The 72,089-nt window shown below is 36.8% G+C and overlaps 3 protein-coding genes and 1 long non-coding RNA gene across 8 annotated transcripts; 1 reads left to right on the forward strand and 3 right to left on the reverse strand.

Moving 5' to 3' along the window:
- Positions 1-11,435: 11,435 nt before the first annotated feature.
- LOC135678636 (flavonoid 3',5'-hydroxylase 1-like) lies at positions 11,436-19,175 on the reverse strand. Of its 3 annotated transcripts, none has more exons than XM_065191672.1 (3): positions 17,995-19,107; positions 15,957-16,437; positions 11,436-12,281 (listed from the first exon to the last, which is right to left on the reverse strand). In XM_065191672.1, the coding sequence occupies exons 1-3, from the start codon at positions 18,883-18,885 to the stop codon at positions 11,584-11,586; spliced, it is 2,070 nt and encodes a 689-aa protein (XP_065047744.1). In that variant the 5' UTR covers positions 18,886-19,107; the 3' UTR covers positions 11,436-11,583. The 3 variants fall into 3 exon arrangements, with proteins under 3 accessions (XP_065047744.1, XP_065047752.1, XP_065047760.1); XM_065191688.1 differs by lacking the exon at positions 11,436-12,281 and adding an exon at positions 15,449-15,586 and having other exon boundaries at positions 17,995-19,175; XM_065191680.1 differs by lacking the exon at positions 15,957-16,437 and having other exon boundaries at positions 17,995-19,082.
- Positions 19,176-23,065: 3,890 nt separating this feature from the next.
- Positions 23,066-44,440, reverse strand: LOC135678662 (putative disease resistance protein RGA3). Of its 2 annotated transcripts, none has more exons than XM_065191726.1 (2): positions 41,943-44,440; positions 23,066-26,043 (listed from the first exon to the last, which is right to left on the reverse strand). In XM_065191726.1, exon 1 carries the CDS (start codon positions 44,106-44,108, stop codon positions 42,090-42,092), a length of 2,019 nt encoding a protein of 672 aa, XP_065047798.1. In that variant the 5' UTR covers positions 44,109-44,440; the 3' UTR covers positions 23,066-26,043; positions 41,943-42,089. The 2 variants fall into 2 exon arrangements, with proteins under 2 accessions (XP_065047798.1, XP_065047802.1); XM_065191730.1 differs by lacking the exon at positions 23,066-26,043 and adding an exon at positions 39,189-39,780.
- A 423-nt stretch (positions 44,441-44,863) lies between these two features.
- Positions 44,864-51,409, forward strand: LOC135678667 (uncharacterized). 2 transcript variants are annotated; one of them, XR_010515047.1, is made up of 5 exons: positions 44,864-46,173; positions 46,293-46,725; positions 49,243-49,347; positions 49,458-49,571; positions 50,760-51,409. It is a non-coding gene; the product is annotated as an uncharacterized LOC135678667 (long non-coding RNA). The 2 variants fall into 2 exon arrangements; XR_010515045.1 differs by having other exon boundaries at positions 46,365-46,725.
- LOC135678650 (uncharacterized) lies at positions 47,053-51,105 on the reverse strand. Its single transcript, XM_065191710.1, has 8 exons — positions 50,099-51,105; positions 49,899-50,031; positions 49,178-49,393; positions 48,655-48,810; positions 48,300-48,552; positions 47,824-48,224; positions 47,618-47,734; positions 47,053-47,497 (listed from the first exon to the last, which is right to left on the reverse strand). The coding sequence occupies exons 1-8, from the start codon at positions 51,103-51,105 to the stop codon at positions 47,138-47,140; spliced, it is 2,643 nt and encodes an 880-aa protein (XP_065047782.1). The 3' UTR covers positions 47,053-47,137.
- Positions 51,410-72,089: the final 20,680 nt, after the last annotated feature.

Below are 72,089 nucleotides of genomic sequence, written 5' to 3' on the forward strand. Positions count from 1 at the left end.
CTGAAGTAGACTTCCTCGTATCTATATCTCTGGCCATATCTGCATCTGTGTAACCTGTCAACACAGGTGGTCCACCTCCAAAGCTTAAACAAACCTTAGAGCTCCCTCTGAGATATCTAAAAATCCACTTCACCGCTGCCCAGTGTTCTTTGCCTGGATTTGCAAGAAATCTGCTAGTAACACCCACTGCATATGCGATGTCTGGCCTCGTACATACCATTGCATACATTAAACTTCCAACTGCTGAAGCATAAGGAACCTTTTGCATTTTCTCCTTCTCCTCATCACTTGACGGACTCTGTTCTGAGCACAACTTGAAGTGACCTGCAAGAGGAGAACCAACTGGCTTAGCATTGCTCATACTGAATCTTTCCAATACCTTCTCGATGTATTTCTCCTGTGACAACCAAATCTTCTTATTTTTCCTGTCACGAGAAATCTGCATGCCTAGTATTTGCTTTGCTGGCCCCATGTCCTTCATTGCAAAAGACTCACTCAGTTCCTTCTTCAACCTGTCAATTTTAGACATATCTTTCCCAAGAATAAGCATGTCATCAACATAAAGTAAGAGAATAATAAAATCCTCACCAAACCATTTGATGTACACACAATGATCTGAAGCCATTCTTTTGTATCCATTTTCTGTCATAAATGAATCAAACTTTCTGTACCACTGTCTTGGAGCTTGCTTTAGCCCATACAAGCTCTTCTTCAACTTGCAGACAAAATTATTTTTACCTTTAACTTTGAAGCCTTCTGGTTGCTCCATATAAATTTCCTCCTCCAAATCACCATGAAGGAAAGCTGTTTTCACATCTAACTGCTCAACCTCCAAGTCCTGGCTAGCAGCAATACCAAGAGCAACACGAATAGAAGACATTTTAACAACAGGAGAAAATATCTCTTCAAAGTCAATACATTTCTTTTGACCAAAGCCTTTCACAACCAATCTAGCTTTGTACTTTGGTTGAGAACAATATTCTTGAGTCTTCAACCTAAAAACCCACTTGTTCTTCAAGGCCTTCATTCCATTTGGTAGTAGCACCAAATCATAAGTGTGGTTCTTCTGAAGAGCATCCATCTCTTCCTGCATAGCAGCTAACCACTTCTCTTTCTGCTCACTCTCAATTGCTTCCTGGTAACTCTCTGGTTCACCTGCATCAGTAAGCATCACATACTCATCTGTAGAGTATCTTCTGGAAGGTTGACGTTGTCTAAAAGATCTTCTCAACTGAGGTTCTGCGGGAACTTGCTCTCCTACTTCTTCTTGCTCAACATGTCCTACAGGTAGATCAATATCAGGTTCTACACCATCTTCCTGCATATCTCCCCCATCACCCTGATATACTGGAGGAGTAATTGGGTCACAATCTGCTAATCCTTCTGCAGAAGTCTTGGCTGATGCCTTCTTCTTCAAATCCTCAAAGGTTTGATCCTCAAAGAAGATCACATCTCTGCTCCTGAACACCTTCTGCTTTTCTGGATCCCAAAGCCTGTAACCAAACTGATCATGTGAGTAACCAAGAAAAATACATTCTTTAGACTTACCATCCAGCTTGGACCTCTCATTATCTGGAACATGTGCAAATGCACGACAACCAAACACTTTCAAATGCTTGTAGGAAACATCTTTCCCTGACCATACATGCTCTGCAACATCACCATCTAGGGCTGTACATGGTGATAAGTTGATCACATCAACTGCAGTCCTCAAAGCCTCATCCCAAAACCTTTTGGGTAGCTTGGCCTGTGAAAGCATACATCTGATATTTTCCATAATGGTGCGGTTCATCCTCTCTGCAATTGCATTATGCTGAGGTGTACCAGGAACTGTCATCTCATGTTGGATTCCATGTGACCTGCAATAGTCATTAAACAATCCTGTATACTCACCACCATTATCTGATCTTATGCATTTCAATTTCCTTTCTGTCTCCCTTTCAACCCTGGCATGAAACTCTTTAAAGACATTAATAACCTGATCTTTGGTCTTCAAAGCATAGGCCCAAACTTTCCTAGAAAAATCATCTATAAAAGTGACAAAATAAAGTGCACCACTTATACCAAGAACATCAACGGATCCACCAGGAGTTTTTATCCTCAAAGGACCACATACATCTGTATAAACACGGTCTAAGGCATGCATTTTTCTAGACAAAGCAGCACTAGCAAATGAAACTCTATGTTGTTTACCAGCTAAACAATCAATACAAGGGTTCAGATGTATACCTCTGAGATCTGGTAATACCTCTCTCTTGGAAAGAGTTTGCAGCCCCTTCTCGCTCATGTGTCCCAATCGCCTATGCCACAACTCCATACTGAAGTCTTTCTCTGTAGCATTTAACTGCTCACCATAAGCTTTAGCCTGCAACCTGTACAAAGTATGACATTTCTTTCCATTAGCTATAACAAGAGAACCCTTACTGAGTTTCCATTGCCCTCTGTGAAATCTGCTTTCATAGTCTTCATCATCTAGTCTTCCAACTGAAATTAAATTCAGCCTCAAGTCAACCACATGTCTCACATCCTTAAGTACCAACTTGCAGCCAAGGTTGGTCTTTAAATGGATATCACCCATGCCAATGATGTCTGCTGTGCCATAGTTGCCCATCTTGACAACACCAAAGTTTCCAGACCTGTATGTAGCAAAAAACTCCCTCCGAGGTGTAGCATGATAAGAAGCACCTGTGTCAATCACCCACTCAAGATCCTGACACACACAAGAAAAAATATCATCAGAAGGAGACAAAATCAAATAATCACCACCCTGCACTATAGCTGTAGTATTATCCTTTGATTCTGTAGACTCCACTTCTTTTCCCTTTTTCTTGTTCTTCTTAGGTTGCTTACATTGGTTCTTGTAATGTCCTTTCTCACCACAGTTATAGCAAACAATATCTTTTCTTGATCTTGACTTGCTCCTACCCATACGTGAACTGCTTCTGGACTTTGACCTTCCTCTGTTCTCTGAGATAAGTGACTGTGAATCATTCTGAGATGTTGCTGAACTCTTTCTTCTCAACTCCTCATTCAACAAACTGCTTATTACTTGACTCATAGTGACAATACCATCTGGCGCAGAATTACTGAGGGAAACCACCAGTGTCTCCCAACTTTCTGGTAATGAACTGAGAAGTAACAATGCCTGCAACTCATCATCAAGAGACATTTTCATAGAGGATAACTGGTTAATAATACTCTGCATTTCATTCAAATGCTCAGCAATAGAAGCACCCTCTCTATATTTTAGGTTCACAAGTTTTCTGATCAAAAAAGCTTTGTTGCCAGCTGTTTTTCTCTCATAGAGACTTTCCAATTTTTTCCAAAGAGAATATGCAGAAATTTCAGTAGAAACATAGTGAAAGACACTATCATCAAGCCACTGTCTAATAAACCCAATTGTTTTTCGATCTAACCTCTTCCACTCATCATCTGTCATAGTTGTAGGTTTTGCACTATCCCCTTGCAAAGGTCCATACAAATCTTTGCAATACAAGAGATCTTCTATTCTTGGTTTCCATATCATCCAATTATTTCAATTTAAACTAATCATGCGAGAAATATTACTGGCCTCCATGTTCAAATACAAAAATTAAATCACCAAAACCCCGCTCTGATACCAGTTGATGGGGATAAAAAGAGGAATAACCTTTGTATAGGAACAAATACTATAAGACCAAAATACGCAGCGGAATAAAATGGAAACACAATCAAACAGAACACCAAGATATACGTGGAAAACCCCTTCAATGTGAAGGGTAAAAACCACGGGGCAAACTAGAGATAATCCACTATGAGAATAATGAATATACAAATCTCAATCTCTTGCTCAAAACCCTAGCAACAACCACAAGAGAATAACTGGGATACAAGGATCACGTCACTGCTCACAATATCTAAAACCTCCCCAAGTAATCACAGCAAGAGTTTACTGTAGATTTGATCTAACCTGAGATGAGAACACTGCTAGATGATTGTGAACAGTCTCTCTGCGTTGTCCTTGTCTTCTTCCCTTTCTTTCTCTTCCTTTTCTGCCTTGATCTCCTTCTTCTCTTTGGAATCCCGTGGCCTCCAAGATCTGTCTCGTTGCTGCCTTTTTATAGCCTTAATCTGCCTCTAAAACGCAGCCACCACACCCCCCTAATCTTAATTAGGGTTAGGTTAAGAGAGGGTGTGGGCTGTGGGCTGATAAAGCCCACATGGGCTGAATATGGGCCATCAGCCCAACAAGATGTAGAGGAGCAATCAATGGGGCAATAATGGTCTGGTATTCGGCTTTCGAGAAAGATATTGGTAGGACATAATGACGTAGTAGTTGGGGTTGAAGATGACGACGATTAGATCCTGAAGGGAAGTTATTGTTGGATTTTATGTCGGGTGGTTCACATCGATTGCAGCGTAGTTGGCAATAGAAAGAAAGGGAACCACAAATCATACTTTGTGAATCCGAATTCAATATATGCGTCAAAATAATCCGTATCAGAAACACACACGTTATATATATATATATATATATATATATATATATACATGAACATAATTTATCACATGATCATCTTCTATTTGCACTTCATTTGACCTACTAAGTTGAACTTTATACATGGATATATGATTAAAGTAGTACAAATTATGTTTTCACCAACTACCATGACTAAATCATAATAAATCTGATGATTATGAAACCTGAAAGGTGGGGCTACACTGATCCATTGTTATTTTGTATTGCATTCAATCATGTTATCATAACATTCAATAAGTTTAAACATAATAATTTTTTCAATGTGTTAGATAGTTTAGTTGGTAAAAAATTTGATAGTTTTTCTTTTAGGGTCATGAGTTGCTTTCGTCACTTATCTTATTTTTAAAAAAAATGTAAACATGATAAACTTCACCTTTTTAAAATTGAGAGTTTGATATTTGCATTTGATAACGAAGTTAAAACTATCATAATCAACATTAGGTGAAGAAGATATAGTTTATTCATATTGTTTTAAGTTATTCTTGTATTTGGAAGTATAATTGGGTTATGATCATTATTTATAAACTCGATTCAGTCGGAATAGATAGAACATATATACTTATGGTGCTATTCGATTTGACTGTCAATCCATACTAGTCGCGGTTTAGATTGTTGCTGAGGAGATACTTAGAACTAGTGGTTAACAAATTATATATATATAATTTTATTATAAATATTTTATGTTCATAATTAGATAATATTTATATATAAATAATAATAATAATAAATAATAATAATAATAATAATAATAATAATAAACCTTTGACTTGGGTCAGTCCACCACTTGTTAAGTTGATTAGGGATAATTCCTTTTTTTGTAGAACTGCTTAAGATTTCAGCTAAAAAAATGAAATAATTTTTCATTAACTCAATTGAATGGATCAGTCTTCCCATATGAGAAGCTCATCAGTTCAACTGTAATGGGTTGCAATCATAAATTGGACATGGGTCATATTGAGTAATGATCAGATTAATATGATTGGACCGATCTGTTGTTTTCTTGGTCCATGCTCAATCCAATTAAATGAAGACTTAAAATAAACCCCATTCTAGTTCCCAATTTTTAGGGTTTTGGACTCAGACCAACCCACCCCATTCCAAACCCTACTCAAGAAATTATAGGGAATAAAAATTAGTAGGTACAAGACCAAGAATTGCAGCCAAACACCGATGGCATTTGGATGTGATCCACTGTGCTACGTTTAAGCTGCTTCAATGAGGTCACCATCAATTTCTCTCTCTGCATCCCACATTTGTTAGTCTCTCCAATGATTCGATTCCTTGATAGTACTATTTCACCAGTTTTTTAATGCCAGTACATGAAGGCAAACCTCCTCCCATATGATGTTAAGATTAATTCAAATAATTAAAATTAAATAAAATTAAAAAATCAAGATTTAGATTTAAATAAATAGATTATGATGAAAAGATTTATTTGAGATATGATAGATTTTTTTATTATTTTAAAAAACTTATGTTTTATCTTTTAGTCAATATAAATAGGTACCTTGGATCAATTAAAAAACACCATAGATTGGAAGTACTCTTTGTTTTCTCTATTATTCTCTTCCTCTTCTCCTTGAAATTTTATAGAAAAGCCAAAAGTGTAGTATCAGAGCTAACAATATGGTATCAGAGCTTGGTTCAAATAAGATCAATAGTATGATATTAGAGCCAAAGAAGATCAATAGGAGTATATCGATTAAAAAGAAAAGGAAAGGCTAATAGATCTAAAAAAAAAGAATATGGCAAGCATCAGAGTTTGTTCTTAATTTACTTCTTCCTATCTTTAAAGGTAATTATCAATTTTGAATTATTAAGATGAAAACCCTATTTATTTCATAAGAATTATGAAATTTGATAGAAAATGATAATGTTAAGTATAATTTACAAGATCCCAATATTACTAAAGATCAAAGAAATCAGATGAATGAGAATATACAAAAAGATATAAGAGCCCTCTATATGCTACAACAAGCAATAGATGATTCTGTATTTTTTTGAATCATGATGGCATCAATATTAATAGAAGCTTAAAAAAATATTAAAAAATATGTTTAGAGGCACAGATAAAGTAAAAAATTTTAAAACTTCAAATTTTTTAGTTTGAATTCGAAGCTCTTATGGTGAAAGATTATGAATCTATTATTGATTTCTTTTCCAAAGTATCTTTTCTTGTGAACCGATAAGATCTTACGATGAAAATCTAACAAATCAAACTATAGTAAAAAAGGTTTTACGGAGTTTATCTCCAAAATTTGATATGATTTCTACCGAAGAAGCTAAAGATACAAATATATTATCTATTGATAAATTAATGGGCTCCCTTTTAGTTCATAAACAAAAGGTAAATAGATCTTCAAAAGAAACTTCATAACATAATCAAAATAGGTAAGATGAAGGATTAAAAGAAAAATTCAGAAATCGAATGGGAGAGATCAAAATAGTAGAGGTCATGATCGAAAATGAAGGTAATAAAGAAACTCATCAATATTTTTGTTACAAAAATATTAGACATTTTAAAAAAAATTGTTGGTACAAAAATAAAAATCCAAATGTTTCTCTCAGCTCTTACTATGATCATCTTGAAAAAGATTGTTAGAATTAAAATTAAACAAATATCATAAGAAAAATAATGATGAAAAATGAGATAAAATTTTTTTTTTTATAGTATCTAATAAAGAATATTCTAGATCTATTTGGTTTTTAAATAGTGGATGTAGTAATCGTATCATAGGGGATAAAAATTTATTCCAAATGCTAGGTGATTCAATCAAATCTATAGTACAAGATCGGAAATGACAATAAGGTTGATGATGTGATATTTATTCTTAATTAGATCGGAAATGACAATAAGATCGGAAATGACAATAAAGTAGAAGAAAAAGAAATAATTATTGTGAACACTAAATTTGATAAAAAAAAAAATATTGATGATGTGATATTTATTCTTAATTTAAAATAAAATCTTATCAATATAGGATAACTTATGAGAAAAGGATATTATACTATTTCTAATGATACAAAATACTTGATTTATGATAAAAAAAATTAAAAAATTAATAGCAACTGTGAGAATGACAAAAAATAAAATGTTTCCTTTATTGTTTTCGGATTTCTCTTTACATGCTGGTACAAAGGCTATGATTATCTGAATTTTTGTTGGTCTATATAAATTATCTCATATGATAAATTTATCAAAATAAGACTAAAGTTGATGAAAGTTTTGATGAGAGCGATGGGGAGCCACAATACAAGAAGCAAAAATTTTAGATTGTATTTCATCTACCACTAGTAAACATATTATAAAGACTATAAAAAAGGAGAGTACCAATACTGATGAAGATAAGGATGATAACTTTGAAGAAAGTTTCCATGATGAATATTCAAAATGGCAATAGAAATCTCAAGTATCAAAAGCCAACAATGGTTTTAACAAATCTTCTAAGGAAAATAAAAATAAGCAACCATTAAATATTTTAAAAAATATTAAAGATGCAAAAATGATATATGCAACACTAAAGACCAGTTTGCCGATATCTTTACAAAAGTTTTGGTAAAAAAAAAATATTTTATAGACAACTTCAAATTACAACTATTTGAATTAAGGAAGTGTATTAAGATTAATTCAAACAATATAGATTAGATAAAGAAAAAAAATAAAGATTTTGATTTAAATGAATAGATTAGGATAAAAAGATTTATTTGGGATATGGTAGATTTTTTAATTGCTTTAAAAATATTATAATTTACCTATCTTTTAGACAATATAAATAGATACTATTGAATCAATCCAAAAATACTATGGATTGGATTGGAAAAACTCCTAATTTTATCTACTATTCTCTTCCCCTTATCCTCGAAGTTGTGCAAGAAAAATCAACAGAGCTACAATGCACGACAATGACAAGCATGTAGTTGCAGTGAATTCAAGAATCAAAGTTGGGCTTCAACTACATTGAGATATCACATGTGCATACCTAAATGAAAGATAGGGGAGCTTTTCGTTGTGCAGTGTCATATAGATGAAATGAGATTACATGCATTGCATGTCCCACTTCATTCATTGGTATGGACTTGAGCTTTTCTTGTGGGCGCTTTGTGCCTGCGGTTGGGAGACCATAAAGCATTTCTGATGTATTGAGTAGGGATTTTTTTTCTGCAAATGATTGTCGAAAAACACAAAATAAAGGGGAATTTTCTTTTAAACCTTACAATGTAGTAAAATCTTGATCCTCATTTATGTTTTACACATTTTCTCTCTATTATTTTCATTTGTATCGAACATTTTGACCTAAATTTCGATTAAAAGTGGTTTTTCTATGAATATAAACAAGATTAAAAAAGGATTGTAATTTTTAATAAAACTCGACATGTGGCTAATAATTAAGACTCTAAGCAACCAATTATGTTTATACATGGTATCCAATTGGCCATTGATAGTCCACTTAACCAAATGATTATGTGGCTTCATTTCATATGATGATATGATACTATATAAGCATGATATCTAAAACAGAATATTTATATTTGATGAATGTATTAAGCTTTAGTCGAGATCTAATATTACGATTTGATCTAATGAGATAATTTTATTTGGTATAAATCATCAGTCAAAATATTTAAATTAAAATTAAAATTAATGCACCCATCAAATCCTTATAAGAAAATACGTGATAAAAAAAAACTAAGCTCTGAAGAAGTCGTCAGCTCAAATACTTCTGAAAGATCATTTGATTTGTTAACTTAATATGTTTCAAATTAGTGATCAAATCAATCGATTTCAAGATGTGGATTGATGTCCATTTTAACAGTAACAAATATCTAGAAGAGTAATAAATTATTATTTGAGTTTCACATATATATATATATATATATATATATATATAAAAAAAAAAAAAATAAGACAACGATTTGTTTGCAATTTAGTTGCAGGTTGATGCAGGAAGATGATCCATCACCAACCTGGGAGAAATAATCGAGAAACTTGGGTGACTGTTGCTATCTTGCATGATATTGTCGTGTTCTCGACGTCCCATGAGTGCTTTCGAGGCCAAACAAGGATGTGAACTCAGAGATGACGGCTTTGGCACGAAGCGAGAGTAAGGACGGAATTGAGAGAGCAGAGTTCATATGCTGACAGGAGACTTGCCCTTGCAGCGAAGCAATCAAGAAAAACAGAAGCAAACAAATGGCGACCACAACAGTTCATGGTGAGGCTTGTGTACGAGAAAATGCTACAATAATATATTTCTGAAAGGAATACATGACGAGCAGATGAAAGAGCCAATTGTATTCCCTCACTGATCCTTACAATTCCCACTCGTCATCTTATCCTCACGGGATGTGGACCATGGCGTCTTTCTTTCTTTTTTGCTGCTTTGTTCTCCGAGCTAATCCTCCAGATTGTGGCTTGGTCACATCTGACCTCTATCGCTGCAATAAGGGCATAAGTCACAGCTGACTCTCACACCATCTTCTTCTTCTGTGATATGTAACAAAAGAGTATTTAGTTTTTGGATCAAATCGCAGGGGAAGAAGAGACTGTTTTGCTTCTGTCGTTTAAAGAGAGGCAATTAATTGTTGGAACCATCCACTTCTATCAGAGACAGACAGTCTCTGATCCTTTTTATTTTGAAGTGCTGTTGCTTTTATACTTTCAAGCACTGAACCAGTCATTCCTATATGCATGCATCCTTGTTCAAGCGGTAATATGCTGCATCTTAATATCCCATGTCTTGTGTTCAGTTTGCATAGTGTTCATCAAACCCAACTTTTTTGGGGTTGAAAAAGTTATCTATGGATTGTTAAAGCATTTATGATCTTTAAGATAATATTAAAATATGTCATGAGTTCTCAAATCTTATATCGATCATATCAAGCCTAAACGGATTTGCTTATTAAGTCATTTCCTAACTCCTTAAACTTGTAGGATTTGTGATCCCCAATTCAATCTTTAAAAATGATGAACAAGTCCAGTGATCCTAAAGCATCAGATTTAAGATTCAGCCGGTGGCCAACTCTGGGGCGAGACTGTCACAACTCGAATGCAGTGTTCAGGCCTCAGCCCATCTTAATCTACAGCAACAATCACCAAAGCTTGTTTAGCTACCAACGTTTGTGTCTTGTGAGATATTAATTAGGAGAGGGAGAGAATGCTCTTGTAATTAGAGAGCTTATCAGAGTATTATGATTGATTAATGAATCAGAGAGCTCAGAGTATTATGATTTATAGATATTTTGAGATTTTTTTAAATACCCTTAAACTAGTTGATATTTAGCTATTGGAAAGGATAAATTTATCTTTTCTTCATAATTTAAATTACAAAATAATCAAAATACTCTTGATTGATGTTTGATCGGGAAAATTGGTTATTTGTTACCCTCGATCCGATGATCAACGTTGGGACCAAAGGATCGATCGATTTTAATGTTGACTATTTATTTATTTATTTATTTTTAAATTTATCAGTTTGAATTGGAATCGAAATAATTGATTATGGTCTTAATTTTAGTTTTATTTCTACCTACTTAGTGTTCATCAAAACCAATTCACTCAACTAACTCTCTCTCTCTCTCTCCCTCCCCCTTTTTGGGTTTAAGAAGTTCTCCCTCTTTCTTGAAGAATGATTGCTGAAGCATATGTTGGATTTATGATGTTTAAGATGACATTAGAATATCTATTTTGAGATCTTTATTAATATATTGTAACACAAGTGATATTTTCAATTAATTTTTTAAGAACGATGATCAAGTCGCCAGTAATCCTAATGTTCTCAAGCATATGCCAAAAGCCAATGCAGCCAGTGGTCAATTCTGGGACTGAAACTGGCCAATCCTGTTCAGGCCTCAGTCCATCTTGATCTATAACAACAACAACAAGATGATTGTCATCAAAGCATGTCTAGCTGCCAACTTCTGTCGTGTAACGATGCAGGTGTATTCATTCATATTCTATGGTTCTTCAAGCCATCCCAGTCTCAGTCTTTTGATGTAGCTACACATATCGACAATAGTTTTGCCGGCAATCGTATCACAGGTAGAGAAGCTACGTTCTTGTACAGCTAGCTACCTTTCAATTTCTGAGCTGAGAGAGCGAGAGATAGATAGATAGATAGATAGAGAGGGAGGGAGATCAGGCGTAGGCCGCCGGCGACAGGCGCGGGCGCAGAAAAACTTTGAGAGGCACAGCCTTGGGAAGAGCCAGGCCAAACTTCTCGTCCATGTTGAGCTCCTCGCCGTCGGGAAGGCTCCAGTCGAAAGCGTGCACTAGCATGCCCAACAGGTACTGGACGAACACCATGCCCACCAGCTTCCCCGCGCACACCCTTCTCCCGGCCCCGAAGGGGATGAACTCGAAGTCGTTCCCCTGCGGATCGTACCTCGCGCCCTTGCCTGTGATGAAGCGGTCGGGGTCGAACACCAGCGGCTCCTCCCACACCTCCGGGTCCCGCCCGATGGCCCAGATGTTGACGAGGAGCCGGGTGTTCTTGGGGATGTAGTAGCCGTTCACCTCGCAGTCCTCGTGGGAGAAGTGGGGGAGGCTGAGAGGGGTGGACGGGTGCAGCCGCATCGCCTCCTTGCATACCGCCTGCAGGTATGCGAGCTTCGGCAGGTCGGTTTCCTCCAGCAGGCGGTCGCGGCCGACCACATCGTCCAACTCCGCCTGCGCGCGGCTGAGGATCGCCGGGTTCTTGAGCATTTCCGCCATGGCCCACTCGACGATGATGGCGGAGGTATCGGTGCCGGCCGTGAACAGGTCCTGCATCAACACAGCTTGTTATGCACACTGTTCGAGTCAGATCAACTCAGAGAAATGCATTACATGGAATGGAATCAAGAGAGCCTCAAAACAGACACCCATATGATCCAAGCTGTCAATCTTATCATATCTATCTACCCTGCCGCCAACATCGTATTGAAAACTAAGTCATTGGCTAAATCACTCCCTTACTTTCTGCTCGTTTTGCTCAATCTTGCCGGGACAAGTGTACGCAGAAGAGCCTGACTTCATTAATAGGCTAAGTATTGAACAAGACAAAAGTCGTATCAAACACTTCATTACGGCGTTGACAAGCCACTACCATCTTCATTCTTGATGTGTATACGACGAGACACAGCCGATAAGTGTCCCAGAAAGCCCAAAGAACGAGCGTGGTGACGAGGATAAAAAGAGGAATAACTTTTGTATAGGAACAAATACTAGAAGACCAAAATACGCAGCGGAATAAAATGGAAACACAATCAAACAGAACACCAAGATATACGTGGAAAACCCCTTCAATGTGAAGGGTAAAAACCACGGGGCAAACTAGAGATAATCCACTATGAGAATAATGAATATACAAATCTCAATCTCTTGCCCAAAACCCTAGCAACAACCACAAGAGAATAACTGGGATACAAGAATCACGTCACTGCCCACAATATCTAAAACCTCCCCAAGTAATCACAGCAAGAGTCTACTGTAGATTTGATCTAACCTGAGATGAGAACACTGCTAGATGATTGTGAACAGTCTCTCTGCGTTGTCCTTGTCTTCTTCCCTTTCTTTCTCTTCCTTTTCTGCCTTGATCTCCTTCTTCTCTTTGGAATCCCGTGGCCTCAAAGATCTGCCTTGTTGCTGCCTTTTTATAGCCTTAATCTGCCTCTAAAACGCAGCCACCACACCCCCTAATCTTAATTAGGGTTAGGTTAAGAGAGGGTGTGGGCTGTGGGCTTATAAAGCCCACATGGGCTGAATATGGGCCATCAGCCCAACAACCTCCCCCTTCAACCCATAAGAGAGGCTATCCCATGACTCCTCAATGTGAAGCCATGCCGACCAACTGTCGGCATATCTCCTGTCTTTCTTTTGGTAAGGTCTTCGTTAACATGTCTGCTCCGTTGTCATCTGTATGAATTTTCTGAAGCTGCAACTGCTTCTCTTCAAATACATTTCGAATCCAGTGGTATCTGACATCTATATGCTTTGACTTGGAATGAAACATTGGGTTCTTACACAAATGGATGGCACTTTGGCTGTCACAATGCACCACATAATTTTCTTGTTTCAGCCCCAATTCTTGTAAGAATTCTTTCATCCATAACATTTCTTTGCATACCTCTATAGCAGCAATATATTCTGCTTCTGTGGTGGAGAGAGCAATACACCTTTGTAACCTGGATTGCCATGACACAGCTCCCCCTGCAAAAGTAAGTACATAACCTGAAGTAGACTTCCTCGTATCTATATCTCTGGCCATATCTGCATCTGTGTAACCTGTCAACACAGGTGGTCCACCTCCAAAGCTTAAACAAACCTTAGAGCTCCCTCTGAGATATCTAAAAATCCACTTCACCGCTGCCCAGTGCTCTTTGCCTGGATTTGCAAGAAATCTGCTAGTAACACCCACTACATATGTGATGTCCGGCCTCGTACATACCATTGCATACATTAAACTTCCAACTGCTGAAGCATAAGGAACCTTTTGCATTTTCTCCTTCTCCTCATCACTTGACGGACTCTGTTCTGAGCACAACTTGAAGTGACCTGCAAGAGGAGAACCAACTGGCTTAGCATTGCTCATACTGAATCTTTCCAATACCTTCTCGATGTATTTCTCCTGTGACAACCAAATCTTCTTGTTTTTCCTGTCACGAGAAATCTGCATGCCCAGTATTTGCTTTGCTGGCCCCATGTCCTTCATTGCAAAAGACTCACTCAGTTCCTTCTTCAACCTGTCAATTTTAGACATATCTTTCCCAAGAATAAGCATGTCATCAACATAAAGTAAGAGAATAATAAAATCCTCACCAAACAATTTGATGTACACACAATGATCTGAAGCCATTCTTTTGTATCCATTTTCTGTCATAAATGAATCAAACTTTCTGTACCACTGTCTTGGAGCTTGTTTTAGCCCATACAAGCTCTTCTTCAACTTGCAGACAAAATTATCTTTACCTTTGACTTTGAAGCCTTCTGGTTGCTCCATATAAATTTCCTCCTCCAAATCACCATGAAGGAAAGCTGTCTTCACATCTAACTGCTCAACCTCCAAGTCCTGGCTAGCAGCAATACCTAAAGCAACACGAATAGAAGACATTTTAACAACAGGAGAAAAAATCTCTTCAAAGTCAATACCTTTCTTTTGACCAAAGCCTTTCACAACCAATCTAGCTTTGTACTTTGGTTGAGAACAATATTCTTGAGTCTTCAACCTAAAAACCCACTTGTTCTTCAAGGCCTTCATTCCATTTGGTAGCAGCACCAAATCATAAGTGTGGTTCTTCTGAAGAGCATCCATCTCTTCCTGCATAGCAGCTAACCACTTCTCTTTCTGCTCACTCTCAACTGCTTCCTGGTAACTCTCTGGTTCACCTGCATCAGTAAGCATCACATACTCATCTATAGAGTATCTTCTGGAAGGTTGACGTTGTCTAGAAGATCTTCTCAACTGAGGTTCTGCGGGAACTTGCTCTCCTACTTCTTCTTGCTCAACATGTCCTACAGGTAGATCAATATCAGGTTCTACACCATCTTCCTGCATATCTCCCCCATCACCCTGATATACTGGAGGAGTAACTGGGTCACAATCTGCTAATCCTTCTGCAGAAGTCTTGGCTGGTGCCTTCTTCTTCAAATCCTCAAAGGTTTGATCCTCAAAGAAGATCACATCTCTACTCCTGAACACCTTCTGCTTTTCTGGATCCCAAAGCCTGTAACCAAACTAATCATGTGAGTAACCAAGAAAAATACATTCTTTAGACTTACCATCCAGCTTGGACCTCTCATTATCTGGAACATGTGCAAATGCACGACAACCAAACACTTTCAAATGCCTGTAGGAAACATCTTTCCCTGACCATACATGCTCTGCAACATCACCATCTAGGGTTGTACATGGTGATAAGTTGATCACATCAACTACAGTCCTCAAAGCCTCATCCCAAAACCTTTTGGGTAGCTTGGCCTGTGAAAGCATACATCTGATCTTTTCCATGATGGTGCGGTTCATCCTCTCTGCAATTGCATTATGCTGAGGTGTACCAGGAACTGTCATCTCATGTTGGATTCCATGTGACCTGCAATAGTCATTAAACAATCCTGTATACTCACCACCATTATCTGATCTTATGCATTTCAATTTTCTTTCTGTCTCCCTTTCAACCCTGGCATGAAACTCTTTAAAGACATTAATAACCTGATCTTTGGTCTTCAAAGCATAGGCCCAAACTTTCCTAGAAAAATCATCTATAAAAGTGACAAAATAAAGTGCACCACTTATACCAAGAACATCAACAGATCCACCAGGAGTTTTTGTCCTCAAAGGACCACATACATCTGTATAAACACGGTCTAAGGCATGCATTTTTCTAGACAAAGCAGCACTAGCAAATGAAACTCTATGTTGTTTACCAGCTAAACAATCAATACAAGGGTTCAGATGTATACCTCTGAGATCTGGTAATACCTCTCTCTTGGAAAGAGTTTGCAGCCCCTTCTCGCTCATGTGTCCCAATCGCCTATGCCCCAACTCCATACTGAAGTCTTTCTCTGTAGCATTTAACTGCTCACCATAAGCTTTAGCCTGCAACCTGTACAAAGTATGACATTTCTTTCCATTAGCTATAACAAGAGAACCCTTACTGAGTTTCCATTGCCCTCTGTGAAATCTGCTTTCATAGTCTTCATCATCTAGTCTTCCAACTGAAATTAAATTCAGCCTCAAGTCAACCACATGTCTCACATCCTTAAGTACCAACTTGCAGCCAAGGTTGGTCTTTAAATGGATATCACCCATGCCAATGATGTCTGCTGTGCCATAGTTGCCCATCTTGACAACACCAAAGTTTCCAGACCTGTATGTAGCAAAAAACTCCCTCCGTGGTGTAGCATGATAAGAAGCACCTGTGTCAATCACCCACTCAAGATCCTGACACACACAAGAAAAAATATCATCAGAAGGAGACAAAATCAAATAATCACCACCCTGCACTGTAGCTGTAGTATTATCCTTTGACTCTGTAGACTCCACTTCTTTTCCCTTTTTCTTGTTCTTCTTAGGTTGCTTACATTGATTCTTGTAATGTCCTTTCTCACCACAGTTATAGCAAACAATATCTTTTCTTGATCTTGACTTGCTCCTACCCATACGTGAACTGCTTCTGGACTTTGACCTTCCTCTGTTCTCTGAGATAAGTGACTGTAAATCATTCTGAGATGTTGCTGAACTCTTTCTTCTCAACTCCTCATTCAACAAACTACTTGTTACTTGACTCATAGTGACAATACCATCTGGCGCAGAATTACTGAGGGAAACCACCAGTGTCTCCCAACTTTCTGGTAATGAACTGAGAAGTAACAATGCCTGCAACTCATCATCAAGAGACATTTTCATAGAGGATAACTGGTTAATAATACTCTGCATTTCATTCAAATGCTCAGCAATAGAAGCACCCTCTCTATATTTTAGGTTCACAAGTTTTCTGATCAAAAAAGCTTTGTTGCCAGCTGTTTTTCTCTCATAGAGACTTTCCAATTTTTTCCAAAGAGAATATGCAGAAATTTCAGTAGAAACATGGTGAAAGACACTATCATCAAGCCACTGTCTAATAAACCCAATTGTTTTTCGATCTAACCTCTTCCACTCATCATCTATCATAGTTGTAGGTTTTGCACTATCCCCTTGCAAAGGTTCATACAAATCTTTGCAATACAAGAGATCTTCCATTCTTGGTTTCCATATCATCCAATTATTTCCATTCAAACTAATCATGCGAGAAATATTACTGGCCTCCATGTTCAAATACAAAAATTAAATCACCAAAACCCCGCTCTGATACTAGTTGATGGGGATAAAAAGAGGAATAATCTTTGTATAGGAACAAATACTAGAAGACCAAAATACGCAGCGGAATAAAATGGAAACACAATCAAACAGAACACCAAGATATACGTGGAAAACCCCTTCAATGTGAAGGGTAAAAACCACGGGGCAAACTAGAGATAATCCACTATGAGAATAATGAATATACAAATCTCAATCTCTTGCCCAAAACCCAAGCAACAACCACAAGAGAATAACTGGGATACAAGGATCACGTCACTGCCCACAATATCTAAAACCTCCCCAAGTAATCACAGCAAGAGTCTACTGTAGATTTGATCTAACCTGAGATGAGAACACTGCTAGATGATTGTGAACAGTCTCTCTGCGTTGTCTCGTGGCTCCAAAGATCTGTCTTGTTGCTGCCTTTTTATAGCCTTAATCTGCCTCTAAAACTCAGTCACCACACCCCCCTAATCTTAATTAGGGTTAGGTTAAGAGGGGGTGTGAGCTGTGGGCTGATATAGGAGGAGGCCGGAATCTAGTGGTGATCATGTTGTTATGAACTCGACAAACAATGGATAATACCGTTGACCCTGGGAAACTGTTATTGAAGGTAACAAAGCAGTAATTTGAAGATATGATTCCCATCGGAAAACTTACGAAGATGAGTGCTTTAACGTTGACTTCCGAGATGGTCTCCCCGTCCTCCGTCACCTTGTTCGCCATGACCTTGTCGATGAAGTCCATCCTCCCCTGCCGCTCCCCCTTGGCCGCCTCGTGCTCCTCGAACAGCTTCGTCACCATGGCGTCGAACCTCAAGTGCACGCTCAACATCTTCTTCTGTATCCCCTGCAGGTCCATCCACGCGATCGACGGGAAGAAGTCGCCGATGTTGAACTGCGCGCCGCCGGTCAGCATGTCCACCAATATGTCCTTGAACTTGTTGGACTCCTCCCCGTGGGCGTCGAACACCCGCCTGCTCACCAAGATCAACCCGACGACGTTGGCCAGCGTGCACACCAGCACGTCCATCAGCTCCACCGGCTCGCCGGCCTCGGCCAGGCCGTGCAGGGAGCGGGCCATGCGCCGGAACTCATCCCGGCGGACGGGGGCCCAGTCGGCGAAGGCCTTGCCGCCGAGGAGGTGCAGGCTGCACATCTTGCGGAGGAGCTTCCACGTCGGGGTGTAGTCGGCCATCACCAGGTTCTGGCGCTGGTAGCTGACGTCGCGGGCGCTGATGGGGTCGGGGCGGTTGGCGAACTGGGCGTCGACGGTCTTGAGGAAGGCGCGTGCAGCGTCGGCGTTGGAGGCCACGACGCAGCCATGAGAGCCCAGCCGGAGGAACATGATGGGGCCGTAGCGCTCGGCGAGGCGGGCGAGGCTGGAGTGCGCGCTGGCCCCGACGAGGAGAAGCGAGCCGAGGATGGGGAGCCCCCGGGGGCCCGGCGGGTAGGGGAAGCGGGAAGGCGACTTGCGGAGGAAGCGGTGGAGGAGGAGGTGGACGAGGAGGCAGAGCGCGGTGGCGGCCACGAGGTAGGGATCGATCGCCATACCGCTGCCGATGGTGCAATCTATGAGAGTCTTCTCCTCGTGATGAAGCCCGGAAGTGCTACAAATAGCCGCTAAGAGAGTAAAAAAATGTGAACATCAATTTTTTACTTTTCTGCGCTCATAGCAATCTTTAACATTAAACTATACAAGAAATAAAATGTACAGAAATGAAACGAAAGCTATAAAACTTTGTTCAAAATACGATCACGTTTTCGTTGGTAGGTTTATGTTAACCGCAGGACGAAACAATCATAAAAAGGATGAAGAGGTGCCAGTCTGTTCTCTAAATCAATCCTCGATCCAGATTGCCAGTGTTAATGTATCAAAAAGCATGTAAGTTAAAATCAATTGTTATTTCTATGATTCAGTTCAACATGAAAGACAAATTTTGCTTCATCCATAAGAAATGGTCTAAAAGAAAAAGGTTTGGTCGTTTTCATTCTCTTTTTTTTTTTATTTCACATAACATGGTGGAAGTAAATGGAAAAAGGTGAAAATGATTGTGCTGAATTTGTGATGGAAACTCTCTCTCTCTCTCTCTCTCTCTCTCTCTCTCTCAATGGGATGAAAACATGGAGGAGGATAAGACGAGATGCAGTAGATAAAGGAAGTTGAAACTTTTGCTGGACAATCAAATGAATCCATTTTGCAAACCTAGTGAATGGCACCCCCTAAGAATGCACAACAGTTGTGATTTAACTGTAGGAAAGCAGAAGAGAGACGAAGAACAGCAACAAACATGGCAGATTTGGTGGGAACGGGAGCAGATTGCTGTGACTTGTTGGCATTTAGCATCTGTTCCATGTTATCTTGCTGATTCCATGTTTCAACCAGATCTGTAACACCCGAGTGAATCAACTCAACACTTCCCCACACAGCCTTCTCCTAAACAATGCTTTGACTGACATCAGGCTGGCATAAGGAATGAAACAGATGTGGCATCTGAAAGCTACAGTTCATCTACTCTCTTATGTTGCCTCTGAAAGCTACACTTTTTTTTAATGAAACTTCCAAGTTTGAATTGATCGACACCCAATACAGGAGGCTTCAGAAAAATCATGAACTACCCAAATCAAACAAACGGGTGTTACTTCTTGAGGTCCATAATTGCTGTGGGATTTGTTGAAACAGATAGGGATGTTAAGGTCCACGAAAAGAAGTCCCGAAAAGTTCAATCGCATGTATAGCACCACTTCTTTGACTATTTTTACGTTTGATGATGTTTATGTATTCACACTGTTCTTGTTGAGATTATTTGTGCTGCTATAAGGTTAAGGCTCCATGAACTAATAATCCAAGATGAGAAACAAATATAATTCAATTGTAAGAATCAAAATGTTCTATCATACTATCTGACTTTACAGTGACCTTCAATAATTTGATCAAAACCAAAAGTGATAGCCCTCGAGCGAGCTATTATAATATAGTTAGCGAAGAGTAAGTCTTGTTATAGCTATATAATAAGATCATTTAGTCTTATATTAATTAAGGAGTAGGGACTCATAAATCCATTGAATCTTCTTTACCCTTAAAAATTCTTTTTAGAGTTAATGTACTCTAAAAAGTAAAATCGTATGGTACACTCATATGTCCAAAATGGATAATTCCCCAAAAGTCCAATCGCATGTATAGCACCACTTCTTTGACTATTTCTACGTTTGATGATGTTTATGTATTCACACTGTTCTTGTTGAGATTATCTGTGATGTTATAAGGTTAAGGCTCCATGAACTAATAATCCAAGATGAGAAACAAATTTAATCCAATTGAAAGAATCAAAATGCTCTATCATGCTATCTAACTTATAATATAGTTAGCGAAGAGTAAGTCTTGTTATAGCTATATAATAAGATTATTTAGTCTTATATTAATTAAGGAGTAGGGACTCATAAATCCATTGAATCTTCTTTACCCTTAAAAATTCTTTTTAGAGTTAATGTGCTCTAAAAAGTAAAATCGTATGGGTACACTCATATGTCCAAAATGGATAATTCCCAAAAAGTTCAATCGCATATATAGCACCACTTCTTTGACTATTTTTACGTTTGATGATGTTTATGTATTTACATTGTTCTTGTTGAGATTATTTGTGCTGCTATAAGGTTAAAGCTCCATGAACTAATAATCCAAGATGAGAAACAAATATGCAGGAATCCAATTGAAAGAATCAAAACGCTCTATCATGCTATCTGACTTCACAGTGGCCTTTATTAATTTGATCAAAACCAAAAGTGATGGCCCTCGAGCGAGCTATTATAATATAGTTAAAGCGAAGAGTAAGTCTTGTTATAGCTATATAATAAGATCATTTAGTCTTATATTAATTAAGGAGTAGGGGCTCATAAGTCCGTTGAATCTTCTTTATCCTTAAAATTTCTTTTTAGAGTTAATGTGCTCTAAAAAGTAAAATCGTATGGAAACACTCATATGTCCAAAATGGATAATTCAACGCAAGCCCAATGACCGCTAAGTGATTTATCACCATTAAGAGTCTTCCCTGACCTCTTCTAATATATGTATGAATAGTATCTGTAAGCGCTTAATGGAATTATTCTACTTTTAGTGAAGCGAGTTAACTAAAATCTAAAGATGCATTTTAATGTAATAATATTTGCCTTAAAGGACGACAATGATGTCATGACAACTTGTACTTGATTTAGAAAGGATAAAGGACATTGCTCTCTTAGAAATTGATTGATTGACATTGAAAAACTCTAGTAGATGCATTTATTCTAATTGATCTTGGAAAACTAAATGTAAATAAGTTAAACTTTTATTAGAAATTCTTATAAAAGAAATTTTAATGATTTGTATACTCTTCTACTTTTAGAGATTCAGTTGTTTTTTATTTTTCTTTCCGCTCATTATATACACTTAGTTTTCTTCTAATATACTCTTCTAGAATGAGGAGTCATGTCTCATAATTTGAGAATCAAATGTGAAATATTCATGGTATGATGCGTCATCTTCTCTATAATGATGATGTTATTGTTGTGATGCAAATCAATACTTAGCGGAGCTAAATATGCTGTAAATATGAAATTGTACCATACATAATGGAGGTTAATTTGCACCAAATATGCAATCAAAACAAGATTGGAGATAATATTAGAGAAGCAGGAAGAAGAATCAAGTAACTGTTTCAGTTGTTATATTTGAGAAAACTCTAAAATGTAATAGGGAATTAAAATGTAATCATCTGTAACATCTACAATATTCTTACACCAAAAGGTTCCCCACAGTTCATCTAACGTAAATGAATATATAAAAGAATCAGTAATACTTGACATAACATGTTCTTTCTTTTCTTACACTCTATATACAATGTGATGTAGAGAGAGATTGCATTACGTTCCCTGTGGATTAGAAAAATCGATGTGGCTTGGACTGCATGCTATGTCATCGTTACGTAATAAAGAGGAGCTGTGTCATCATCCGTAGAAATTTCAAGAGCTTCTTGTCGACAGTCCAATCGATCACCAGCGGTTTTGCTCGTCTACCTCAATAGTCTCAAGGTTTTCTAGTTGCGGACATCACGGAGTTGAATTTCTATTGTATCTCTGAATAGTCAACTGACTTTGCATACAACTTTTCCAAGATCAGACTTTTCTACGTCAAGACTCGAGAGTTTGACTTTATGGATGTAAGCAGCATAGCGAGATCTTTAGGTTACACGAATTCAGGTAAGTCGAAGCAACTTCCAACAGCAGCCTAAAAACTGAAGAACTATATGATATTTTGCATCTGGTGCAGGTGCTGATCATAATATAGGAGCTTTGTGCATGGATCCTAGTTTTGGTTTGTATCTGCACTGCATAAACTAAAAGCTAGATGACAGTGAGGGCAGACAAGTCGAAATGACACCTCCGAGATATGTAATCTTTTCTTGACATCACTGCTTGCTTCTGTGTTCCACGATGCCTTGTTTTCTTGTCCATGGAAAGTTTTGCTAGCTCATCACGCTGTATTCATGCAATTGACGTCCTCTTTTTGAAGATGAAAGCTCTTCTTCCTCCGAACTATTCGATTGTGGAGAGAAAAAGAAGAGTGGTGAGGCTTTTGTCAAAATAGATAAAAAGATAAACCCTTTTTACATGTTAGTTCGATGTTGTATGCTGTAGTCACTACAAGATTTACGACTCCAATTTCTACTCGTTATGAAACCTATTTGAATCACAAATATAAAAATTATGCGCATGTAAAAGGATCAGAACTTCGGTGTCCCTACCAATGTTTAGGGTTTGTCATGATTATTGATACAATTGTTTAAAACACTCACCAACAAGACAACATGGACGTGAATCAAAAGATCAAGATGAGAAGGTCAACCTCTTCTCGAACAACCAGGGCGACTATTGTCACCCTATTATCTTCATGCTATACATATATATATTCCAAAGACTATTACGTAGAAACCGATAAGCATAACGAATGAGATTTTCCTAACTGCATAGCATATGAGATTTCTTCAACCCTGTTGTACAGAGTCTTCGAGTCTATTTCCATGCTTCAGTGCATAATGCTGGAATGTAGTTCCTGCAATATATCAACAGTTTCACAGTAAAAGATATCTAGAAACAATTAAGCAGCCGTAACCCAAAAAGACACATGAAGCATCAAACATTCAGAAGATTTATTACCATTTGTATGTGCAATGTCACCCTACTCCATGCTCAACATACTGATGTTATTTTTAGAATTTGAAAAAATATATATATATTTTTTAAAATAGAAGTATTAAAACTTCAAAAAAATTTGTACAATCAATAAAGTGATATCATCTATGAACATGAAAACAGAATGGCACTTCATGATTGTCCCTAGACATTCATGTGACCGAATACAATGTACCAATTTAAAAATTAAAAGTATTGAATTTTGAAATAATTTCATACAACCAATGAAGTGATAGCATCTACAATCCCTTAAAAAGATTTTTTACTTTACAATTGTTAAAACCTGTTTTCGGGTAAATAATCAGTATTTAAACTAAGAATTAATGTATGCTTATCATAAAAAAAAAAAGAAGATAAACTATTTTCTTAATCCAACTTTACCATCTATGAATGTGCTAGCTAGTTTGATTGGTAAATATATTGTCAAATCACTGCAAAGTATTAAAATCAAATCCTCAAAATCTGTCTTTCTGCCTCTTACCCAAGTGTTCACTAGTTTACTTGGGATTTTATTGAACCAACTTGTCCCCTCCTCCAGACTAACTATTAGTTGAAACTTTAATTTGCATTGATATATTTTAAGAGTTATTATGATAACAATATTGTGATTAATCTCATAGGCAACTTTTGCATGCACTAAAATTTAAATGCTAATTAAAAGAGAAAGCTTTGCTACCTTCCATAATTGTTGATTCTGGAATGCGTGACACTTAGATGCCTTCCCTCCTCTTTTTTTTTTTTGTGAATTGTTTCTCCAAGATTGGACATTTCAGAATCATTAAGGATCGGAGGCCGGAGAGATACTGCCACAAATCTTGGGGTAATGATTTAAGCTTCGGGCAAACCTCGATATGCACCCGATGAAGCATCGTGAGTTGTTGTAGTTCAAGCGGCAAGGACAGTAGGTTTGGACAATCATCAATTAATAAACTCTCGAGAGAGGTGAGCTGACCAATGTCTTCTGTTAATGAAGTTAGACCTATGCAATCAAGAATATTGAGTCTTTTGAGGGACGTGGGGCACCTAGGCATTTTTCTCAATCTCCCACATTCAATGATGCAAAGATCTTCTAGCTCCGGTGGGAGTCCAATTGGTATTGTTGTTGATGATGATGGAAGTGCAGGCGAGAAATCAATCAGGTTGCCACAATCCATTGCAACTAATGATTTCAAGGACTTCAAGCCTTGAAACTCCTCAGGGAACGTCCTCAGATCTTCACAAGAATCGATTGTCAGAGTGTGAATGGAGACGAGGCTTTTCCAAAACATGGACCGCCTTCATGAGAACAACCAATCGCAGTTAACAGCATTCAATCGTCGAAGCCCTATACTCCATGATGCCTTCGTGTCCTCTCCCTGTATCTCGATCTCGTTGCGTCCAACGATACGTAATTCTTCAAGGAACTGTAGATCACGAGGAAAGGTAAAACGTGTCTCGCCATCTACAGTTGCACTATCAGCGTAAATCAAGAGGACGGCTAATGTGCTCAGGTTCTCAATCGATCCCAACAACATCCTGTTGCCGCTCGGCATACCCAGAAATTTGAGGGAAGGCAACCGTGGCATTGATCCCAACTTCGAGCACTCTGAGATTCTTAGCTCAACAAGGTGCGGGAAGCACTTCCCCTCCTCCACTGCTCCGCCACCCTCCACCTCCCACCATTGCTCCAAGCTTGGCATCCCCTCCAGAACCAGCCTTTTCAATGCCGGGAATGTTTGTTCTCTGCAATCACCTCCACCTTCACCACGGATGATATGCTTCAGGGAATCCATATGTTTTAAACATAGCACCTCGAGCGAGGGCAGCAGCCAAAACGAAGGGAGATGATGGCAATTTCTGCATCCACCGAGATGAATCTCCACCAGCAGCTGGTACCGACTCAACAATTGCTCATCTGATGACCACGTCGGAAACCTGACTCCTCCGTAGCCCCAGATCGATAAGACCTTTATGCCGTCGGGTGGTGCCAGTGCTTCCAATAACGCCTCGCTATTCTCAGCTCTCGTCTCAACATTCTCGGAAAGTGATTCTTCCTCGGTCCATTCGACAACTCCCCAACATAGTGCCAAAGAGTGTAGGTCTCGTTTAGAATGGAGATTAGCTTCTCTTGCATTTGCAGCATCTCTCACTTTTCCCAGGCCATATATCTCTAGTTTGCCTGAAAGGTTTAACTCCTTTAGCTGTCCTATTCCTCTCCCAGCACCAACACCCACGATGTATTTTGACAATGTGTGCAAGCAGCTTAATCTCCCCTGAGATGGCCTTCGGGCATGTCCCTCAGCTCCGTACATTCATCGAGAAAGAGATGCCTGAGATTACTCATTTTCTTCATCTTACTTGGTAACTTACGTAGCTGTCGACATCCAGAAAGCTTCAACGTCTGCAAGTTGAGCAGCGTGGTGATAGCTTCAGGTAACTCCGCTATTTTAGAGTAAGAAATGTCCAGGAATCTGACATGCTTGAGATGTTGTGCTAGATTTAGCTGTAAGCATAAAAATCTGTAATTATGCTAAGTCAATAATGCGGAATTAACCTATATGCCAGGATTTGAAATCAATACATAGATCAAATTATACGATGCGTACCTTTTGAAGCCATCCTTTGATCTGCTCAGCACCGTGATCAAGATTGCTGCAGGCTCCGTCTTTAATCCGATTGCGCTGCGGAATCTGCAGGGAGTGCGAAGAGTAGACCCTTTCTCCTCTCTTCCTATCCGATCACTCAAATTGATGGATTTGGGGAGAGAGTTTTGGGGAGAGAGTCGAGGAGAATAACTAAATTCCTCAACGGAGAGATGCGACGTTATAACGCTCTAACACCCTTTCTCAGAAGATTTCCTCCCATCAAGGATATCTCCGAGGAATCGTTCCGTAATGGACTTGGCTAAAATATCGCAACGGAACCCAATTCTATTATATATCTTATTCAATAAAAACGCCACATATTCTAACATTCTCCCACTTGGCCCATTAATTGATAAGATATAAAAGAGATACAAAATCAAAACAAACAAAACAAAATTTGTTTGAAAACAATTTTATCTAATTGGATTCCAAAAAATTTTGAAAAGCATTTTATACATGGCCATGTTTTAAAAATAAGCCAATAAGTCCAATAATCACAATAATACTATATTAAGTCCAACTATCAATGCGAGTCATAACGGTTGTATTTCATCAATGTCATACTCCCTTCTATGTACCACAACATTGTTAGTCTTTCCTAACATAGTCCATAATGACCCCTGTAATTTGTCTTGTCAAGACAATCTTGTTATTACATTCAACCATAATATGCATAAACATAAATGTAAACAGGATAGCAGAAACAGATAACTTTAATTAAGTTAAAATGTCAATAATAGCATCCACATAAACATGCATCACCATATCCTTTATGACTTGCTCACAAGCCCCATTCTAAGAACATGTTCTTTGAATATTTTGCACTATAAGGCTTTTGTCAATGGATCAGCAATCATCATAGTGGTGCTCAAGTTCTCAATTGACACTTGCTGTTTCTGGACTCTTTCTCTAACCACCAAGTACTTTAACTCAATGTGCTTGGAACCACTAGAGTACTTGTCATTCTTAGAGAAGAAAACTGCTACGGTGTTATCACAAAATATCTTCAGCGGCTTGGTAATTGAGTCGACCACACCAAGTCCTGAGATAAAATTTCGCAGCCATAAAGCTTGATTTGTGGCCTCAAAGCATGCCACAAATTCAGCTTCCATTGTTGATGATGCAATAAGCGATTGCTTTGCACTTTTCCAAGAGATTGCCCCACCAGCTAACATAAATACAAATCCTGAAGTGAACTTCCTGCTGTCGAGGCAATTTGCAAAATCAGCATCTGAATATCCAGTTACTTCAAGCTGATCAGATCTCCTGTATGTGAGCATATAATCTTTTGTCCCTTGTAGATATCTCATTACTTTCTTTGCAGCTTTCCAATGTTCCATTCCTGGGTTGCTTTGATATCTACCCAGCATTGCAACTGCAAAACTGATATCTGGTCTTGTACAAGTTTGAGCATATAGTAGACTTCCAACTACGCATCCATAAGGAATATTCTTCATTTGATTCTTTTCTAAGTCATTTCTAGGGCACTGGTTTTGACTGAATTTTTCACCTTTAGTAATAGGCACATCATTGGTTGAGCAAAGCTGCATATTAAATCTCTCCAAGATACGATCAATATATCCTTTTTGAGACAATCCTAATAATCCTTGAGATCTATCCCTGAATATCTCAATGCCAATGACATAGGATGCCTCATTCATATCAACCATCTTAAAGTTCTTGTTGAGAAATATCTTGGTTTCGTGCAATAAACCAAGATCACTACTGGCAAGTAAAATATCATCCACATATAAGACCAATATAATAAACTTGCTCCCACTTACCTTCAGGTATATACACTGATCAACAGTGTTTTCCTTAAATCCGAAGGAAGTAATGGTATTATGAAACTTTATATACCATTGTCTGGAAACTTGTTTAAGGCCATAAATGGATTTCTTAAGTTTACAAGCCCAACTTTCTTTTCCCTTTTCTATGAATCCTTCAGGTTGTTCCATATAGATTTCCTCATCCAGATCCCCGTTCAGAAATACCGTTTTCACATCCATCTGATGCAACTCAAGATCATAATGAGCTACTAATGCCATAACGATTCTTAATGAGTCCTTTTTAGAAACAGGAGAAAAAGTCTCATTATAGTCGATGCATTCCTTCTGAGAAAAACCTTTGGCCACAAGTCTGGCTTTATATCGTTCGATATTGCCCGTTGAGTCGCGTTTTGTCTTAAAGACCCATTTACAACCGACTCTTTTACAATCATTGGGCAATTCAACGAGATCCCAGACATCATTCTGTACCATTGATTTTAACTCTTCTTTCATTGCATCATACCATTTTTCAGAATCGTTACTTTCTATGGCTTGTGAAAACGATAAGGGGTCTCTTTTTATTCCTATATCATAATCTGATTCTTGTAGATATACAACATAATCATCAGAAATGGCATGTTTCCTTTTCCTTTGAGATCTTCTCAAATCTGCCAATTGTGATTGTTCTACAAGATCATCAGCGGCGACATCAACATCATGTGAGAGTTCTTGGATGTTATTTTGTTGTTCACCCTCATCAATACTCTCATTGATTTGAGGAACAACAATCTCTCGGACAGGAGATGATATGGGAGAATTAACCTGAATCTCCTCAATATCAAAATTAATCCTTCGAGATTTTTCACTCCCATTAATTTCGCCATTTTCTAGGAATTTTGCATTACCAGATTCTACTATTCTCATACTATGATTAGGGCAATAAAATCTGTATCCCTTGGATTTTTCTGGATAACCAATAAAATATCCTGAAATAGTTCTTGGCTCCAATTTCTTTTCATGTGGATTGAATACTCTTATCTCTGCAGGACACCCCCATATATGTAGATGTCTCAGACTGGGTTTCCTACCAGTCCATAACTCAAAAGGAGTCGATGAAACTGACTTGCTAGGAACCCTGTTCAAGATGTACATAGCTGTCCTAAGAGCTTCACCCCACATCGACTCAGGTACAGAGGAGTAACTCATCATGCTCCTAACCATATCCATCAGAGTACGATTTCGCCTTTCAGCAACACCGTTCTGCTGTGGCACACCTGGTAATGCATATTGAGCACAAATACCCCGTTGTTCTAGGAATCTAGCAAAAGGACCAATATTCTGACTAGATCCATCATATCTGCCATAAAATTCACCACCTCTATCAGATCTGACAATTTTAACTTTTCTATCTAATTGTCTCTCAACCTCATTTATGTATACTTCAAGAGTATCAACGGCTTGAGACTTTTCATGTATTAGATAAACTTTGCCATATCTGGACAGATCATCTATAAATGTGATGAAATATTTTTCTCCACTAAAACAAGGAATATGGAGTGGTCCGCAGATATCAGTATGAATAATCTCAAGGAGTTCTTTACTTCTTGTGGCATTTTTCTTTATTTGTTTAGTTTGCTTTCCCTTAATGCAATATATACAAATATCAAAACCAGTGAAGTCTAAATGTTCCAAAATATTATCCTTCACTAATCTTTCAATTCTTTCCTTGGAGATATGCCCCAATCGTCTATGCTACAATATGGAAGATCTTTCATTATTGAAACTATGTTTAATCCAACATTTGATTGCAGGGTCATTAGTGTCTTTGCAAACTCAAGATCCAAATTAATTCTGTACAAACCATCACACAGAATTCCAGAACCAACTTTTATTGAATCGTAAAATATGCTGAGTTTGCCACTACCAAAAGAAATACAATATCCCAACTCATCAATTCTAGAAAGAGAAATCAAATTTCTAGAAATTGTAGGGACATAACATGTGTCAACAAGATCCATCAAGTGACCCGTCTCTAAGCGTAGACGATAAGTTCCCATTGATATCACTTTCGCTTTAAGACGATTTCCCATAATAATGAATCTTTCATGTTCTTTTGGTTTCCGAATTGAAAGGAATCCCTGCATGTTATTTGTAACATGAGTTGAAGCACCGGAATCTATCCACCAAGTGTTAGAAGGAACTTCTGTAATGTTTGATTCGAAACATACAAAGGTCGAGTTAATACCTTTCTTTTTGAACCAAGTCTTGCGTTTAATGCAATCCTTCTTCACATGTCCTTTCTTGCCACAAAAGAAGCACTTTACAGTAAAGGCTTTCTTTTCATTAGTCTGTTTAACATTTCCAGACTTAGCAAATCTCTTTGATGGATGATGCTTCAACTTTCTTTTCTTATTACCTCCTCCTTAAGTAGTCGTCATAACATTATATGAATTTTCCTGCCTTAATCTCAATTCTTTCTGAACACACATGCTAGTCAACTCATTCAAGTTCCACTTATCCTTATTTGTATTATAGTGAATCTTGAATGGGCCAAACTGAGAAGGAAGAGAATTAAGAATAAATTGCACGAGGAAAGATTCATCAACATTCATGCCTAATGTTTTAAGTTTTGCAGCTTTGTCGGCCATATTGAGGATATGATCCTGAATTCCTCGAGTACCATCATACTGAGCCGTAGTCAGTTCTTTCATCAATGTGCCAGCCAATGACTTATCAGCAGATTTAAATCTGTCTTCAATAACTTTTAAATATTCCTTTGCGCTAGTTGCAATCGGTAATGAAGTCTTTATGTTATTTGCAATTGTCATTCTTATGAACATTAAACTAAGCCTATCAGATCTTTCCCAAGCCTTCATTTCATTTAACTTGTTCTGCAGTACTTGCTAGTCATAGGTGCCCAGCAAGCCAATCACGTGAGTGATGGCACGTGTGACTTGATATATAATCTTTTTGCTTATTATATTTTGGCGTATATCACTTTATAACTATTGCATAAATGCATATATATTGTGATGTCCTTGGATTTGTGCAATGGGAATCGGATCATGATGAGATCACGATAATGAGATCGATTCACCTTTAAACACATATCCTAAATAATCCCGGTCATAGGTTACTCGAGAGGGACATCGTGATAACCGGATAGACTGGTGTGCTGTATACCCGTCCATATGATGGATGCAGCTGGTCTCATAGCTGCTCGTGTAGGGACACTAGGGATACAGTACAGGTGCTCATTGGAGAATGAGTTCACTGATTGATCCGCTTACGGAATGCTGGATGGTTGATGATGCCTTATTGTCAGACAACGATTCCGTAGTCCTAGTGGTGTATCTGGTTCTTAGACTTGAGACACCAAGGATGTCCTGTATGAGTGCTCCACTCTTTGATACCAGACTTATAGGTTTGGTTGTTCCCAGATCTAGTACAGCTGGTCATTGGGAGTGGTAGTCGACCTTACGAGGGCTATTGAGTGTCGATAGAGGATCATCCACTCTCGGTATCATAAGAGGAATATCCCATGTGTTCTTGCTCAGACAAATCCCTGGCCAGGGTCATTCGGGTTGAGAGAGAAAGAGTTCTCCGGGAGAATCCGATTAGAGCGAGACTCGAGTAGAAACCGTATGGGTCTGACAGCACCATGCTCGATATACGGTCTCTGGGATATTAGATGGATGAGGGACTATAGGTACATGGTAACTGAGGACAGACAGGTCCAATGGATTGGATTCCCCTGTATCGTCTGGGGACTACGGCGTAGTGGCCTAGTACTTCCGTAGTCGATGAGTCGAGTGAATTATTACAGAGATAATAATTCACTGAGTTAGAAGGAGTTCTGACAGGTATGACTCACGGCCAGCTCGATATTGGGCCTAGAGGGTCACACACATATGGTAGGCATTGCGATGAGTAGAGGTTCGGATATGAGATATCCGACGGAGCCCTTGTCTTATTGGATGCAGATCCAATACCCACTAGGGAAAGGACCCATTAGGGTTTTGACACGGGATCTCTATAAATAGGAGGGATTCACAGCCTCATAGGCTAGAGTCTTTGCTTGCCCTTCCTATTCTCCTCTCCCTCTCCCCCTCAGAGTAGGCCTGGAGTTTTGAGGAGCGTCGTCGCAACCCTGCTGTGTGGATCACCGCTAGAGAGGAGGACGCTTGACCTCCTTCACCCTCTCCTAAGGATCTGCAAGGAAACAGAGATATACGATCTCCCTAGGTAACACAATCTCTATACGCAGTTTTGTGTTTTTGCGGATTTTGCGCACCAATCTTCGCACGACGATGAACATCTTTTTGGGAATCGGGGATTTTTGTTTTCTTGTTCTTCCGCTGCGCATATGATGTCGCCCCCCCTATGATTTCCCAACAGTGGTATCAGAGCCAGGTTGTTCGTGCGAATGATTGGTTTTTGAACTGCGTGTGTTGTGTTTAGGAAGAATATTGACGTCAAAATCGTTGACGCAAAAGCAAGGAAGGGCAGCAACAGTTGCTGCCCTCGATCTGCATGCCTGCAGCCAGCCGCAACCAGGCAGCACAGCGCCGGCGCATGCGCAAGCGCTGTGCCTGCAGCAGCCGGCCGGCGGTCTGCTTGCAGCAGGCTTGCGGCCGGCGGGGCTGGCAGCCCGCTCGGTAGAAGCGCCTGCGGCCACTGAGCCCGCGGGCAGAGGCGCCGCGGGGCAGCAGCGCGGGCTGAGGCACCGCAGGGCAGCGGCGCCTGTGGCCGCTGCTCCCACGGGCAAAAACCCTGCAGGGGCTGCCGCCAGCGAGACAGCACCACCTGCGGGCGCTGACTCGCGGGCAGAACCGCCCGCGAAGGCGGCGACGCCCGCGGGGGCGCCCACCTGCAGCGGCAGCGACCCCAGCGGGCGTGCCACCTGCAGGCGACGGCAGTGCCCTCGCCCTCGCCGCACAGGCCGCCGCCAGCAGGGTGGCGGCGGCGGCGGCGCAGCAGCAAGGGGGAGAAGGGCATTAGGGTTTTCTGGGCAAAAAGACAGTTTTGCCCCCTCGGAATTTGAGAAATTCCAGTTTCTGTCTTTTGTCCAAATTATGAAAATACCCTTAGGAATTGAGAAATTCCCTATATATCCCTGATTTCAGAAAATATTAATTAATTAAAAGGTTTAGTTGATTATTATTTTTATTATTATCTAGTAGTCCTACATGATGATAATTATTTATACATGTGATGTATGATGAGTGGACGGATGATCATGGACCGTGTGATGTGTGTACTTGTGATTATTATTATTGAGGTCTGCGAACCTCCATTATATTTCTCGTTTATTGTCGGGCCTGCGTGCCTATGATTAAGTTGTAATCACATGAGGAGGCGCAGCGGGAGCGTGGAAGCCATAGCGGGACCCACGAGACGGACGATCGTGATGCATGGAGATGCATCAAGATGTCGACGGAACCGACGAGGACGAGATGGACGATCACAAGGCATGGAGATGCACCGTTGCACACATAGATCTTGATGTGAGTGATTAGGCCTACTGGCTCGGGCCTAATCATATTAGGTTGTGGTCCATGATCATCTGGTGTGATTGCTTATACACATACTAGATATGTATATATATTTGCATGCGATGTAGATATATATTAAATATGTATATGTGTGACATGTCATATTAGGAGACCAAATCATAGAAACATCTCTCGATAAAATTAAGTCGGTAAACGTGAGGCAATTAGATTGACCCACGTGGCCTTCCATCGTTATGAGTAGGAACCGAATCCCGGTGTAGGTTGAGTTGGTCGAGTCCCTCGAGACTCACCTATATCGCGATTCGCTATCTTGCTTACGACATAGAGATGTCACCGGTGACCTGAGGGCATGATATGCTTGGTCGAGTCCCTCGAGGGTATATCATCAAATCAGACTCATCTTGTAACGAAGGTGTTGACTTAACCGAGCATCATGGTTGGTCGAGTCCCTCGAGGCCATGGTGATTCGGAGGCCGAACAGGACGGGAATCACAAGGAGTTGTGATCGGCAAGAGTTGTCTACCTTTTAGGCTTAGTGTGATTGGTCGAGTCCCTCGAGGTTACACTAAGACGCTGATTGGATCCTGATCCCCACTAGAAGTCTGCCGGAGACTTCCGTTTCACGTGCTGAGGGTATCGCGTGACTCGTTAGTAAAATAGTGGGAGCATATTAAGATAGAAGTCCATATCTTGATAGTTTATTTCTTGCAAAATCTGCATGTTATTCATTTTTGCTACATCTTTATTTTCAAAAATGTCGCTTTCAAATCCCTTACGTGGCATACTTGATGTCAACCGCCTCACTGGTCCAAATTATACGGATTGGCTCCGTAACTTGAGAATTGTTCTCACAGCGGAGAAAATCGTGTACGTCCTTGATACAGTGATGCCTACGCCCGAAGAAGGGGCAAGCGAGGATGAGATCGCTCGCTACGTGAAGTACATTGATGACTCCACTCTTGCTCAGTGCTATATGTTGGGCTCTATGACTCCAGAGTTACAGAGACAACATGAAAAGATGGATGCCAGATCCATTCTCCTACATGTCCGTAAATTGTTTGAGGAACAGGGAAGGACTCAACGATATGAGATATCCAAGAGCCTTTTCCGCGCTAGGATGACTGAAGGGACACCGGTTCAGAACCATGTCCTAAAGATGATTGAGTGGATAGAGAAACTCACAAGTCTAGGAATGGTCCTAGAGGATAACTTGTGTGTGGACATTGTGCTTCAGTCCCTACCAGATTCCTTTTCACAGTTCATAATGAACTTTAATATGAACAAGCTTGAGGTGACTCTCCCAGAGCTCCTCAATATGTTGAGGGAGGCAGAGAGTACTATTAAGAAAGAGAAGCCAGTTCTCTACACTGGTGAGACCAGAAAGAAAAGGAAAGCAGAAAGGTCCCTTAAGAAGGGAAAGGGCAAGGGCAAACAAGGTAAAGCAAAGGTTGCTAAGAAAGACCCAACAAAGGACAAAGGCCAGTGCTTCCACTGTGATAAAGATGGGCACTGGAAGAGAAACTGCAAAGAGTACCTTGCAGAAAGGGCGAAACAAAAGCTTGATGAAGCTTCAGGTACATTCATGATCAGTCTCCATTTGTCAGACTCTTATGATAACACATGGGTATTAGATACCGGTAGTGCTTATCATATATGCAATTCGTTGCAGGTTCTGGCAAGGCCTAGGAGACTAGAGAGAGGCGAGATGGACCTCAAGATGGGTAATGGAGCAAAAGTTGTTGTATTAGCTGTTGGCGAGGTCGCCCTACATCTGCCTAGTGGAGCTTTTATTGCATTAGATGCATGTTATTTTGTTCCTTCTATTATCAAAAACATTATCTCCATTTCATGTTTAACAGTTAGTGGATATAAATTTGTTTTTGAGAACAATGGTTGTTCGATATTATTAGATGATAAGATCATCACGAAAGGAACATTGCATAATGGTTTATTTATGTTAGACACCACTCCACATATCATGAATATAAATGTGTCCAAAAGGAAACGAGATGAGTTGAACAGTGCATACCTGTGGCATAGTAGGCTAGGTCACATCCATGAAAGAAGGATTCAAAAGTTGCTAAATGATGGATATCTAGATCCATTCGACCATGTGTCATATGCAACTTGTGAGCCTTGCATTCGTGGAAAACTGACCAACTCTCCATTTAGTGGAACTGGAGAGAGAGCCACTGAGTTGTTGGAACTCATACATAGTGATGTATGTGGACCCATGTCAACTCATGCCATTGGAGGTTACTCCTACTTCATTACATTTACTGATGATTTCTCAAGGTATGGATATGTGTACTTAATGAAGTACAAGTCCGAGGCCTTTGAGAAATTCAGAGAGTATAAGAATGAGGTGGAGAACCAAACTGGAAAGAGTATCAAAACTCTTCGATCAGATCGAGGAGGTGAGTACTTAAGTACAGAGTTTACTCACTTCCTCAAGGACCATGGGATATTATCCCAATGGACACCTCCTTATACACCTCAGCTCAATGGTGTCTCTGAAAGGAGAAATCGTACATTATTAGATATGGTACGGTCCATGATGAGTTTCGCTGACCTACCCATCTCATTCTGGGGATATGCCCTAGAAACCGCAGCTTACCTTCTGAACAGAGTTCCAACTAAGTCGGTGGTGTCTACACCATATGAGATATGAAAAGGGAAGAAGCCTGATCTTAAAGTAGTTAAGATTTGGGGCTGCTCTGCCCATGTTAAAAGACACAACCTCGATAAGTTAGAATCAAGGACAGGGCGATGTAAATTTGTGGGATACCCCAAGGAAACTTGTGGGTATTACTTCTATCATCTCGAGGACCAAAAGGTCTTTGTAGCTAAGAGAGCAGTGTTCCTTGAGAAGGAACACATTCTTGGCGGAGACAGTGGGAGAATGATAGAGTTGAGCGAAGTTAGGGAACCAAGCTCAAGCACCACTCTACAGCCCGAGTCTGTTCAGGTATCTAATACACAAGTTTCAACTTTACGCAGGTCTGATAGAGTATCCCATCCTCCTGAGAGATATGTGGGACATATTAGAGCAGAGGATGTAGAGGATATTGATCCTCAGACCTACGAGGAGGCTATTATGAGTATAGACTCCGGGAAGTGGAAAGAAGCCATGAATTCTGAGATGGATTCTATGTACTCCAATAAGGTTTGGAACCTAGTTGATGCACCCGAAGGTATTGTACCCATCGGTTGCAAGTGGATCTTTAAGAAAAAGATCGGAGTAGATGGAAAGGTAGAGACCTATAAAGCAAGGCTAGTGGCTAAGGGGTATCGTCAAAGGCAAGGTGTTGACTACGACGAAACTTTCTCACCCGTAGCAATACTAAAATCCATCAGAATTCTATTGGCTATTGCAGCACACTATGATTATGAGATCTGGCAGATGGATGTGAAAACCGCATTCCTCAACGGGAACCTAGAGGAGGAGGTGTATATGATGCAACCTGAGGGATTCGTGTCCAAGAACTGCCCAGATAAGGTGTGTAGGTTGCTTAGATCCATTTATGGACTAAAGCAAGCTTCCTGAAGTTGGAACATAAGATTTGATGAGGCAATCAGATCTTATGACTTCGTTAAGAACGAAGATGAGCCTTGTGTATACAGAAAGGTAAGTGGGAGCGCTATTAGCTTTTTGGTGTTATATGTGGATGACATCCTCATCATTGGGAATGACATAGGAATGCTATCCACAATAAAGGCTTGGTTATCTAGACACTTCTCTATGAAGGACTTAGGAGAAGCATCTTATATCTTGGGGATTAGAATCTATAGAGATAGATCCAAAAGGATGCTTGGCTTGTCCCAGTCCAGGTACATAGAAACTATTGTCAAAAGGTTTGACATGGAAATTTCCAAAAGAGGTCTCATACCGATGAGACATGGGATATCGCTTTCTACGAGTATGTCCCCAAAGACTCCAGAAGAAAGGGCGAACATGGATATGATACCTTATGCCTCAGCAATAGGGTCTATCATGTATGCCATGCTATGTACTAGGCCTGATATAGCGCATGCTCTGAGTGTCACGAGCAGGTATCAGGCGGATCCAGGCTTGGAGCACTGGAAAGCAGTAAAGTGTATCCTTAAGTACTTGAGAAGGACTAAGGATCTTTTACTAGTATATGGAGGTAATAGCCTTAAGGTTGAAGGCTACACTGACTCAAGTTTTTAGTCTGATGTCGATGATAGCAAGTCGAATTCAGGGTATGTGTACACCTTGAATAGAGGAGCAGTGTGCTGGAAGAGTTCCAAGCAAGATACCACTGCTGACTCGACCACAGAGGCGGAGTACATTGCTGCATCAGATGCAGCAAAGGAGGGAGTCTGGGTGAAGAAGTTCATCACAGATTTGGGAGTCGATACAGATAGCGACAAGTCGACTTCCTTATATTGCGACAACTATGGGGTGATTACTCAAATAAGGGAACCCGGGTCTTATCAGAAGTGTTCTGAGGAGGTTCCAGCTTATAAGAGAGATCGTAACCCGAGGAGATGTAGCAGTGGAAAGAGTTCCATCCGAAGATAACATTGCAGATCCACTAACAAAGCCATTGTCTCAGATTGTCTTTGAGCGTCACAGGGGTCTGATGGGGATCAGACACATAGGTGATTGGCTTTAGGTCAAGTGGGAGATTGCTAGTCATAGGTGCCCAGCAAGCCAATCACGTGAGTGATGGCACGTGTGACTTGATATATAATCTTTTTGCTTATTATATTTTGGCGTATATCACTTTATAACTATTGCATAAATGCATATATATTGTGATGTCCTTGGATTTGTGCAATGGGAATCGGATCGTGATGAGATCACGATAATGAGATCGATTCACCTTTAAACACATATCCTAAATAATCCCGGTCATAGGTTACTCGAGAGGGACATCGTGATAACCGGATAGACTGGTGTGCTGTATACCCGTCCATATGATGGATGCAGCTGGTCTCATAGCTACTCGTGTAGGGACACTAGGGATACAGTACAGGTGCTCATTGGAGAATGAGTTCATTGATTGATCCGCTTACGGAATGCTGGATGGTTGATGATGCCTTATTGTCAGACAACGATTCCGTAGTCCTAGTGGTGTATCTGGTTCTTAGACTTGAGACACCAAGGATGTCCTGTATGAGTGCTCCACTCTTTGATACCAGACTTATAGGTTTGGCTGTTCCCAGATCTAGTACAGCTGGTCATTGGGAGTGGTAGTCGACCTTACGAGGGCTATTGAGTGTCGATAGAGGATCATCCACTCTCGGTATCATGAGAGGAATATCCCATGTGTTCTTGCTCAGACAAATCCCTGGCCAGGGTCATTCGGGTTGAGAGAGAAAGAGTTCTCCGGGAGAATCCGATTAGAGCGAGACTCGAGTAGAAACCGTATGGGTCTGACAGCACCATGCTCGATATACGGTCTCTGGGATATTAGATGGATGAGGGACTATAGGTACATGGTAACTGAGGACAGACAGGTCCAATGGATTGGATTCCCCTGTATCGTTTGGGGACTACGGCGTAGTGGCCTAGTACTTCCGTAGTCGATGAGTCGAGTGAATTATTACAGAGATAATAATTCACTGAGTTAGAAGGAGTTCTGACAGGTATGACTCACGGCCAGCTCGATATTGGGCCTAGAGGGTCACACACATATGGTAGGCATTGCGATGAGTAGAGGTTCGGATATGAGATATCCGACGGAGCCCTTGTCTTATTGGATGTAGATCCAATACCCACTAGGGAAAGGACCCATTAGGGTTTTGACACGGGATCTCTATAAATAGGAGGGATTCACAGCCTCATAGGCTAGAGTCTTTGCTTGCCCTTCCTATTCTCCTCTCCCTCTCCCCCTCAGAGTAGGCCTGGAGTTTTGAGGAGCGTCGTCGCAACCCTGCTGTGTGGATCACCGCTAGAGAGGAGGACGCTTGACCTCCTTCACCCTCTCCTAAGGATCTGCAAGGAAACAGGGATATACGATCTCCCTAGGTAACACAATCTCTATACGCAGTTTTGTGTTTTTGCGGATTTTGCGCACCAATCTTCGCACGACGATGAACATCTTTTTGGGAATTGGGGATTTTTGTTTTCTTGTTCTTCCGCTGCGCATATGATGTCGCCCCCCCTATGATTTCCCAACAGTACTTTCATCAGTCAAGTCTGCATGCTTTTTAATAAGTAATGCTAGATCAAGATCTAATACACCCAGTGTGAATTGCACATGCTCTAACCATTCTGAATAATTTGATCCAGAAAGTACAGGGACACTTGAAGCATATGAGTATATATGCGGAAGTACCACTGCAAAAGATATATAACAACATTAATGCTTTGAGTTTGTCAAAAATTGATGAACTATTGATATCATCTATATTACACCTTTGGGTGAAATATTGACATATCTAGTGTTCACTCAAGAATATTTTGGAGGACTGATACCATCCTTGAGGAATAGGTATTGTTACCTTTGGGTATACAACCCTAAACTGCAAGGATATCTAAAAGAGTATCATCCTACCCCATCACATAATTATTTGAATTAGATTCTCCTTTGGGATTATCTAAATCTCATAATTATATGTGCCATTATGAATATTATTTCTTTAATATCATTTAGGACTAATTCTTTAATATTATTTTATAAGTCATTAGTCCAGGTCACTTTGGTGGCTTCAAGACTAATGCCATGATATAAAATAAAAATGTCCTATAAATGATAAAGCTTTTATTGTAATTCATATCACAAAAATCTATCATCCTAGGCCACTTTGGCAACTACTAGTCAGATAGAACTTAGGGAAATGAATTACAAATAATATTCATCAATTTATTTAATTTTTGCTAAGCAATTCAATAATAAAATGACCATAATAATTATTGAAAACTAATGCAAAACAGTTCAATAATAAAGAACAATAATAATTATTGAATATTAATACAAAACAATTCAATAATAAATAACCATAATAATTATTGAACAATAATGTAAAACAATTCAATAATAAAATAACAACAATAATTATTGAACATTTATATAAAGCAGTTCAATAATCAATTACCATAATAATTATTGAACTTTAATACAAAGCAATTCAATAATAAATAACAATAATAATTATTGAAATTTAATGCTAAGAAGTTCAATAATAAATAACCATAATAATTATTGAACATTTATGTAAAGCAGTTCAATAATAAAATAACCATAATAATTATTGAACTTTAATAAAAAGTAATTCAATAATAAATAACAATAATAATTATTGAAATTTAATGCTAAGAAGTTCAATAATAAATAACCATAATAATTATTGAACATTTATGTAAAGCAGTTCAATAATAAAATAACCATAATAATTATTGAACTTTAATAAAACTCATATGATAATTTCAAACATATACATGTGAAAATAAAAAAATTCCAAAAACAATAATTGGATTTTAATTTTATTTAACACATATATAATGAATAATTCATATGAGAAAACCATAAAATAAACCATAATTTATAGTTTTTTTTTTAATCAAAATTAAATCCAATCAAATAATCAAAAAATATAATCATGATTAAAATTAATCATAATTATAATAAATGATATTTATCAATTTTATAATTGAGAATATAACCTAAATTTCTCAATTTCATAATGATAAAAAACCGAAAATATTTGATAGGATATATAAATCGAAAATATGCGAATGGCAGAACTGTAATTTGACAGAAATTAGACCCGAGGGCAAAACCGTAAATATGTTGACAGAACATAAACTGTAATTATGATATTTGCAAAGGGTAAAACTGTAAATTTTCAAAAACCCTATCCTCGAGGACAAAAACGTAAATATGCCAAAACCCTAATCTGCCATCGCCGCTGCCGCTGCTGCCTGCGGCTTGGCCGCCAGTACGCGGCTGCGGGCTTGGCCGCCAGTACGCGGCTGCGGGCTGCCGCCTGTGCGCGGCTGCCAGCGACCGCCTGTGCGCGGCCACTACCGCCACGGCACTACCGCCGCGGGGCTGCTACTGCTCACGCGCGGCCGCTGCCGCTGCGGCGGTTCCTGCCCGCGGGTGGCTGTTGCCAGCACGCGGCCGCCGCCTGTGCACGGCCAACTCACGCATGGCCGCCGCCTGGGCTATCTGCCTGCGTGCGGCCGACCGTCGCATGGACGGATTCTGGCCGTGTGCGACCGGGGTTCTGTGATGCCGTCGCACGGACGGAGTTCTGTGATACCGTCGCACGGACGGAGTTCTGTAATGTCGTCACGCTACTCGGCGTAACCGCAGATTTGCAGCGAGGTCGATGGTGACCATTACTGCTTAGCAGTTCTTGGAAAACAAAGGTAAACCGGGCTCTGATACCAATTGTAAGCATAAAAATCTGTAATTATGCTAAGTCAATAATGCGGAATTAACCTATATGCCAGAATTTGAAATCAATACATAGATCAAATTATACGATGCGTACCTTTTGAAGCCATCCGTTCAGAGATCTTGTTTGATCTGCTCAGCACCGTGATCCAAGATTGCTGCAGGCTCCGTCTTTAATCCGATCGCGCTGCGGAATCTGCAGGGAGTGCGAAGAGTAGACCCTTTCTCCTCTCTTCCTATCCTTTCACAGGATCACTCCGAGGAATCGTTCCGTAATGGACTTAGTCTTGGCTAAAATATCGCAACGGAACCCAATTCTATTATATATCTTATTCAATAAAAAGGCCACATATTCTAACATTAGCAACATCGTAGCATTTAAATTATGGAATCCTAACACTCTTAATTTGGCCGGTCTTGAAATGTTGTCCACAGCTTTTCCAAAATATGCATCTCGTACCAGTAGCGTCCGCAGGGCAGGAAATTTCCCCAGCGTCTCGTGGATTTTGGAAGACGAGTAGGTTCCTGGTAAGGACAAGTGATGCACATCCTTCCTTGGTTCTGTGGCAGTGTATGGCGCTAGCAACGCGACACCTTCTTCTCCCGATATATGTTGTGCAAGGTCATGAATGAGGTCGTGCATCTTGCATGTTCTCAAACTGCAATATCCTTTGACTTCTAACTCATAATCTCTCCAACGAAAATAATCATGCATGATATTACCCAAGAAGTCTACGTATCTACGTTCTTTAACTCGGCGTACATCTTGAAAGAAGCATCTCTTGTGTAGCTCCATGAAAATTCGGTGGCCTTTAACCTCCGGTTCTGCTGTTCCTTCCGATGGAATAAACCCCTGAGCCATCCACAGTCGAATCAACATGTCAACTTCTATCTCGTAATCTTTGGGGAATATGGCACAGAAGGCGAAGCATCGCTTCAGGTGCGAAGGCAAGTCATTATAACTCAGAAGCAGTGCAGGTAGGATATCACTACCGACTTTGGTAGCCCAGATGCTACTTTCCTTTATAGCAGACCACTCCCTTTCATCATTCTGGTAGCTCATCATGCTGCCCAGGGCCTTCACTGCGAGAGGCAATCCCCCACACTTTGTTACAATGGCTTTTCCAATCTCCACCAGATTTTGATGCTGCTGCTTATCATCATCTTGTCCGCTTGGAAATGCTCTTCTCCTGAACAAATCCCATGAATCTTCTTCAGATAGGAATGGCAGCTTGTGAGTGGTGAGCGTACCCATCATGGACGACACTCCATCACTACGCGTGGTCACAACAACTCTGCTTCCGTCTCCTCCGCAAGCTAACAGCGCTTTTAAGTCGTCCCACTTCGATGAGTCTTCATTCCATACGTCGTCTAACACAAGCAGATATCTTTTCCCGGCCAATACATCTCGAACACTGCATTGTAACATGTCCATAAATTTCAGGTCGCTCTGTCTCCCAGTGGCGGAACTGATGATCGCTTTAAGAATCTCTCCCAGATCAAAAACAGAGCCCACACAAACCCAAATACGCAATTGGAAATGCCTCTCCACCCGCTTGTCTTGGTAGATCAGTTTAGCTAAGGTAGTCTTTCCTAATCCTCCCATGCCAACTATAGGGAGGACTGCAATCTTCTCATTCTCATCCTGCTGTTCTATTAGCAGCTTTACTATCTCATCCTTCTCCTCGCCTCTACCAATAACATCCGATTCCACGACATAAGAGTGTGTTTGTCGTACAGTTGGGGGGGTTTGCTCTTGTGTGCGAACTGCAAAATTGAACTTACGACTCTCTGCTGCAATCTCATCTATACTCTTTACTACTTCGTTCAATTTCCTTGCCATTTTGAATCGAAAATAAAGTGGATTATGGGATGAAAAGAAGTCACTGACCTTGCCCATCATCTTGTTCTCGATTGCTCTGTTACTCTTCCTGAGGGTTTCGAGATTAAATTCGTCGAGAACGTCCTCTGCAGCGTAGGCCGCATCCCTGAGTGCCGTCAACCAATTTTTGACGGCAGTGTCCTTAATCTGCTGCTCCTCTGCATCTCCAACGATGGATTGAATCCGCAACAACGTCCTCTCAAGCTTTTCCAGGTCCTCCTCCAGACCCCAGACACCACCTATCTGCCGGACTACGCTATTCTTCGTTGAGCCGATCAGAATTTCCAAGAAGGACGAGAGAAGTGCCTCGACAACCATGATTATTGTTGTCAGAATATGGTGGTGCTGGAGGTTCAATGGACGATGTATCTCAGGTTGCATACGAGTCTTTTGCACCTCTCCGACCTTATTTTTCTTTCTCGCTTGGATGGGATGGAATTTGTTAGCTGCGGATGCAAGCTACTAACGAAAAAGTTTCTGCTTCCGTGGATTGCACGCAGCATACGATACTATTCCTTTCTTCTTCTTCCTCTTCTTACAAAGCGGTTAACGAAAAAGTTTCTGCTTCCCTGGATCGCACGCAGCATACGATACAATTCCTTTCTTCTTCTTACATAGCGGTTTTCTTTAACTATGCAACCCGAGAGGAGTTGCTATCTCCTGCTGTCTCATAAACTTTCTATTCATCGGAAGAAACTGCTTATGCATATTGACTTGGTGTCAATGGAGTGCAGACATATTACTTCACATCCAATGGAGACAGACAGCATCAGGAATCTGATAAAATGCTCTAATTAAAGCGAAAAATGCACCATCAATCTTCTGCTTTTTCGACAATAATCCACCGTTCCAGCCTCGGCAAGTTCATCTTTTCGGCACAAGGCAAAGCAAGAACATGAAGCAAATCATTACGTACACCCAACCAAGAAGCAAAGAACCTCTCGTTCTGTGAGTCCAGGGGAAACCTGCCCTCTTCTCCATTACACAGGATCAGCATACCTTCCTTTTTCCCACACAAAAATGAGATGTTTTGGTAGCTCGAGCAAAAGACGGCAACCATTTTTGCTCTACTTCTATAGCTCTCTGCTAATATCAATTTCCCTCCTCGCTTACACCGTCTCTCTAGTTTTGGGCATCCCGAGGTTGTCGAAGCTTCAAGGCTGGTGAAATATCACCATAAACCACCATCGGCGTCGATTTTAGCTTATGGAATCTCTCGAATTCCTTATCTGAAGGCGAAGATGATATGTTTGGACAACAACTAATGGATGAACTTTGGAGAGATACGAGCTGAGTAATGCATTCCATTAACGATATTAAACATGGGGAGTTTTGAGAGAAGAAGTCTTTCGAGGGATGCAGGGCAATCTGCGACAGCTCATCATGGAGGGAGGCGAGGCTTTTCCAGAAGTTGGATTGCTCCGACGAGAACAACCAGTCGCAGTGACGGACGTGCAGTTCTGCCTAGCTCCATGATATGCCCTCTCCTCGAACCAGCCTCTGATGGATTCCTTTGATAGACGCCTCGAGGACACCGTTTTCCCAAGGAATGGCTTGTCTCACCAACTCTACTACTTCACCTCCTCGGCTGCTCCTCCATCCTCGTCAAAAAAATAAATACCGCTGGGATCAATTGAGAAATTGGATAATTTAAAATTTTAGTGCATGCAAAATTTGCCTACATAAATCAATCATCATTGTGTTTGAATCTAACTAATATCAATTCCATCAAAAAACACTTGAGCTTCTAAGTTATAAGTCAAACCTAGTCAATATAACTCAATTCTTCTGATTAGAACATAGAAGTCAAACACAAACTTGAGTCAAAGGGTTAATCTTTTAAATTATGGGTCAAGGCTATTATATGTAATCCGATTATTTCAATCATTGTCGATACGAAAATATAATCTCTTACACATGAATATTTCCAGCAAAGACATTATGAAGATAGGAACATTTTTACCTGACAATTAATTGCTCAAATTTTTTTATATTTTGATACTGTTATCATATTTCTTAATTTTGCATGAAATTACAAGTTATATCATTATGTAAATTTAAATGCACCACAACGAGATCAATTTTGAAGATATCATCTCTTTTCTTCAACTTCTGAAGCTCTCTCTCTCTCTCTCTCTCTCTCTCTCTCCAGATTGTGTATATCACACAGAGTCAACCTTCCATAATTGCTTGACAAGCAACCACCTGGTGTCCCAACTGCTTGTTTTGTGTGTGTTCAATGGCAAGAGACACTCCAATATGCCTACATTTCGATCCCGTGGGTTTGAGTTGCAGAGACCCATCCAGCATTATGCTCTTTGGGACTGTTGAGGATTAAATAGTTAGACATTGGGCTTCTTAACCCACACTTGATCTGCATTGGAAATGGTAGCCAACTTGATGAATTCATGTGGTGGATGCACAGAATCTGTTCGATGAAATGCCTGTAAGAAGTGTTTCCTTTGCATGTTATTTTTTTCTTTTTGTCCTTTAGAGTGTTTGATTGAAATATTTCATATGACGACAAACAAAAGGTGTTCATTTAAATTTCGCTACTCTGTTCAGTTTAGGATACAAAGTTGACGGATACATTGAAACTGGAATCTGAAGATCATAGCTGTTAAATTTGTTTCGCAGAGCTCAACTCCAGAAGAAGAACAAAAGCATTTGCCAGAATAACATCTATAATAATGAATTTGTCACCAGGAGAGTATTCAAGAGAAAGTTTTGCCCAGTTTCATTGGTTAAGATGAAGGATGTCCTTTGAAGCACTTCAGATTCAATGAAAGAAATTCGAGGTCATTGAGAACTCACAAAGAAAGCAACAGTAACAGGAGGCTGAAATCTATTCATAAATTTCAATGGTGAAGCAAGCTCTTCTGTTGATCATTGGTTAAGATGGAAGACATGCATAGTTAAAGCTGTAAAAGTAGAGGTTATTGGTCATTGGTGAAGTGAGCAGAAGATTTACCTCCGCTCGACACGGTTCTAATTCATTGTAAGTGTAACTTCGCCTATTAATAATTACAATACCAGTTGTTATCTAAATTGTTTGGAATTCAGAAGCATTGAAATTAAAATATCTTTTGCACAATCCATGAAGTGACAGCATATATAAACGGGAAAATAGTATATTACTTCACAATTGTTATCTGACATCCATATGATTTTGTGTAGCTGTTTGAAATTTAAAACTATTGGACTTTGATATAATTTTGCTCAATCAATGAAGTGATAGCATCTATAATTTTCACAATTTCTCTGAGAATAAAGGTTATCATTTGAATTTATCATAAACATGCTACTTGCCAAAACAAATCAATCATGAATTCTAAAATTAGTGAGTATTAAAATAAGTTTAAAAAATGATATTTTGAGTACATAAATGAAACATTTATCATAAACACAAGCTATAGTATGTTAAGAGCTTTTAAGTTTCTTAAAAATGCTTCTCCTATGTGGGAACCGCACTTTACAAACACAGCTGGGTAGCCAATGGGAGCATCAACCCAGGCTTCAAACCCTTGATTATGCCCTGGGTGATTGAAAGGCCTGGTGAAGATCTTTCCTGTCCAAATGTGTTGCCAGGAACACCCACCTGCCATAGGGAAATAGGCCTTGACTTCCTTTTTGGCTTTGTCAAGGACAGGAACTACCAGTATATCTGTCCCAACTAAGAACTGCTGGTATGTCAAGCTATGTACATGCTTGTCATCTGGATAGTGGAGGAATAGATGCCTAGCAACAGGCAAGCCTCTCTGAGCTGCCTCCTGAGAAAAATAAATCAACAAAAGAAGCACATCAGAAAAATGAAAAGAGGATTTCTTGCATATAGATATTAATTTTTTTGAAACAAAATCTAATATCGACATACATTTATGAGAATGTACCTTTACAAGTTGGATTCGGTAGAATTTCCAAGCTTTGTATATCTTGGCACAGCGTGCAAAATGAGCTAATGTGTTTCTGTTAGAGTAAAACTGGCAATTGGACGATGGCTTGTTTCCCTGTAGATGCTACAAATGTTAGTGATGCTTCCACTTAGGGAAGTATGGAAATCAAACTTTGCTACTAGCTGAATTTTTTTGGTGCTTACTTCATGTGTCCGGAATACTACATTGAATGCATTTAATTCCATCCAGCGCATGAGAAGTTCTTCGCTTCGACGGTACCTGATGATAGGCATGTCTACTGTACAGTAGCCTCCAATATCACTATGGTTGAAGGCAAAACCTGAGAGGCCACTGCTCAGCAAACCTGTTACGCTACTCTTTATTCCATCATTAGCCTGCCAACTTACCATTTGATCACCCTCCCAAAACAACATAGACCACTTAGGGCTACCTCTGAAGCCAGCCCTCATGAAAAAGACTAAGTTTTCTTCTGGATCTTCCTTCTCCTTTCCATGACAGGTTGCTGCCCAATCATCTACAAATTCCCTGTTGACCTTAGCCCAAAGTTCAGGGTATCTGTTATGAGCTTCAAAGGGGTCTTCATCTATGTGAAAATATAAATACTATGTTAGTGTTTAAACATCATACTAATATTACAATAGAGAATTTTATTGAGTACCTGAATAGAGGTGAGCATCTAAAGGTAATCCTTCACCAAAATCGGCCATCCAACCTCTTACTCCAGTATCCACCATTTCGCGTAGAATTTTCTTGAACCAACTACTTGTTGCAGGATGTGTAAAATCCAACATTCCCACATCAAAAGCCGTGTTCGGTATCATGTATGTTCCTTGTGTTTTATCTTTTACTAAGATGCCTAAACTCTTAGCTTCTTCAAACAGATTCTTGTATTTGTTTGGCTTGTCATCAGTCTGCAATTGACAATGATCTCTTTTTCAGTTAAACTGATGACTGAATGAAATTGACCCATCTAATTAAATTGAAAAGGGCTCCAATGAGGGAAAGTTATTTACTGGAACAAGGCAGGGGTTGCAGTAGGTCATGACTCTAATATCATGAGTACGAAGATCGTTGACTAGCTCTCTCCATCCAGCATAATGGCAGGTATCAACTTCCCAGTTCCACCATAATTGTGACCCAATTACTGTTTCCCTCTTGCCAACCCAGTCCTGCAAGGTTATCACCTAGATTTTAATAAAGATTACAGAAAACATGCATGCATGTGTTGCAGGATGTCGTTACAGGTTGTCATGAATTCACACCACTAATTTTGCAAAGTGGTGGCTTCTATTTCTTCTGACTTCCCTTCTAGTTTTGAAGATCTTAGATCTGTGGTTAGCCATTTGCTATTTATTATAAGGCCACGCACACTTGAACAAACACTGGTGGCAAATGACATGATTGAACTTGTTGGTAGTGGTAACTTCATTTCATATAATTATTTGATGTGACTTACCGAGCTTATCTTGTATTTATCATAATTTTTCTTCTTTGAAATATTGTTCATATCATGATATTAGCATCAGTTTCAATCACCTGCAACCAAAATGCTGAAATAGGAACATCATGATCCTGTAATTGATCCCACACTCTGTGGACAGCTTCTGTGCCTCCCTGCATCCCGACAACAGCACCAGAAATAATCCAGTTTGGAAGCACTGGAGGTCTCCCTATGGTTTCTGTATAGGTTTCAATTAGTTCAACAGGTGAATATCCGTTCAGTATTCTTCCTTGAGCATAATTTCCATATATCTGTAAGAAGAATTTGCATTAGTTGTTTGTCATGCGGCTAGAAGTTTGATATGTACCCTTTCAGAAATACAAGTTACAACATGAAGAAGAAAAGATTAAGAGTTGAAGCGACTCAAAACTGTGCAGTCGAAGACAACAGCGTCACAAGACATGAGGTTGTCGATTGTCTTAGTATAAGGTTTGTCTCTTTTTTCCTAACTATGCAATTATGGATATACAGAAAATAGCCATTTAAGTGAGCTAATGTATAGTATTTCATTTTCCCGCAACTTTATTTTGTTTTCTGATGAAGATAAAACTATTTCACTCTGTCATGGTAAGTAAGATTCAGAGTTGGAAGATCTCATAAATCTTTGATACTCTTCCATGTTAAGAAGTGAAAAGGCAATGTGTTCCACAAAGAGTCCACTCTAATCCCATTAGCAAAAATTGTAGAACTCAAATGTCACTTTCGAAAATTCAACTACAAATCAAATAAATCATAGCTTTTGTCAGATTCAAGTACCTGAATCTGTACTCTATCAGGCTTTGTGAGATCAAAAGCTGAATAATTGTATCCTTCAAGATAAAGGGATCTCATTTTGGAGGTCATGTAGAATGGTGAAGGGGCATATGTCGTACTCCAATCACCTCCTGATCTGTCAATTGCGAAGCAGGAGAATTTACAATTTTGATTCTAAAAGAACCCTAATAAATAATGATTACCTGTAACTAATCAGATTGGCTGCGAAGGTGATGGGTTGATCTCCTCTTCCAATACCTTGCTCTTGGACAATTATAGGCACCCTCTTTCCTTTGAACTCCATATGGGAGAACTGCTCCCCAAAACCATAGAACTTTTCATCTTTGTCACTCGCATATGTGATGAAAACTTTATTGAATTCTGTAACCACTTGCTCTTCTCCTTGCTCATCCTGTGATGAGAGTGCAACAAAACCTCTTTGCCTTGAGATGTATGCAATGCATTGACGCTGCATTCGGATTAGTTTCCAGCTTGAGCCCTGTAGAATTCTTCTTTTTGTTACACTTGGGCTCAATTTCTTATCATATTCACCAAACTTTACAGAAAAACCAATTTGATTGCTGCTCCTCTGTTCAAGCAAAAACCAGTATCTAGCAACAAATGAAGGTTTCCTAGCCCATCCAAATCTGATTTTTTTCTTCCCCAGGTACAAGCTTTTCTTAGGAAGTATGTTAGTCTTCTTACTGAAGAGCCTTCCTGTGATCATCAGAATCGGGGAGTAAGACTTATTGAATGATTCAGGAGTTCCTTTATTGTTTGAGTTTGAAAACCCAGATAAGAGATTATCATCTTCAGCATTCTCTTCAATGTCCGTCTCATAAAGGACCCTTATTTCTTCCACAGACTGGTGCTTGCAGATGAAAAGAACATCACCATCCTTAATAGCGAAAGAGCCTCTGCTCTCCTCCACCTGAGTCTGGACAGCTGCAGCAGATATGAAGGCCTCTCCTGGGATCGTAGACCATATGCTCCTGTTAGGCTGAGATCGGTGCGAGATCGAAAGGCAGCCACCATTTCTGCAGCTCCAAGCAAGCTGGAAATCCTCCCCAATCTGATAACTCTGGTCTTGTGAAATCTTGTGTGGACTGAAGGAGAGTCCTCCATGGATGAAAGGCAGGCACTTTAGGGTGGAAGGAAAGGGATTGTTGATGTGCTTGTGGTGCTTCTTGGAGATCCTCAACTCTGGCATGGTTGGCTAATTGGGAAGTGATGCCCTCCTCCTGTAGGTTGAAAGATTCAGAGATCCAACTGCCTCTATATATACAAATAGCAAATTAATCCTGAATATTCTGGTGGAGCCCAGATCATCACTATCTTGAGCAAATTCACCATAGAGACCTTTTCTTGTGTCAGATGCATTTACAGTTGTCCTATTTCTTCTTTTCCTTAATTGTATTTCTTTTATATAAAGCATCTATTATCATTATGTATTTGACAAATTCCCAACTATTTTCATGTTCTTTGTCATGTAGAAAAGTGTTGTATTTTGTTCATTCATGTGGTTTTCTACCCTTGAAATTAAAAGTGAGAGAGACAGAGAGAGTGGAAAGAAAAGAAATCTGTCCATGGGGTCCAGGAGAGATTTCATATGCAGTGAACACAAAGATATCCTTTTTGTTTTTTTTTTTTGGTGGTTTGACAAAGTTCAAGTTACAGATCAAGGACTTGGTCAATTGATCATTTTCATGATATAGATGGAAATAAAAACATGTATATCAGGACCATAGATTCTGAGTGACCTTAAAGTCTGAAATTTTGAAAAGAAAAAAGTGAATATGGACATCTACTTTCACATTTCTTTTACTTGAAAACTGGAACTTTGAGTATGATGCTAGAGAAGTTTGACTCTTACATCATTCATACCTAATCTTTCATATCCAAAGACCTACTCTACTCAGTGAAAATTGACCAGATTGTTAAATTGTTTGCCAAAATAGTAAGTTTTTTTATTTGCAAATAGTGAAAATTAATAGCTATATGTAAATTTAATGTATCAACTATATACACATATATATATATATATATATATATATATATATATATATATATATATATATATATATATATATATATATATATATATATGCCAGTGAAAGTTTCTATTAATAGTCAAACATGGGGTTTAAGTATATAAGAAAAAAATTGCAAGTTTATGAGTTTTGTTAATACACTAAAATACAGAAATCACTGATGGAATACATATGCAATTTTTATAGATATCCACATGTTGGACAGATTGGATGTATCTAGATGAGTTTCTGGTCTCCTGCATTGCCGGATGAATGCCGCCAACCCAACCTGCTTGGAACAAATTCTTCAAAAGAATATTGAATAGGAAACATTGCCATGTTTCCGGATCTATTCGTTGAGTATGTGTTGTGTATCTACCCACTTTAAGAAAGGAATTCTGGCTGGTGCACCTTCCCGTGATTGCGGGAGCATACACAACTTACATACGCACATTAGAGTCATTTTGCATATTATGTTCGGTTTGATGGGGACTAAAAATTTCGACACCGTTTCATTATATTTAAATAAATTAATTTAACATGTAATAGATTTAATCTACCGTTAGATTTTCAACTCTTTCACAAGTTATAAATCATCATATATAATAAATTCACTTCTTATTTTTAGCCTACTTAGACATAATTATAAACTAAGCCGCAGTCAGAGTCTACACGAGGAAAAAGCTAACAATTCTTATACGCATTGGGGAAGCCGACAGTAGTAAGTTTTCCAAAGTTAGATGGTGTTTTGAACGATGATGTCCATCTCGTATTCATTTCCGTAAGTTATTCGTTTTCATTAGTTATCTTTAATATTTTAGTTTCTATATTTTTAAATATTATATTAAGATATTTATATTTGTGAGAGTAAACTATTTAATCTCATTATTTTAATATTATTTTTTTAATCCTATATAGTGATCTCAATATTTTACTTTTAAAAGTATAAAAATCTTTATTTAAAATTTAAAATATTAAAATCAAAATATTAAATATAATTAATTATAAGAATAATTTATAATTCGCCCTAAGTATCAAGGATACAGATTACTTTTGAGAGAGCTTATGTCTTCAGTTTCTTACTCTCTCTTTTAAATATTTTTTTTCCTAGCAGATTTAATTCGTATAGTTATTTTTATTTAAAAAATAATAATAAAGATTGAAGTACGTAAAGTCAAGAAATCCTTGCCATTATTTTGGGTCTCATTTGTGGGTTTTGCTTCCACGTTTCATCAAATAACTATGGCAAGGCAAGCAACCTATTATTTATTTATTTATTTATTTATGACCTCAGTCAATCTGGAAAGTGACAGTGGGGCCCGATGTAGACCCGGATGTCTCAATCGATGGTGTTTGGCAGCACCTGTCTTTTGTATTTTTATCACTCCCAGATTTATCTTTGAAAATATTATATATATATATATATTTATGTTACAACATAATTTGGTGGGGTAATTTTATTTATGTTAAACATGAGAATATTTGACTCTGTCATCGATGGGGACTGCTTCAGTGGGATGTGACTTGAAGTTTGTCATCGGCGAAATCCAAATCAGATTGATCAGCATTAATATACATCAGATTCGTTATAAGTCAAATATTGACTTTGATATATAAACTATCACGTAAAATTTAAAAGTTAACATTTACTGAATTATGAGTTTACCTCTACCAAGAACTTGACAATTATAGATAAATAGCTTAAATTTTTAGAATTATAGGAACATCGTCTCTAAGTATTCGTGATAACTACCGACTACTATTACATTACTTTTGAGATGATTTCATGGATGAATATTTTTTATATTATTTTAATTTTTATATTAAAATAAATCTTTATTATTGGTAATATAAGCCGAAACATTAGTATCAATCTACCATATACAAAATCATATTTATACCTTTAGAACCAAGGCTTAAGGCCCTCTCCACGAGAGCCAACGTTCAGTGAATACCTGGGTGTCCAGCCTAAAGGGAATCGTGACACTCTTTTAGGAGTTCACGCCTCAAATTGTCCACTCGAGGAACATAAACCCTATTCCCTTTTGTGTACACGAGTCCCTCCTAGACCCAAAATCGTCGTGCCTTGCCTTCTTTGATGAGCTGCATCAGGATAACTGCCTGGGGGTCACTATACAGTCCATCCCTGATCCTGGAAAGGAATTTGGAGTGCAACTGACTTGCTTGGCCTCCGCCCTCCAATTGTACGGCATTCACGCGCTCCACTTTCCGACTCAATGCATCGGCCACGACATTTGCCTTTCCAGGCTTGTATTCCATTACCATATCAAATTCAGCTAGGAAGTCCTGCCATCGTGCTTGCTTTGGGGAAAGTTTCTTCTGTATGGAAATAACTCAGAGCGATGTTGTCCGTCCTCAACACAAATCGCGATCCGAGAAGGTAGTGTCTCCAAACTCGTAGACAGTGGATCACCGCTGTCATATCCTTCTCGTGCACTGGATATCGACGCTCGGTCTCGTTGAGCTTGCGGCTCTCGTAGGCTACCGGATGACCCTCCTGCATGAGCACTCTCCCAATTGCGAAGTCTAAACCATCTATATGGACTTCGAAAGGCTCTCCGTAGTTTGGCAATTTGAGCACCGGTTCTTCCAGAACAGCAGCATTCAGATCTTGGAATGCTATTTCACATTTGTCAGACCACTTCCAAGGCTGTTCCTTCTTCAGCAACTCCGTTAGTGGAGTTGCACGCTTCGAATATCCCACAATGAAGCGTTGATAGTAGTTGACAAAACCAAGGAAGGATCTCAACTCTGGCACCTTCTTTGGAGTTCGCCATTCCATAACCGCTTGCACCTTTGACTTATCCATCCGAATGGCAAAGTAGCATTTCTCCCTTTTTACGAACAAAGTGTTCTCCTTGAGAACCTTGAAAATTCTTCCGAAGGTGCTTGATGTGCTCCTCAAGCGTTTGGCTGTCGACGACGAAATCGTCCAAGTAAACGACCACGAACTTATCCAAATACTCCTTGAATAGCTAGTTCATGAGAGTGTAGAACGTGGTCGGGGCATTGGTTAAGCCGAAAGGCATCACCAAGAACTCAAACGCTCCATGGTTACACAGGTAGTCTTCGTTTCGTCGCCTTCAGCGATGCGCACCTGCCAATACCCCGACCGAAGGTCGAGTTTTGAGAAATACTTGGCTTTGCCTAGTTGGTCGAACAAGTCCGCAATGAGCGGGATGGGATACTTGTTCTTCACCGTCACTTTGTTGAGGGTTCGGTAATCGACACAGAGTCAGAGGCTCCCATCTTGTTTCGTTTGAAAGAGAACTGGAGCTCCGAATGGTGCTTTCGAACTGCGGATGAGACCACCGCTTAGCAGTTTACCTAACTGCTTTCTGAGTTCTGCCAACTCTGGCGAGGCCATGTGGTAGGGTGGTCTCGCTAGAGGCTTCACTCCTGGCTCCAGCTCGATTTTATGATCCACGCCCCTGCGTGGGAGAAGAGTCTTCGGCAATTCGGGTGGCATAACGTCAGTAAACTCTTTCAGGACGTTCGCCACCACAGCAGGTTCATGATTGGCCTCCTTGTCGAGTGGCTTTAGCTTCATAGCAGCCACAAATGTTAGTTCGCCTTTTCGTACCCCATTCTTTAATTGTAATACCGATATCTGTTGGGGGTCCTTGGTTCCTCTCCGAGAGACGGGAACCACATAGAGGTCGTCACCCCCCATCATGCATAAGGTGTTAAGGAACGGCATCGGCACCAACTTCGTCGTGTTCATAAATTCTATTCCAAGGATCACTTGGAAGTCGTCCAACGGCACCGCCATCATGTTCGTGCTCCCGCTCCATGTTCCGATCTTGATGGGGACTCCCTTTGCCAACCCAGAGATTCGCTTGGCCTTCGAGTTCACCGCCTTTATTCGACTTGGGCTCTTCTTTAAGATCAGTCCAAGTTGCTTTGCTTCTAGATCGGCAATAAAATTGTGGGTAGCGCTCGTGTCTACCATCGCACGGGTTGTTTGGCCATTGAGCTTGATGTCGACGTACATTAGCTCACCATTTCCTGCTTTATGTAGCCTTGTCTTCGAATTCTCCCCCACTTGACTCCTCGTCGTCGCTGTTGGATTCAGAACTGCTTGAACTAAGAGCAACAGCTTTGCCCTTGTTTGATTGAGAGGGGGGGGGGGTGGATGAAAGCTGTTAAAGCATTGAGTGCCTATTTTTGTGGGCACTCCCTCACCATATGCGGTCCTCCGCACAAGAAGCATCCACTAGGTTTCGAGGCCTTGCCCTTCGGGCTTGGCCCTTTGTAGGAACTCTTCTTCTTTTGTTCGCCACCAAGCTCCTTCCCACGAGAATATTTTGGAGGGCGATTGTTTGAAGACTATTTCCTTCTCCCTGGGTCTTCAGAGGAAACGAAGTCGGTGAGCCTTTCTGCAGCAGCAATTACCTCGACTAAATCGGCGATATTCCTTCGATGTAGTTTTTGTTGCGCCCATGACTTTAAACCATCGAGGAAGCTGAACAATTTATCCTTCTCGGACATATCCTGGATGTCCAGCATTAGTGCAGAAAATTGCTTCACATAGTCTCGAATGGAAGTATTTTGGCGGAGTTGTCTCAACTTCCTTCTTGCGACGAACTCGGTGTTCTCCGGTAGGAACTAAGTTCTCAACTCCCGCTTCAAGTCCTCCTATGTGTCGACTCGACACCGACCTTATTGGATCTCCTCCCAACGGGTTCGCCACCAAAGTTTTGCATCTCCATTAAGATACATGGTCGCTATCGAAACTTTGGTCTCCTCAGAATCGGGCCTTGTAGCTCGAAAGTATTGTTCCATGTCGAACAGAAAGTTCTCGAACTCCTTGGCATCTCTGGCCCCTCCATAACTGTGAGGCTCAGGTGCCCTCAAGTTTTGTGGTGGTGCAACGCGGGTGTTGCTTCCTCCCGCATTTAGTGCCCTTGTCAGCATGGTCACCCTCGAAGTGAGTTCCGCCACAACTTCCTGCAGGTGTTGCACGGAGTCCTTGGTGTCATCTGACAATCGATCGACTAGGGCCTCAACTTTGTCGATCTTGGACTTTACTTCCTCTTGCGAGCTCTCTACCCCAATCCTCTTCGTACAAGTTAAAAATATTAAAATACGGATGTATTGATTGTCAACTTGACTTATTCGAGTCATTTGTTAATTATTTTATATCAGAAGTATAATATTTTATAATAAATATCTATTATCTCATGATAATTTAAATCGAGATATGATGTTATCAATATTGTATTTGTCGATAATAAACCTAAAAATATTTGTAATTATTTATCTTTGCTTTTATGTTAATTCTTTTACTCAAATCCTAAAAATGATAAATTTTAATAATGTATTGTTAAAAGGAGCGAACAAAAAGTCAAACATATTAAAAATCTAAAATGTCAAAATTATATAAAAATTTTAGAAAACTTTAGTTTTGCCTACTCTAAGATTATAACCACTTAAAGTTCAGGATGAGTGTATTTTAATGGTCCAATGCTAGTTTATCTTGGGCAACTAATAAGACATTTATACTTTCTTTTTATAGCAATGTTTCAACTCATTACCAACTAGTGACTTGAAATTAAATTTTTTTCATTTAACTATCATGTAAGTTATTTATCATTAAAATATAAGAGCTTAGAATATTGTTATAATATAATGGAGTGAGGATATTGTGTGTTGGTCTACTTTTGTAGTGGAAATTGGAACTCTAACTCGCTCTCACGAATTATCAATTTATTGCAATAGACTATATAATTAAATAATATTGAGAAACAATATATTATATTGGAACAATTATGTAATATAATGACATAACTATATTTTATGTGGTAATAGTTATATCCAACATTCTTTTCAAGAAAACATAGAACCGATAGTTATAATAATGCTTTTCACGGATGAAAGTTAATATTTAAAATTTCATTTGGGTTATCTTTTCTACAAGCTCACATTTAACTATTTCAATTTTATTGATAAAATTTGAGAGACATGCATTTTAATAATTTTTAGTTCATTTCGAAGTAAAATAATGACAACGCATAATGCATTACAGTTTATTGTTTATGATATTAAGACAATGAACCTAATCGTGTACAGCGGGGACTATAGGATTATGTAGAGGAGCGGGGACTATAGGATTATGTAGAGGAGGAATGATAAAAGGTTTTATATCGAATGATTTGATGTCATCTCCAACTATAGCCTCTTTGATAGCAATGGCTAAAGAACAAAAGTAATTCAATTAGTAAAATATTTTGAAACAAGATCTAAATTTTAACAAGCATACGAAGCAATAAAAACTATTATCGAATATAGCAAAATTAGTAAAAGAAACAAGCTTTAAGATTTGCATCAAAAGAATTGAAGATAACTCTTCACTTAACATATTTCCTTTATGGTCCGCATTTAGAAGAACTTGGTGTGTTATTTATCCTTGTTTTAATATCAAAACTACAATAATGCTGGATCATACGCTATTACAAATACTATAAATAAATACTAATTACTATTGACTTAAGATTTTTGTCAACTCTTCTAATGCCGAAGATGATGTTGGAGCAAGCTAATGAGAAGTTGTCTTAGAAACATGATGGGCCAACACTTGAATATTTGTAAATGAAATTACAATACTGAAGTAATATATCTTGATGGATGAATTGTTTATCGCAAGAGTGAGTTGCTTTAAAGATTAGGATTAATTAAACATTATGCATGAGGTTTTAGTTTTTTGAAACTGACCATGGTCGTCTAGAAACTAAAATCTTCATTGTATATTGTAACTTTCTTTGCATGCAATAACATATCTCATGGTACAAGGGAAATGTATATAAATTAAATAAAGAATTATGACTTTATACCCTATGCTTGTTATATTTATTAATAAATATTTTATAGAAATAATGTCATCTTTTAACATAATGCATATACTTTATGTAAAAATCTAAGATTATTGTATGGTAAGTTGAAAAAAATATATTCCATATCCTTCAAGTGCATAAATATAATTGAGAGAGGAATAAGCATCTCTTTTGTAAATTGGCTAGTAATCCTTTAGTCATCCAATATTTTATGCTCTTTTTGTGATCAATTACATGAGGCATGGTCCTTAACTCCACACATAGAAATCTTTTTTAAAAATAAAACTAACTTAATTTTTTTGACGATCAATTTTATTATAATTTTTAAAAATATAAAAAGCAAAAATTCTCACTCTTAGAAATAATGATTTGAATAATATCTAGTTCACCTTTATTAATGAACCTAGTCGATGATCTTTTTCATAAAATTTAAAAATATCAAAACGTGGATGAAATTATTGTCAATTTGACATATTCAAGATGTTTGTTCGTTATTTTATATCAAAAGAGCAAAATATTTCAATAAACATCAAGATTATCATGATAATTTGAGTCATAATATGATGTTATCATGATTTTAAACGAGCATGGCAAAGTTAGAAATATTTGTAAAAAAGTCTTTCATTTTGTGTTAATTTGTTTCCCTCATGCTAAATAACAAAGAAGAATTTTAATAATCAATTGTATAAATTTGTGAACTAAAAAGTTAAACATAATCAAAATTTATGAAGACAAATTTGATATTTTGTTAAAATACCTTAAATATTTGTTTTGCCAACATTGACTTTGCAATCACTTAAATTTCAAGATGAGCAAATTCTAATGCTCTAAGATTATTTTATTATATGTAACTTATAATGAGAGTTTCTTTTTATAGAAATATTTTGTCTTAATAAATGCTAGTGACCTGAATTGAGAATTTGTTCATTTAACTATCGACTACGTTATTCATTATCAAAACCTAGTAACTAATAATATAATTGTACTTTAATAAAGTTAGTTTTATGGACATCGATTTGCATTTGTAGAGGAAATTGAAAATCTACCCCTATTACAAGAATTGCACATTTAAAATAATAAACTATATAATTAAATAATATCGAAAAAAATTATTCATCTTACTGGAAAATTTCTGCAAAATAATCATATAACTTGATTTCATGTGGTAATAGTCATGTCAAAACTTCTTTTCTTATAAACTTGGATGTTTCTATTTCTAGAAATAGAAAGAGAGTATTCTTTGATATAATAATACTTGTCATGATTGTTGGCAATCTATAAATGTTCAAAATTGATATTTATAATTTCGTTTGGGTCATTTTTTCCTCAAGTTGACATCTAACCATATCAATTTTATCGATAGTATTAAAGACTTTTATTTTATCATTTTTTATTCATCACATATTATGATAATGATAATACATAATGCATTAAAATTTATTTTTTATGATATTAGAAAAAATTAGCTCAAGGAGATGTAAGGTGTACTAGATTTTAAAGGGGAGGTATGATTATAGGATTAATATCAATTGATCTGATCTCATCCCCATCTATCGCATCTTTTATAGCAATGACTAAAAAATAAAAGTAATTCATGTTAGTAAAATATTTTGAAAGAAGATCTAAATTTTAATAATTATATGATATTATCTAAAATGTTGAATAATATAGCATAATTAGTTTTAAAAAAAAAGCAATCTTGATGGCATTAAAAAAACTACACAAATTTTCACAAACTACTTATTTTTACGGTCCATATTGTGGTGAACTTGGTGTTATTAATCATAAGTTTAAACATCGAAACTATTGAATCTCGGATTTTGATGATGAAATCAATTGATTGGTTAATTGATCTAATCCATATTATTGAGTTAAGTGTGCAGGATTAACTACGATAACCAGAAAACACAAAGCAAGAATACCGGAGTCAAGATCGATGGACGTTTAAGAGTCCGAAGAATCGTCGGAGATGCTACCGGAACCAACCGAGAAGAAATCGGGAACCTATTGGAATTTTCGGAAGTTCGCCGAAGAGATCGTCGGAGGTTCACGGAGATCACCGAGAAGGCTCGGCTACTTGTTAAAGTCATCACAAGATCGAGAGCTTGATGGGAGTCCGTCGGAAGAAGCTCGTCGGAAAGCTCGCCGAAACAAGACTCGACGTTCGCGGTTGAAAGCTTGCTTAGGATGTGTTTTTGTTATGTAGTTTACTTGTAATTAGGATTAGGATTAAGAGATAATCCTATATCCTGGTTAGGGGCCAACTGGGCCCAAAGTCAGATATGGTTTGGGCTTAAATTAAGCCAAACCAGTAAAATCGGAGTGCCAGGCGGTGGCACCGCCTGGCTGGGCGGTGACACCTCCTTGGCTGGGCGGTGGCACCGCCTGGCTGGGCGGTGGCACCTCCAGCACCGGGAACCCTAAGAGAATTCAAATTTTGGAGCCCAAATTTGAATCCTCTTGAGGCCTATAAATACCCCTCAAATCTTAGCTGAGATAACAACTTTTGAGAAGCATTTTGATTGAGAGAAAAGTCTTAGAAAGTCTTAGCAAGTCTTGTTTTCAATTTGCTAGAGAGTTCTCCTCCTCCTTTCTTATTGAAAATTTGTAAGAGGTTGAGCTGCTTGTAAAAGGTTGTAAGAGGGGTGTTTACCCTTCCATTTCACGAGATTTGCTAGTGGAAGGTGGGAGCCTCATCGAAGAGGGGCATCACAAGTGGAGTAGGTCATTTGACCGAACCACTCTAAAAATCGGCGTAATCTCTGGTTTGCATTTTATTATTGTCATTTACATTACTGCAAATCTTCTTACTGCTTTAGTTCCTTATTACCCTTGCTGCGCAACTTTAAGAATACGCTTTCAAGTTAAACTTTTCAAGTTCCGTTCTTATCGTACGAAAGATTTTGTTGAAATCGAAGTTTTAATCCGCTGGACTAATTCACCCAATAAGAAGTTGTCTTCGAAACGTTAGGCCAATAAGAAGTTGTCTTCGAAACGTGATAGACTAACATTACATTATACGTAAAAAAAATAAATTTTGCATTATTGAAGTAATGTGTAGATGGTTGAATTATTAATCACAAGAGTGAGGTAATATAAAGATTAGGGTCACTTCAATTTTATGCATAATGTTATATTATTTTAATACTTTTTATGTAACTGAAATCTTCATTGTATATAGCAACTTCCGTAGTATCTAATAATGTATAAAATGGAAGAATTGAAATGTATAAAAGTTGAATAAAAAATCATGACATCATACAATTTATAAACTATGCTTGTTATATCCATAAGATAAATATTTTATAAGAATATTATCATCTTTTGACAAGATACTTATAGTTTATATAACACTATTAAGATTTAAATTTTTAAAAAATTATTTCATATCTTTCAAGTGTATAAAAGCTACTAAGAGAGGATTTAAAGTTTACTTTGTGAATTACTAATTAATACCTCAGTAGTTTAGTATGTTATTCTCTTTTTGAGATGAAGTATATAAAGCATGGTGTAAAACTCTCCACGCATAGAATTCTTATTTAAAAAGAGGCCCAATTTAATTTTTTATGTTGTCAATTTAGTATTCTTGTAATATGAAAAAATATAAATGTGGATTGAAAATTCTCACTAGTACAATTTTATATTTGAATAATTTCTTGTTCACCTTATTCAGGAATATAATTGATGATCCTCTTCGTACAAGTTAAAAATATTAAAATACGGATGTATTGATTGTCAACTTGACTTGTTCGAGTCATTTGTTAATTATTTTATATCAGAAGTATAATATTTTATAATAAATATCTATTATCTCATGATAATTTAAATCGAGATATGATGTTATCAATATTGTATTTGTCGATAATAAACCTAAAAATATTTGTAATTATTTATCTTTACTTTTATGTTAATTCTTTTACTCAAATCCTAAAAAAGATAAATTTTAATAATGTATTGTTAAAACGAGTGAACAAAAAGTCAAACATATTAAAAATCTAAAATGTCATAATGATATAAAAATTTTAGAAAACTTTAGTTTTGCTTACTCTAAGATTATAACCACTTAAAGTTCAGGATGAGTGTATTTTAATGGTCCAATGCTGGTTTATCTTGGGCAACTAATAAGGCATTTATACTTTCTTTTTATAGCAATGTTTCAACTCATTACCAACTAGTGACTTGAAATTAAAATTTTTTCATTTAACTATCATGTAAGTTATTTATCATTAAAATATAAGAGCTTAGAATATTGTTATAATATAATGGAGTGAGGATATTGTGTGTTGGTCTACTTTTGTAGTGGAAATTGGAACTCTAACTCGCTCTCACGAATTATCAATTTATGGCAATAGACTATATAATTAAATAATATTGAGAAACAATATATTATATTGGAATAATTATGTAATATAATGACATAACTATATTTTATGTGGTAATAGTTATATCCAACCTTCTTTTCAAGAAAACATAGAATCGATAGTTATAATAATGCTTTTCACGGATGAAAGTTAATATTTAAAATTTCGTTTGGGTTATCTTTTCTACAAGCTCACATTTAACTATTTCAATTTTATCGATAAAATTTGAGAGACATATATTTTAATAATTTTTAGATCATTTCGAAGTAAAATAATGACAACGCATAATGCATTACAATTTATTGTTTATGATATTAAGACAATGAACCTAATCGTGTACAGTGGGGACTATAGGATTATGTAGAGGAGGAATGATAAAAGGTTTTATATCGAATGATTTAATGTCATCTCCAGCTATATCCTCTTTGATAGCAATGGCTAAAGAACAAAAGTAATTCAATTAGTAAAATATTTTGAAACAAGATCTAAATTTTAACAAGCATACGAAGCAATAAAAACTATTATCGAATATAGCAAAATTAGTAAAAGAAACAAGCTTTAAGATTTGCATCAAAAGAATTGAAGATAACTCTTCACTTAACATATTTCCTATATGGTCCGCATTTAGAAGAACTTGGTGTTATTTATCATTGTTTTAATATCAAAACTACAATAATGCTGGATCATACGCTATTTCAAATACTATAAATAAATAAATAATAATTACTACTGACCTAAGATTTTTGCCAACTCTTCTAATGCTGAAGATGATGTTGGAGCAAGCTTATCAGATGCTACCGGGAAAAATTGCAATGTCGTTAAGAGGAGGAAGACCATCAGGCTAATGAGAAGTTGTCTTAGAAACATGATGGGCCAACACTTGAATATTTGTAAATGAAATTACAATACTGAAGTAATATATCTTGATTGATGAATTGTTTATCGCAAGAGTGAGTTGCTTTAAAGATTAGGATTAATTAAACATTATGCATGAGGTTTTAGTTTTTTGAAACTGACCATGGTCGTCTAGAAACTGAAATCTTCATTGTATATTGTAACTTTCTTTGCATGCAATAACATATCTCATGGTACAAGGGAAATGTATATAAATTAAATAAAGAATTGTGACTTTATACACTATGCTTGTTATATTTATTAATAAATATTTTATAGAAATAATATCATCTTTTAACATAATGCATATACTTTATGTAAAAATCTAAGATTATTGTATGGTAAGTTGAAAAAAATATATTCCATATCCTTCAAGTGCATAAATATTATTGAGAGAGGAATAAGCATCTCTTTTGTAAATTGGCTAGTAATCCTTTAGTCATCCAATACTTTATGCTCTTTTTGTGATCAATTACATGAGGCATGGTCCTTAACTCCACACATAGAAATCTTTTTAAAAAATAAAACTAACTTAATTTTTTTTAGATCAATTTTCTTGTAATTTTTGAAAATATAAAAAGCAAAAATTCTCACTCTTAGAAATAATGATTTGAATAAAAAGCAAAAATTCTCACCTTTATTAATGAACCTAGTCGATGATCTTTTTCATAAAATTTAAAAATATCAAAACGTGGATGAAATTATTGTCAATTTGACATATTCAAGATGTTTGTTCGTTATTTTATATCAAAAGAGCAATATATTTCAATAAACATCAAGATTATCATGATAATTTGAGTCATAATATGATGTTATCATGATTTTAAACGAGCATGGCAAAGTTAGAAATATTTGTAAAAAAGTCTTTCATTTTGTGTTAATTTGTTTCCTTCATGCTAAATGACAAAGAAGAATTTTAATAATCAATTGTATAAATTTGTGAACTAAAAAGTTAAACATAATCAAAATTTATGAAGACAAATTTGATATTTTGTTAAAATGCCTTAAATATTTGTTTTGCCAACATTGACTTTGCAATCACTTAATTTTCAAGATGAGCAAATTCTAATGCTCTAAGATTATTTTATTATAGGTAACTTATAATGAGAGTTTCTTTTTATAGAAATATTTTGACTTAGTAAATGCTAGTGACCTAAATTGAGAATTTGTTCATTTAACTATCGACTACGTTATTCATTATCAAAACCTAGTAGCTAATAATATAATTGTACTTTAATAAAGTTAGTTTTATGGACATTGATTTGCATTTGTAGAGGAAATTGAAAATCTACCCCTATTACAAGAATTACACATTTAAAATAATAAACTATATAATTAAATAATATCGAAAAAAATTATTCATCTTACTGGAAAATTTCTACAAAATAATGATATAACTTGATTTCATGTGGTAATAGTCATGTCAAAATTTCTTTCTTATAAACTTGGATGTTTCTATTTCTAGAAATAGAAAGAGAGCATTCTTTGATATAATAATACTTGTCATGATTGTTGGCAATCTATAAATATTTAAAATTGATATTTATAATATTGTTTGGGTCATTTTTTCCTCAAGTTGACATCTAACCATATCAATTTTATCGATAATATTAAAGACTTTTTTTTTATCATTTTTTATTCATCACATATTATGATAATGATAATACATAATGCATTAAAATTTATTTTTTATGATATTAGAAAAACTTAGCTCAAGGAGATGTAAGGTGTACTAGATTTTAAAGGGGAGGTATGATTATAGGATTAATATCAATTGATCTGATCTCATCCCCAACTATCGCCTCTTTTATAGCAATGGCTAAAAAATAAACGTAATTCATGTTACTAAAATATTTTGAAAGAAGATCTAAATTTTAATAATTATATGATATTATCTAAAATGTTGAATAATATAGCATAATTAGTTAAAAAAAAAAAAGCAATCTTGATGGCATTAAAAAAACTACACAAATTTTCACAAACTACTTATTTTTAAGGTCCATATTGTGGTGAACTTGGTGTTATTAATCATAAGTTTTAACATCGAAACATACATAATGCGTCATCGTATATTATTCCGAATATCTTAAGCAAGTGAAACTATATTATTACTAAAATAATATTTTAGCCAACTATTCTAATTCTCAAGATGATGGAGGAGCAATCTCTTTATATGATAGTGCAAAAAATTACATTGTCGTTTAAAGAAGGAAGATCGTTAGGCCAATAAGAAGTTGTCTTCGAACGTGATAGACTAACATTACATTATACGTAAAAAAAATAAATTTTGCATTATTGAAGTAATGTGTAGATGGTTGAATTATTAATCACAAGAGTGAGGTAATATAAAGATTAGGGTCAATTAAATTTTATGCATAATGTTATATTATTTTAATACTTTTAATGTAACTGAAATCTTTATTGTATATAGTAACTTCCGTAGTATCTAATAATGTATAAAATGGAAGAATTGAAATGTATAAAAGTTGAATAAAAAATCATGACATCATACAATTTATAAACTATGCTTGTTATATCCATAAGGTAAATATTTTATAAGAATATTATCATCTTTTGACAAGATACTTATAGTTTATATAACACTATTAAGATTTAAATTTAAAAAAATTATTTCATATCTTTTAAGTGCATAAAAGCTACTAAGAGAGGATTTAAAGTTTACTTTGTGAATTACTAATTAATACCTCAGTAGTTTAGTATGTTATGCTCTTTTTGAGATGAAGTATATAAAGCATGGTGTAAAACTCTCGACGCATAGAATTCTTATTTAAAATGAGGCCCAATTTAATTTTTTATGTTGTCAATTTAGTATTCTTGTAATATGAAAAAATCTAAATGTGGATTGAAAATTCTCACTAGTACAATTTTATATTTGAATAATTTCTTGTTCACCTTATTCAGGAATATAGTTGATGATCCTCTTCCAACAAGTTAAAAATATTAAAATACGGATGTATTGATTGTCAACTTGACTTGTTCGAGTCATTTGTTAATTATTTTATATCAGAAGTATAATATTTTATAATAAATATCTATTATCTCATGATAATTTAAATCGAGATATGTTGTTATCAATATTGTATTTGTCGATAATAAACCTAAAAATATTTGTAATTATTTATCTTTGCTTTTATGTTAATTCTTTTACTCAAATCCTAAAAAAGATAAAATTTAATAATGTATTGTTAAAAGGAGTGAACAAAAAGTCAAACATATTAAAAATCTAAAATGTCACAATTATATAAAAATTTAAAAAAACTTTAGTTTTGCCTACTCTAAGATTATAACCACTTAAAGTTCAGGATGAGTGTATTTTAATGGTCCAATGCTGGTTTATCTTGGGCAACTAATAAGGCATTTATACTTTCTTTTTATAGCAATGTTTCAACTCATTACCAACTAGTGACTTGAAATTAAATTTTTTTCATTTAACTATCATGTAAGTTATTAATCATTAAAATATAAGAGCTTAGAATATTGTTATAATATAATGGAGTGAGGATATTGTGTGTTGGTCTACTTTTGTAGTGGAAATTGGAACTCTAACTCGCTCTCACGAATTATCAATTTATGGCAATAGACTATATAATTAAATAATATTGAGAAACAATATATTATATTGGAATAATTATGTAATATAATGACATAACTATATTTTATGTGGTAATAGTTATATCCAACCTTCTTTTCAAGAAAACATAGAATCGATAGTTATAATAATGCTTTTCACGGATGAAAGTTAATATTTAAAATTTCGTTTGGGTTATCTTTTCTACAAGCTCACATTTAACTATTTCAATTTTATCGATAAAATTTGAGAGACATATATTTTAATAATTTTTAGATCATTTCGAAGTAAAATAATGACAACGCATAATGCATTACAATTTATTGTTTATGATATTAAGACAATGAACCTAATCGTGTACAGCGGGGACTATAGGATTATGTAGAGGAGGAATGATAAAAGGTTTTATATCGAATGATTTGATGTCATCTCCAGCTATAGCCTCTTTGATAGCAATGGCTAAAGAACAAAAGTAATTCAATTAGTAAAATATTTTGAAACAAACTCTAAATTTTAACAAGCATACGAAGCAATAAAAACTATTATCGAATATAACAAAATTAGTAAAAGAAACAAGCTTTTAGATTTGCATCAAAAGAATTGAAGATAACTCTTCACTTAACATATTTCCTATATGGTCAGCATTGAGAAGAACTTGGTGTTATTTATCATTGTTTTAATATCAAAACTACAATAATGCTGGATCATACGCTATTTCAAATACTATAAGTAAATAAATAATAATTACTACTGACCTAAGATTTTTGCCAACTCTTCTAATGCTGAAGATGATGTTGGAGGAAGCTTATCAGACGCTACCGAGAAAAATTGCATTGTCGTTAAGAGGAGGAAGACCATCAGGCTAATGAGAAGTTGTCTTAGAAACATGTTGGGCCAACACTTGAATATTTGTAAATGAAATTACAATACTGAAGTAATATATCTTGATGGATGAATTGTTTTATCGCAAGAGTGAGTTGCTTTAAAAATTAGGATTAATTAAACGTTATGCATGAGGTTTTAGTTTTTTGAAACTGACCATGGTCGTCTAGAAACTGAAATCTTCATTGTATATTGTAACTTTCTTTGCATGCAATAACATATCAAATGGTACAAGGGAAATGTATATAAATTAAATAAAGAATTATGACTTTATACACTATGCTTGTTATATTTATTAATAAATATTTTATAGAAATAATGTCATCTTTTAACATAATGCATATACTTTATGTAAAAATCTAAGATTATTGTATGGTATGTTGAAAAAAATATATTCCATATCCTTCAAGTGCATAAATATAATTGAGAGAGGAATAAGCATCTCTTTTGTAAATTGGCTAGTAATCCTTTAGTCATCCAATACTTTATGCTTTTTTGTGATCAATTACATGAGGCATGGTTCTAAACTCCACACATAGAAATCTTTTTTAAAAATAGAACTAACTTAAATTTTTTTAGATCAATTTTCTTGTAATTTTTGAAAATATAAAAAACAAAAATTCTTACTCTTAGAAATAATAATTTGAATAATATCTAGTTCACCTTTATTAATGAACCTAGTCGATGATCTTTTTCATAAAATTTAAAATTTTCAAAATGTGGATGAAATTATTGTCAATTTGACATATTCAAGATGTTTGTTCATTATTTTATATCAAAAGAGCAAACTATTTCAATAAACATCAAGATTATCATGATAATTTGAGTCATAATATGATGTTATCATGATTTTAAACGAGCATGGCAAAGTTAGAAATATTTGTAAAAAAGTCTTGCATTTTATGTTAATTTGTTTCCCCCATGCTAAATAACAAAGATGAATTTTAATAATCAATTGTATAAATATGTGAATTAAAAAGTTAAACATAATCAAAATTTATGAAGACAAATTTGATATTTTGTTAAAATGCCTTAAATATTTGTTTTGCCAACATTGACTTTGCAATCACTTAATTTTCAAGATGAGCAAATTCTAATGCTCTAAGATTATTTTATTATAGGTAACTTATAATGAGAGTTTCTTTTTATAGAAATATTTTGACTTAGTAAATGCTAGTGACCTAAATTGAGAATTTGTTCATTTAACTATCGACTACGTTATTCATTATCAAAACCTAGTAGCTAATAATATAATTATACTTTAATAAAGTTAGTTTTATGGACATTGATTTGCATTTGTAGAGGAAATTGAAAATCTACCCCTATTACAAGAATTACACATTTAAAATAATAAACTATATAATTAAATAATATCGAAAAAAATTATTCATCTTACTGGAAAATTTCTACAAAATAATGATATAACTTGATTTCATGTGGTAATAGTCATGTCAAAATTTCTTTCTTATAAACTTGGATGTTTCTATTTCTAGAAATAGAAAGAGAGCATTCTTTGATATAATAATACTTGTCATGATTGTTGGCAATCTATAAATATTTAAAATTGATATTTATAATATTGTTTGGGTCATTTTTTCCTCAAGTTGACATCTAACCATATCAATTTTATCGATAATATTAAAGACTTTTATTTTATCATTTTTTATTCATCACATATTATGATAATGATAATACATAATGCATTAAAATTTATTTTTTATGATATTAGAAAAACTTAGCTCAAGGAGATGTAAGGTGTACTAGATTTTAAAGGGGAGGTATGATTATAGGATTAATATCAATTGATCTGATCTCATCCCCAACTATCGCCTCTTTTATAGCAATGGCTAAAAAATAAACGTAATTCATGTTACTAAAATATTTTGAAAGAAGATCTAAATTTTAATAATTATATGATATTATCTAAAATGTTGAATAATATAGCATAATTAGTTAAAAAAAAAAAAGCAATCTTGATGGCATTAAAAAAACTACACAAATTTTCACAAACTACTTATTTTTAAGGTCCATATTGTGGTGAACTTGGTGTTATTAATCATAAGTTTTAACATCGAAACATACATAATGCGTCATCGTATATTATTCCGAATATCTTAAGCAAGTGAAACTATATTATTACTAAAATAATATTTTAGCCAACTATTCTAATTCTCAAGATGATGGAGGAGCAATCTCTTTATATGATAGTGCAAAAAATTACATTGTCGTTTAAAGAAGGAAGATCGTTAGGCCAATAAGAAGTTGTCTTCGAACGTGATAGACTAACATTACATTATACGTAAAAAAAATAAATTTTGCATTATTGAAGTAATGTGTAGATGGTTGAATTATTAATCACAAGAGTGAGGTAATATAAAGATTAGGGTCAATTAAATTTTATGCATAATGTTATATTATTTTAATACTTTTAATGTAACTGAAATCTTTATTGTATATAGTAACTTCCGTAGTATCTAATAATGTATAAAATGGAAGAATTGAAATGTATAAAAGTTGAATAAAAAATCATGACATCATACAATTTATAAACTATGCTTGTTATATCCATAAGGTAAATATTTTATAAGAATATTATCATCTTTTGACAAGATACTTATAGTTTATATAACACTATTAAGATTTAAATTTAAAAAAATTATTTCATATCTTTCAAGTGCATAAAAGCTACTAAGAGAGGATTTAAAGTTTACTTTGTTTATTACTAATTAATACCTCAGTAGTTTAGTATGTTATGCTCTTTTTGAGATGAAGTATATAAAGCATGGTGTAAAACTCTCGACGCATAGAATTCTTATTTAAAATGAGGCCCAATTTAATTTTTTATGTTGTCAATTTAGTATTCTTGTAATATGAAAAAATCTAAATGTGGATTGAAAATTCTCACTAGTACAATTTTATATTTGAATAATTTCTTGTTCACCTTATTCAGGAATATAGTTGATGATCCTCTTCCAACAAGTTAAAAATATTAAAATACGGATGTATTGATTGTCAACTTGACTTGTTCGAGTCATTTGTTAATTATTTTATATCAGAAGTATAATATTTTATAATAAATATCTATTATCTCATGATAATTTAAATCGAGATATGTTGTTATCAATATTGTATTTGTCGATAATAAACCTAAAAATATTTGTAATTATTTATCTTTGCTTTTATGTTAATTCTTTTACTCAAATCCTAAAAAAGATAAAATTTAATAATGTATTGTTAAAAGGAGTGAACAAAAAGTCAAACATATTAAAAATCTAAAATGTCACAATTATATAAAAATTTAAAAAAACTTTAGTTTTGCCTACTCTAAGATTATAACCACTTAAAGTTCAGGATGAGTGTATTTTAATGGTCCAATGCTAGTTTATCTTGGGCAACTAATAAGGCATTTATACTTTCTTTTTATAGCAATGTTTCAACTCATTACCAACTAGTGACTTGAAATTAAATTTTTTTCATTTAACTATCATGTAAGTTATTAATCATTAAAATATAAGAGCTTAGAATATTGTTATAATATAATGGAGTGAGGATATTGTGTGTTGGTCTACTTTTGTAGTGGAAAT

The sequence above is a fragment of the Musa acuminata genome, chromosome BXJ1-1 (genome assembly GCF_036884655.1).
Source record: "Musa acuminata AAA Group cultivar baxijiao chromosome BXJ1-1, Cavendish_Baxijiao_AAA, whole genome shotgun sequence".
NCBI lineage: Eukaryota > Viridiplantae > Streptophyta > Magnoliopsida > Zingiberales > Musaceae > Musa > Musa acuminata.

What these genes read in the sequence shown, in the direction of transcription:
- LOC135678636 (XM_065191672.1), bottom strand. Translation starts at nt 18,885, where the DNA reads ATGGCGATCGATCCCTACCTCGTGGCCGCCACCGCGCTCTGCCTCCTC. An exon ending in ACGTTAAAGCACTCATCTTC is followed by an intron (nt 16,438 to 17,994) that starts GTAAGTTTTCCG and finishes TGTGTGTGTCAG; the next exon opens with GATCTTGAGTGGGTGATTGA. An exon ending in GGTATTACCAGATCTCAGAG is followed by an intron (nt 12,282 to 15,956) that starts GTATACATCTGA and finishes GTGTTGATGCAG; the next exon opens with GACCTGTTCACGGCCGGCAC.
- LOC135678662 (XM_065191726.1), bottom strand. Translation starts at nt 44,108, where the DNA reads ATGCAACCTGAGATACATCGTCCATTGAACCTCCAGCACCACCATATT.
- LOC135678650 (XM_065191710.1), bottom strand. Translation starts at nt 51,105, where the DNA reads ATGCCAGAGTTGAGGATCTCCAAGAAGCACCACAAGCACATCAACAAT. An exon ending in CTGATAGAGTACAGATTCAG is followed by an intron (nt 49,394 to 49,898) that starts GTACTTGAATCT and finishes TTCTTCTTACAG; the next exon opens with ATATATGGAAATTATGCTCA. An exon ending in TTTCAGCATTTTGGTTGCAG is followed by an intron (nt 48,811 to 49,177) that starts GTGATTGAAACT and finishes ATAACCTTGCAG; the next exon opens with GACTGGGTTGGCAAGAGGGA.